Source organism: Myotis myotis, unplaced genomic scaffold (genome assembly GCF_014108235.1).
Source record: "Myotis myotis isolate mMyoMyo1 unplaced genomic scaffold, mMyoMyo1.p scaffold_m19_p_22, whole genome shotgun sequence".
Classification (NCBI taxonomy): Eukaryota; Metazoa; Chordata; class Mammalia; order Chiroptera; family Vespertilionidae; genus Myotis; species Myotis myotis.
The window spans coordinates 744356-814241 of record NW_023416327.1 but is presented as its reverse complement, the minus strand read 5'-3'; the positions used below and the strand labels follow the sequence as shown (position 1 = coordinate 814241).

General features: G+C 55.9%; 2 protein-coding genes and 1 pseudogene across 9 annotated transcripts; 1 reads left to right on the top strand and 2 right to left on the bottom strand.

Annotated features, from left to right (window-relative positions):
- Positions 1 to 13736: 13736 nt before the first annotated feature.
- On the bottom strand, positions 13737 to 64883 carry LOC118679051 (5-formyltetrahydrofolate cyclo-ligase-like). 8 transcript variants are annotated; one of them, XR_004975100.1, is made up of 5 exons: positions 63859 to 64883; positions 32920 to 33181; positions 31450 to 31567; positions 27779 to 28058; positions 14068 to 14204 (listed from the first exon to the last, which is right to left on the bottom strand). XR_004975100.1 is itself a non-coding variant. In XM_036355372.1 (3 exons), the coding sequence occupies exons 1-3, from the start codon at positions 36104 to 36106 to the stop codon at positions 13978 to 13980; spliced, it is 606 nt and encodes a 201-aa protein (XP_036211265.1). In that variant the 5' UTR covers positions 36107 to 36208; the 3' UTR covers positions 13737 to 13977. The 8 variants fall into 8 exon arrangements, 4 of the variants coding, with proteins under 4 accessions (XP_036211265.1, XP_036211264.1, XP_036211266.1 ...); XR_004975097.1 differs by lacking the exon at positions 63859 to 64883 and adding an exon at positions 35990 to 36233; XR_004975099.1 differs by lacking the exon at positions 63859 to 64883 and adding an exon at positions 35491 to 35645.
- LOC118679011 lies at positions 37112 to 38451 on the top strand (annotated as a pseudogene).
- BCL2A1 (BCL2 related protein A1) lies at positions 48080 to 54357 on the bottom strand. The gene is made up of 2 exons (XM_036355370.1): positions 53317 to 54357; positions 48080 to 48348 (listed from the first exon to the last, which is right to left on the bottom strand). The coding sequence occupies exons 1-2, from the start codon at positions 54124 to 54126 to the stop codon at positions 48247 to 48249; spliced, it is 912 nt and encodes a 303-aa protein (XP_036211263.1). The 5' UTR covers positions 54127 to 54357; the 3' UTR covers positions 48080 to 48246.
- Positions 64884 to 69886: the final 5003 nt, after the last annotated feature.

Genomic DNA, 69886 nt, shown 5'->3' with positions numbered 1-69886 from the left:
CGGACCCCAGCAGCAAGCTAACCTACCGGTCAGAGACTTTGCCCCCTGGTGGTCAGTGTGCATCATAACGACTGGTTATATGGTCAAGCCAACAGTCAGACACTTAGCATATTAGGCTTTTATTATATAGGATATCTATCTATATATTTTTTAAAAAAATATATTTTATTGATTTTTTACAGAGAGGAAAGGAGAGGGATAGAGAGTTAGAAACATCGATGAGAGAGAAACATTGATCAGCTGCCTCCTGCACACTCCCCACTGGGGATGTGCCTACAACCAAGGTACATGCCCTTGACCGGAATGGAACCTGGAACCCTTGAGTCCGCAGGCTGACACTCTATCCACTGAGCCAAACCGGTCAGGGCTATATATATATATATTTTATTGATTTCAGAGAGGAAGGGAGAAGGGGAGAGAGCTAGAAACATCCATGATGAGAGAGAATCACCGATCGGCTGCCTCTTGCACGCCCCCCTACTGGGGATCAAGCCCACAACCCCAGCATGTGCCCTTGACTGGAATCAAACCCGGGACCCTTCGGTCCGCAGGCCAACGCTCTATCCACTCAGCCGAACCGGCTTGGGCCACACCTACTTCTTTCTCAGTAGCATCTCCTATTCTAAGCAGAGCTGTCTTCACCTGGAATCGGCAAAAGAAATGGGTTTGTGAGGGAGATCAGGTGCTGCCCGGACCACAAGATATCCAGGGATGCCTGCCCCGGGCAGGGCCTGGCGAGGATTGCGGGGACACAAAGAACGAGCAGTCACAGGCTTATGAGGAATGAAAATGCGATTCATTCATAACCAAATGCAAGGCTTGGGGCTCTGCGAGGCATCTTGGGCTGGTCTGGCTCTTTTTAAAATTCTCAGTCTCCTAATTTAAGCCTCTGGGATTCTTTAAAACTGCCACCCGAGTTAGCATTTAGAAATGAAGGACTTGCCTTTCAATGGAAAAATCTACATTCCACTGGAAAGAGGGAACTTGGCGTTTGTGTCCGATTCTGCACAAATCACAGATATAAATGCTTAGTGGAGGGTGGAAGATAAAGACCAGGGAATTCACCTCATACGCAGCAGACACGTGCAGACATACCAGGGTCCCAGGATATGTTTCTAAGCGTGTGGGATGTTCGGTGTCATAGATGCTACGTCATCAAAAATAAGATGGGCCCTGACCGGTTTGGCTCAGTGGATAGAGCGTCGGCCTGCGGACTCAAGGGTCCCAGGTTCGATTCCGGTCAAGGGCATGTACCTTGGTTGTGGGCACATCCCCAGTAGGGGGTGTGCAGGAGGCAGCTGATCGATATTTCTAACTCTCTCTCCCTCTCCCTTCCTCTCTATAAAAAATCAATAAAAATATTTTTAAAAATGAAATAGAAAAGATGAGCCCTGGGCCCGTGTGGTTCAGTGGTTGAGCATCGACCTATGAACCAGGAGGTCAGGGTTCGATTCCCAGTCAGGGCACAGGCCCGGGTTGTGGGCTCCACCCCCAGTGTGGGGCGTGCAGGAGGCAGCCGGTCCATGATTCTCTCTCATCATGGATGTTTCTCTCTCTCCCTCTCCCTCTCCCGTCCTCTCTGACATAAAAAAATATATATATGTATTTTTAAAAATACAGTATTCCGATGACGATGACGCGATAAACACAGGTCATGCCTGTGACGGACTCACGCAAAGGATGTCTGCTCTAGGTGTGCACACCGGCAGAAGCTCGCGCAAACACATAAAAAAGGGTAAGAATCTTGCTTCGTTGTCGCGGTCACAGCAGGGGTTGGCTTCTCTTTCCCCCGTTGCTCCCCGTTCATGTTGTTCGTACAACAGATAATTTGTAAAAAGCCATTAAGGGGCCTTGGCGACGAGGGGAGAAGCCATTATAAGTCCCTGCATCTGAGATGAGGCCGAATCGATGGTGCGGAGCTTTTGTGCTCGGAGATTTCGTTATTTTTCCTGAATAAGAGGAAGGCTGGCCTTAAAGGGGAAAGACGTTTTTCTCTGCGTGCCGTTGATCTAGGCTTCGGTCTAGGATCACGGCCTGATCCCAGAGGGATGCCCAGGGCCCTACACCAGTGATGGCGAACCTATGACACTCATTTTTTGGGTTGATTTTTCTTTGTTAAATGGCATTTAAATATACGAAATAAATATCAAAAATATAAGCCTTTGTTTTACTATGGCTGCAGATATCAAAAAATGTCTCTATGTGACACGGCACCAGAGTTAAGTTAGGGTTTTTCAAAATGCTGACATGCGGAGCTCAAAAGGTTCGCCGTCACTGGCCTACATGTTGCATCTTGGCATTTGCCATGCGCCCTGTGCTGCCCGGTGCCCTGCCCGCTCCATGTGTCACTGCCCAGGGGCGGGCTGGCCCTCTCCATGCGTCCATCCTGCTTACGCTACTGATCCCTGCAGGACTCAGGGCTCCATCCCCAGTGCCCGACAAGGAGGGACTGACGGCTGGACCCCACAAAGTGCCGAGAGTCCCAAGGTGAGGGGCCCGTGCTCAAGGTCAGTGAGTGCAACTGTGGGTGTCTCCACGCCTCCCCCGCTTGAAGACGGAGCGGGGCACGTGTGTGTGTGTGTGTGTGTGTGTGTGTGTGTGTGTGTGTGTGTGAGGGGGGAATGCAAGCAGCCTCTGGAAACTGAGAAAAACCCTGGCCGCCAGCCAGCGAGCAAAAGGGAGCCTCAGTCCTACAGCCACACAGGATCTTGTTCACGTAAAAAAACCATGGAAACCTGCAGAGAATTTTTATGAGTTTGTTTGAGCCAAACTGTCGACAGTTGCCGGGAAGCAGAACCTCAACGGATTGGGATAAAGCTCCGGAGAATGGGGGTTCCATCTGTGTTTATGCGTTGCAATCAAAGGAGGGACGTAGGTGGGTGACATGAGATCCATTGGGGATGGAGGAGGGAGGTGGGAGCAAGCAAAGCGGGAACCCCTGGGATTGGATAAAAGGTAAAATGATGGACACACGCTTAGGTGGGAGCAGGGACAATGAACATGACAATGAGGGGATCTGTGGTCTCTGACCTGCGCCCAGCACATTAGGCTCTGCCCCGGGGGGTCCGGAAAAAGGGATGTTACCAGGTACCCAGACATTTCAAGGGTGTGTTACCACAGAGGCAAAAAGACAGACAGGCTCCGTGAAGGCAAAGGCTGCCCTTGTCAGGGAAGACACCGGCCTAGGAGGTGACCCCACCACCACTGCTTCTAGTTCAAGTTTAATGTCAGACCCTCCTGTGTGGTGACCTGAGGTCTCTGAGTCTGCAAGGCCACCAGCCGGCCCCCCATGAGCTGTCGGGTCAGCACGTGGCCCCTTTCGTCCACAGTCTCGTCGTGAGCACTGGCCTGGATCTGGGGACAGAGCCCACCCCGAGGAGCCCATGAGCCTGCAGCTCACTCTCCATGGTCAGAGCCGTCCAATGAGAGGGGACCATGGCTTCCTCCTCCTCCTCTTCCTCACTCACCCCAGGCCCAGCCTGGAGATGAAGTGAGGAGGTTCTTGTCACATCCTATATAATAAAAGGCTAATATGCAAATTGTCCCCTTGACTGGAGGTTGGACTGGGAGTTTGACCAGGGGGGCGCCGGCCGGCCAACAGCCCATGGCCCCTCCCCCCAGCTGGCCCCAATCGGCCCTCCCCCCTGCATGAATTCGTGCACCAGGCCTCTAGTTGTGACATAAGCGACAGCAGGTATTCACCATCGTTCCTATCAGCTTGCGTTGCTAGCTTGTTCCTAGCTCTGCCTCCCGGCCACTGGAAGAGAGTTGTTAGATGTCAGTGTTTGCCAAAGAAGAATTTTGAAGAAATAGATCCAATTCTGTTACATTTACCGGTTCACAAAGTGCTTCCCTTATTCCACGGCTGTTCTGAGTCCCACCCATTCAACGTGTCAAAGGGCTCTGCCCTCAGGTGGGGAGACGGTGGCCACGGGGTTCCTGTTCTCTTGGTTTTAGGGGAGACAACTCCAGCTCTGAGAACCGAGGCTGTCGGGTCAGGGTGCCCTGGTGAACGGCTTGCCTTCTGATCCCACTGGGGATCAAGCCCAAAACCCGGGCCTGTGCCCTGACTGGGAATCGAACCCTGACCTCCTGGTTCCTAGGTGGACGCTCAGCCACGGAGCCACGCCGGCCAGGCGGCGTGGACTGTTTTTAGTTAAACCAGGGACCCGAGCACAGCGAGGCCCTGGAGAGGGGTCTGTGCCACAGGCACTTCTGGAATTGAGCCGGATGTAACGAGCCCCGTCTGCAGCGCCACCACCGAGAGAGCGCGGTGCGTTGGCTGGGAGCACTCGGCCGAGCGTTCACCGCACCTCGCTCAGGGCGGCGGGGGCGAGAGAGCAACTACACATCATCGCTCTACAGCCAGGACGCCCCACGCGGCGGGGAATAACCGCACGCATAACGGCCCACACATCCCCTTAAGCCCGCGGTTCTCAACCTGTGGGTCGCGACCCCTTTGGCGGTCGAACGACCCTTTCACAGGGGTCGCCTAAGCCCATCCTGCATATCAGATATTTACATGACGATTCATAACAGTAGCAACATGACAGTTACGAAGTAGCAACGAAAATAATGTTATGGTTGGGTCACAACATGAGGAACTGTATTTAAAGGGCCAGAAGGTTGAGAACCGCTGCCTTAGACAAAGGGATTCCTGGTTTAGAGGGTGGGGAAGGGGGCGGGGGGCAGATGAGTGTATGTTGCGTGTGTGTGCAGGGCTGCCTGAAGCCCCTCGGTGGTTTTCATGGTTTCAATGTTTGGTTTTCCGCTGAGAATAGAAGGTTCCTTCATCTGGACCTCAGAGGTTCAACCTCCCTCTCAATATCCTTTCATGTCTCCATCTTATTGCAAAGTCGCTGTTTACTGCTGCTACCCGACTACTCCCGTCCAAGGGTGAGGAATGCAGCCAGGACCCCCGGCCTTGGTCTCGCACACACATGCACGCACACACACGTGCATGCGTGTGCGCACATACGCACCGTGTGCACATACCTGCACACATGTGCACGTGCACACAAGCACAAACATGCAATGCACATGCACACATATATGCACATGTGCGCGCACAAACACGTGTGTATGCTCACATGTGCGTGTGCACACATATACATGTGCGTGCACACACACACCAAGCCTGGGCAGGGCTTCCCCAGTGGCATCACTGGTATGTGGTGCTTCCCGGTGCGCTGCCATGGTCAGCAGCATCCCTGGACCAGACCCACTGGATGCCAGCAGCACCCCCCCCCCCCCCCAATGCCCTTGCTCTGCTTCCAGGTAAACGTGAGTGAGGTCTAAGGCCCAACCCAAGAGAAGGACTTGCAAGCATTTGCTCTGAACTCCACAAGGGGCCCTCCCATCTGGGCACCAGCCACAGCACCGCACAGCCAACACGCACGGCCCAGGAGGGCTGACTTCCTTCTGTTCCGCTGTGACCTAGCCGCTCAGGGGGAAGCCAGATGGGACACAGCTGGAGGCCGCAAACAACTCTCTGCCCGACACACAGCAGCCACGGGCATTTTTTTAAAATGAAGAGGAATTACCCGGCCGGCATGGCTCCAGGTTGAGCGTCGACCTATGAACCGGGAGGTCACGGTTCGATTCCTGGTCAGGGCACCGGCCCGGGTTGCGGGCTCCATCCCCAGTGTGGGGCGTGCAGGAGGCAGCCGATCCATGATTCTCTCTCATCACTGATGTTTCTCTCTCTCTCCCTCTCCCTTCCTCTCTGAAATCAATAGAAATGTATTTTTTTATTAAAAAAGTGGCTTGAAATAGTGCGGTAGGGCAGGGGCTGGAAGAGGGACACTCAGGGAGAGGGGACGAGACCAGGTGCTGTCACTGTCCCTCCTCCTCCTCCTCCAGGCCTCCCACCACCCCACCCCACCCCCATCTCTCCCGCAGCCAGACGCTCAGCCATGCCCGTCGCTTCCCAGCCCATCTGGCTGCAGCAGAAAATATTTTCCCACTGATTTAGAGAGACCGGGATAGAGAGAGACAGACAGACAGAAACATCGGATGTGAGAGAAACACATGGATGGGCTGCCTCCTGCATGTGCCCCGACCAGGGCCTGGGCCTGCAACCGAGGTCTGTGCCCTTGTCCGGAATCGAACCCGGGATCCTTCCGTCCGCAGGCCAACGCTCTATCCACTGAGCCAAACCGGTTAGGGCTCTCTGCTCCTTTAAATCCCTGCACCTCGTCTTCCCCGTCTACTCCGTCTCCCGGAGAGGGAGCAGTTGGACCAAAGCAGCCGGGAAAGCCCTTCTAATCAATCACTCAGAGAGCGGGTCCCCGTGGCATTGGTCCGTAGGCTTCTAGGGAGAGGCCTCGGCGAGTTCTGCAGGATGGAGGTCCCTGCTGGGCGCTAATGCCGTCTCGGGTAATTACGTATTTTTCAATTATCCTTCCCCCCTTTACTTCCCCCCTCAACAGTCAGAAAGGATTGTTTATAAAGGAAGCTGTTATGGTCTCGTGCGTCGGGCATTTGTCAAGAAGGGGATTCGGGGGAGGGGACCGGTGAGAGCCATGGGAGAAAGGCCCATTTAGAGGGAGACGGAGCTAGGAGCGCCTGGCGTGACATTTCAGCTTAGAAAGAGCGCCTCCCGGGCGGCCGGGTGGGGGAGGGGGGGCCAGTGCTCTCACGCTCCCCGACCCCCATGGCCCCCCACCCCGGCGTCTTTCATCCTTGCTGTGCGAGACACGCTGGGGGCTCGGCCCACACCCATCCCCTCCTGCTTCTATTCCAACCTAGAATGCTGATTTTGTTCAGCATGCACAGTGTGCAATTCTTGTTTATTTTTTAAAAATATAAATATTTTTATTGATTTCAGAGAGGAAGGGAGAGGGAGAGAGAGACAAATGCATCAATGAGGAGAGAGAATCCTGGACCGGCTGCCTCCTGCTCAGTGCACACTGGGGCTCGAGCCCGAAACCTGGGCATGTGCCCTGACTGGGAATCAAACCATGACCTCCTGGTTCACAGGCCAATGCTCAACTACTGAGCCACACCAGCTGGGCTGCTCCCACACTCTTAAAGGGGCCTGCAAGGCCCAGCACCCTGCCCCAGCCTCCCGCTGGGCCACCCCTCGGACAGCCCTGCACCCCCAGCAGCTCCCTGCCACTGCCCTCTGGCTTTTCCCACACCCCAGGCCCGGCCAGCGCTTGCTGCCAACCCCTCATCCTCCGTGAGTAACTGGCCCCGGGCCCAGCCGTGTGGACTGCCTGCCCCCAGGTCCTGCTCAGCTGAGACTCGGCCACCTCGCCAGGTCACCGGCCTGGCCGCTCTGGGTCCTTCGAATCCTTGCCCTCCGTGACCCCCACAGGTGGAAAGGTGATGGGATTCTTATTTATCAACTGCCGATAAAAAGCCTACTAAGTGCTGATCTCCTTCCATCAGCCCCGCAAGGTGCGGTGTGAGCACAACATAAAACAACACTGTAAAGTGGGATCTGTGATCAGTAAAGCCCTCAGCACAGGTGGGTGCTATCCATGGGCGAGGGCAGTCTGTCTGTCGGATGAAGGGACTGCCTCTCGAGGACCAAGGTGACCTCAGGCCTCAGGGCAGAGGCAGATTGGGGCCTGGAACGCAGCCCACCATCCCCACAGCTCACAATCAGGATTCCTGCTTCTTCTCTTTTTACATTTACTTTTAAGTATATTTTTACTAGAGGCCTGGTGCACGAAATTCATGCACTCAGAGGGGGGTGTCTCTTAGCTGGGTCTGTGCCCTCTCACAGCCCAGGAGCCCTCGGGGGAATGTCTGACTGACGGCTTAGGCCCGCTGCCCGTGGGGGGGGGGTGGGCAGTTGGACATCCTTAGCGCTGCTGCAGAGGTGGGAGAGGCTCCCGCCATTTCCATTGTGCTCGCCAGCTGTGAGCCCGGCTTCTGGCTGAGTGGCGCTCCCCCTGTGGGAGTGCACTGACCACAAGGGGGCAGCTCCTACATTGAGCGTCTGCCCCCGGCTGGTCAGTGCGCATTATAGCAACCGGACGTTCCGCCTTTAATCTATTTGCATATGAGCCTTTTATTATATAGGATAGGATTGATTTCAGAGAGGAAGGGAGAAGGAAGGCAAGAGAGAGAAACATCAGTGATGGAGAGAATCATCAATTGGCTGCCTCCTGCACGCCCCCCGCTGGGGATCAAGCCCACAACCTCGGCATGTACCCTTGACTGGGAATTGAACTGTGACCTCCTGGTTCCTAGGTCGATGCTCAACCCCTGAGCCACGCCGGCCGGGCTCGCTTCTCTCTCTTTTTTAATAAGCGTTTCTTAGATCTCTGTGTCTGATAAAACACGAGCTGTAGCCAGGTGAACGTGTCAGTACATATTGTTTCATTGATTTTCTTGCCACAAAATGCAATTATTGCGGCATGGAGGTTGTAACCTGTTTCTTCTAAGATTTAGGACTTGAACAATCCTCCCCTTTAAGTATCTGTCGACGATTTTCAGTGCCGACGGGAGCACCAGCCCCTTCTGCCTATCGCCTGCCTGAGGCACCGGATGGCACCGTGTGCCACTAGGAAAGCTGCCCACGCTTGACAACCTGGGCAAAACCCTCTGCCAACAGCTCACTCTTATTTCACGGGGATGGGCGCCTGAGCGTGGGAACGCAGGGCCTGCAGTCGTGGAAGAGTAGATGTTTGTTCCATTTTACCAACTGCTCTGAAGAGCTTACACTCTCGCGGCAGTACCTGAGTCCCCACGTCCTGCGTCACGGCTGGCACCCAAACATCGCCGTCCCGACCAGCTTTCACCACTCACATGGCCTCATTCGCGTTTCCGGGATGACACACGGAACTAAGTCTCTCTCACGTGTGAGCGGCTACTTGTGTCCCTTATGAGGGACCTTGGCGTGTCCTTTTCTCTTCCCACGGGCGGGCTGCAGGGCTTTGTTGCGGATTTGAGTGGCGTCTGTGGGCAGCCCGGGGTTGGGACAGTGGGAGCCGGGATGGGCCCATCCTGCCGACCCAGAGGCCTCGGGAGACTGGTCTCGCTCTGCGGCCCGAGAAAGGGAGTCTGACAGCTCTGCCCGCCGTCTGAGCCACGGCTGCTGAGAGCGGCTCTGGAGAGAGCCGGGCATGGAGCGACAGAGGGGGTGGGTACGAGGCCATGCTGCAGGCACTGCCCGGATTCTGAAAGAGGGAGGAGGAAGAAGGGAGGAGGGGAATGTAGTGAGGAGGAGAGAAAACAGTTGTGAGAGAGGAAACCAGGGCAAGAAGTTCATGCAGGGCCCGGCTGGCGTGGCTCAGGGGTTGAGCATTTACTTATGAACCAGGAGGTCAGGGTTCAATTCCCGGTCAGGGCACATGCCAGGGTTTTGGGCTCAATCCCCAGTAGGGGGCGTGCAGGAGGCAGCCGATCCATGATTCTCTCTCATCATTGACATTTCTATCGCTCTTTCCCTTCTTCTCTGAAATCAATAAAGATATATATTTTTTAAAATTTCATGCAGGAAAGTCCTACCAGGGCCTCTGCAGGAGGGTGGGAGCCTGCAGGGAGGGGGCAGAGGAGCCAGGGGGTCAGAGAAGACCTCGGGAGGAGTGGGGGACAGCCCGCCATCCTGCGACGGGCGCGTTGGAGGATGGGAAGCAGATACACTCGCGCGGGCAAAGGGCACTTGCATCCGTGGAGGGAGGAGGGGAGGTGGCAAGCGCCCCCTAAGCCCCTGGGCCACCCAGGACGCTGGGCCCACCCGATCCCCAGGTTCTGGGTCCGCGTCCGCAGCGTCGCTCTGCCTTCTGCACGAAAGTCGCTGCAAATGGATGTGCCCGTAAGAGGCAAACGGCAGCCTCTTAGGCTGAAATGCTGGCAAAAGACCCATCGTTTTTCATCTCTGATTAAAACGTCTGAGGAAGAAAGTGGAAATAATTTAGCAAAGGCAGCTCCCGCACTGGGAGCTGCAGGATGCAAAGCAGGCTGGGAGGTGGTGGCAGACGGCAGCCCTGGCCCCGCTCACTGCACACAAGGCAGCCAGGCCCATCCTGCCAACAGACAGGGTCCACTGGGCAGGGGGGTCACGGGGCAGGGGGGTCATGGGGCAGGGGGGTCACCGGGCAGGGGGGTCACCGGGCAGGAGGGTCACCGGGCAGGGGGGTCAATGGGCAGGGGGGTCACTGGGCAGGGGGGTCAATGGGCAGGGGGGGGGGGTCACCGGGCAGGGCGGTCACGGGGCAGGGGGGTCACCGGGCAGGGGTTCATGGGGTCCCTGGAACACGCACAGGCCATCAGAGTACAGCTGGCATCTGCTTCGGACCGAGACTGCGCCAGCGACGGAAGCAGAAAGCCAGCCCCTTCCCACCAGGGACTGTGGCGGGTCTTACGAGCTGGCGACTCTCACACTCAACCTCCCAAGGAGAACGGGAATCAACAGCAACCGGCTCCAGCTCCGCCTGCGGCAGAATCGCTCACGCAGGGCAACTCTTCTATCGGAAACAAGTAGGACTAACGGACAAGACCGTCTTTCCTTCGAGTTCTGCTTAGGAACATCAGAGAGCTATCCGACGTGGGGAGGCCACCGGGGCCACAGAGACAGGAAACCACAGAGGCGGGCCTGCTGCTGGGCACGGCTGTGCCTTCAAGCACTTGCTGACTCTTCTTTAAAAAGAAAAAACAACAAAAAACCCCACACATATGCTTATTGATTTCAGAGAGGAAAGGAGAGGGGGAGAGAGAGAGAGAGAGAGAGAGAGAGAGGAGAGAGAGAGAGAGAGGGAGGAGGGAGAGAGAGAGAGAGAGAGAGAGAGAGAGAGAGGGAGAAAGAGACAAACATCAATGATGAGAGAGGATCAATGATCAGCTGCCTCCTGCACGCCCCCCACAGGGGAATGGAGCCCACAACCCGGGCCTGTGCCCTGACCGGGAATCAAACCGTGACCTCCTGGCTCAACCACTGAGCCACACCGGCCGGGCGCACTTGCTGATTCTTAAGAGGAAACGGAAGAGCCGAGAGCTGTGCTCGGCGGACCCAGCGCGTGAAGAATCCGAGAGAAGGAGAAACAGGAGAGGCCAGCACCCTCTCCCCGGGCTTCCTAGCCGCAAACCTGCCCCAGGCCCGCGGAGGCCGTGGGCTCACCAGGGGGGTCACCAGGCAGGGGGGTCACCGGGCAGGGGGGTCACGGGGCAGGGGGGTCACTGGGCAGGGGGGTCACGGGGCAGGGGGGTCACCGGGCAGGAGGGAACTCACGCAGCCAGGCCCAGCCTGAGCGGGCGGCCAGGACCATGGAGAGCTCCCAGGGCTCAGGAAGAGCCAGGGTACTCCCTCCCCGAGGAACATGGGAGCGCAGGGCAGTGGAAAGAGCAGGGGCTGGGAAATCCTGGTTCAAACCTGAGCCGCCACTCACTTGGACAAGGCCCTTGGCCTGCTTCCCCCATAAGAGGGCACAGTGACCCTCACAGAGGTGGGAAATACGCACACGCTAATATACGCAGATAAACGCACTTCATTTCCCTGGCCTCCTGCATTCTGTGGGAGGGCTCTGGCCAGAGCAGGACCCTGTCCCGTCCCATCTCCCCGCTGACGGGCAGGTTTGTGCCGGCTCTGCCTCCGCCAGGCCCTGGTCTCCTGCCCCGGCTGGGAGGCCCGTGGACACACATCTGGCCAGCTGTGCTCCTGGCTTCGTGGGGGACAAGAACTGGCCGGCAAACCAGCCTGCCGTTTGGGGGATGCACCCTGCTGGGCCCTGGGAAATGTCTGGGGTTCCTGCCACTGGCCTCCACCCCCAAGGTTCAATGCCACCCTGTCCTTTGGCGACGGGGGAGCCGGGCACCCTCTGCTGGGAGCGCCAGCCTCGGCCGGTGCATTTGGCTTCTCCCTCCGAGAAAGCTTCCGATGCCACAGCGACACGCACACGGGCCCATCCTTTCAGCAGGAAGTCGCTGGCTGTGCCCTGGGTGGGGACTGTGGTGGGGACGGGGGCAAACCATATGATTAGCAGAGAATTTGCCCCCGAGGAGCCTGTGGGCTGGTGGAGAGAAGCATGTAAACACGCGATCGCAGTGCGATGGGATGAACGGGTTTCCCAATGATCTCGGCGAGAAAAGTTGGGACCAGGACGTGAGCCTCCACAAGGGCCACCCGCCTGCCTGCTGACCACCCCTCTGCAGGGCTCTGTGATCAGCGCGTGCTGCTCTGATAGGTGTGAGAGGTGGACCAGCACTTCACAGTTTACTTTCCTGTGAAATCAGGCTCGGACCACAGACTGGCAGCAGCGTGGACACACGTGGGGCCCAGCTCTCACGGGTGTTCTGTGCGGGTCTCATTGCTGGCCCCCCTCCGGGACGGCCCCCTAACCCGACACCCTCACGTGGCGCCTCGTTCCCGGGCTCCAGGCCCTGTCCGGCCGCTGCCTGTGCCCTGATCACAGGTTCAGGGTCACCACCTGCGTGGCCAGGTTCGTTCCCCCTTCCCAATACCCTCTGCACAGACCACGGCCCAGGAGGGGACACTGGGGAAGGTCCCCATCCAGGGAGGCCCTGCAGCCCTCAGTCCCTGAACCGCAGCAGCTGCCTGCACGCGAGAGGCTGGGGAGGGACGTGTGATACCCCCTTGGGCGGGAGAAGAACAGCTCCACGGAGCTAAAGCGGCTCAGACCCTTTACTGCTTAACCCAGTGGTTCTCAACCTTCTGGCCCTTTAAATACAGTTCCTCATGTTGTGACCCAACCATAAAATTATTTTCGTTGCTACTTTATAACTGTCATGCTGCTACTATTATGAATCGTCATGTAAATATCTGATAGGCAGGATGGGCTTAGGCGACCCCTGTGAGAGGGTTGTTTGACTGCCAAAGAGGTCGCGACCCACAGGTTGAGAACCGCTGGCTTACCCAGTTCGGATCGATCGCCAGCCAGCGCTGTGAGCATTGCACCTGACTCACGGCTGAAGTCAGCCCTCCGATGTGTAAGCCGCGCGGTCATATGACCTCACAGCTCACAGAACCGCCTCCCTCCCGCCCCTCCCTGCCCACACTGTGCTGGGAAAGTCCAACATGAGGTCAATGGACATTTTTAAAGCGCTTTTTAAAAAAAAAATTTGGACCTAAAACATCAAATAGTAAGCTATCATCCAAAGAATACGGATGAAAATATCCTGAATTTATTCAATGAACTCATCCAAAAAAAAAAAATCTGAAACACCCACTGTAAGTCCAGTTAGCGACGCAAGTGTGAGCACAACATGCTTGAGGGTCGCTGTGCCTAAAGCCAACACAACAAATCACTCGTCACGGTGCGCGTGCACGTACCTGCCAGAGGGGCGCCCGCGCAGGACCCCGGACAGCGTCCACTCCGGGAGCTCACCTTCCTCCCTCACTTCCTCACAATTATCTACTTACACTGGAAAGCAGAGAGATGGACTTGTCACCTTCGCACCGGGAAATTAAGCTCAAGACCCTATGATGAGGGCCTCCATTTTAATTCATGTTCTACTCTACCCAAGTCTATTCGTTTAATTTAATTAATTTTGGGATCAACCGATTTCATTGAGGGCCTGCAGGGGAGGGTTGAATCGCTGGGAGGACAATGAGATCCGATGCCCTTGGCCCGGCCAGCTCTCCCGAGCTTCACAGCCACCGAAAACTCTATTAATTTTTTTAAAATATGTTTTATTGATTTCAGAGAGGAAGGGAGAGGGAGATAGAAACATCAGTGATGAGAGAGAATCATGTATCAGCTGCCTCCTGCATGCCCCACACTGGGGATCAAGCCCACAACCCAGGCCTGTGCCCTGACCCGGAATCGAACCTGGGACCCTTCAGTCTGCAGGCCGACGCTCTATCCACTAGGGCAAACCGGCCAGGGCCGCTCTATTAATTTTTAAAGGTGATTTTGGATTATGTATCTTATAATTATAATAAAACAATGCAGCCCGTGTTCCCAGTGGTGTGCAATTTTGACGGACCCCGGACGGGACAGGCACATCTTCTGTGGGCCCCTCTCTCGGGCCCGCACCCCCAGCGTCGGGCTGCGGCAGCGGGACTCAGGGGGTGTCTTCGTAGAGGACTTCATCTACCTTCACGTCATGTTCGTCCACGGGGACCTGATCGCAAATCTGCTCCTTGAACGCCAAGGCCATGGTGTAGGGCTTCGCCTGCTGGTGCTGCTCACAGCGCCTCAGGAAGGTGTCGTAGTAGCCCCGGCCCCGGCCCAGCCGGTTGCCTTGCTTGTCGAACCCGAGCCCCGGCATGAAGATGAGGTCCAGGCCGCCTGCGGGAAGAGGAACACACCGATGGGGTGACGGTTTCTGGAAGACGGACCCCTCTGAAGCCTGCGTTTGTTTTAGGGACATCTGTTCTCTCTCTGATGTCTAAGGAAGCACGTGCTCCTTCTAGAACACCCACAGGCCCAGGTCGGACAGAGGAGGAAACGAACACGGCCGGGCACCTCAGGAGGCCAGTCCCCTGTCCCCCAGAGCTCCGTGTTCTGATCGCAGGCACAGGGTCATCGCAAAAACGTCAGACCCAGTCCAGCCACAACCCAGCTCAGCGACTCCGGGGACAGAGCCTACAGTCTTGTTTTTCCTTCCTTTCTTTTCTTTTCTTTTTTTTTTTTTTAATATATTTTATTGATTTTTTATAGAGAGGAAGGAAGAGAGATAGAGAGTTAGAAACATCGATGAGAGAGAAACATCGATCAGCTGCCTCCTGCACATTTCCTACTAGGGATGTGCCCGCAGCCCAGGTACATGCCCTTGACCGGAATCGAACCTGGGACCTTTCAGTCCGCAAGCTGACGCTCTATCCACTGAGCCAAACCGGTCTCGGCTTCTTTTCTTTTTTTTAAAAAAAATATATTTTACTGATTTTTTTACAGAGAGGAAGGGAGAGGGATAGAGAGTTAGAAACATGGATGAGAGAGAAACACCGATCAGCTGCCTCCTGCACACCTCCCACTGGGGATGTGCCCATAACCAAGGTACATGCCCTTGACCGGAATCGAACCCGGGACCCTTCAGTCCGCAGGCTGACGCTCTATCTACTGAGCCAAACCAGTTGCAGCAGTTCTCAACCTGTGGGTCGCGACCCCTTTGGCGGTCGAACGACCCTTTCACAGGGGTCGCCTAAGACCATCCTGCATGCCAGATATTTACATGACGATTCATAACAGTAGCAACATGACAGTGATGAAGTAGCCACGAAGATAATGTTATGGTTGGGTCACAACATGAGGAACTGTATTTAAAGGGCCAGAACGTTGAGAACCACTGAGTTAGGGCCTTCCTTTCTTTGTTTAAGCATCCGGTGATCCTACACACCGGCCCGGCGGGGGAGCCGTATCCCCGGATGTGATGCCTGGAGGAGGGGGAGGAGGTCATAGGGAGGCCGGGCCACGTGGTCAGCGTCCCTGGTCCACGTGAGGGCAGGCTTTGATCTCCTCGGGGACGTTCCAACAGGACACGATCGAGGCCACAGAACCGGCCCGCGGGCTGGAACCCCCCCAGGGCCCACAGGAACCGGAAATGGCCACAGCATCCTCCGACCAGAGCAGACAGCTGGGCTCGGGGCGGGAGGCAGGGGCTCCCACCGCTGTGAGAGGTGTGGGGCGTCCATGCAGAAGGATGGAGGTCACGAGGGGAGAACCACGGGGCTGGGAGGCCCAGGAAAAGGTCCTGCAGCTGCTGGCAGGAGCGGATGGAGCTCAGGAGCCACGTCCCATGCCCAACCCGGTGTCCTCAGGCTCTGGGACACTCTGTCCCGTGGGCCCAGCCTTCCTGCCCGGGGTGTTGGCCCCCTAAAGGCTGCCCCGGGACTCCTGGGTGGCCTCCAGCGCAGGGTGGCCGGGCAGCTCCTGCAGCCTGCAGGCCAGGACATGCGGGGGGAAGCAAGAACTCTCTGGAACAAGGTGTTCTGCGTCAGTGGTGCTGACGGCCTGCAGGACGGCGAGGTGAGCTCAGCTTCTCTCTGGCTCCCAGCACACACCTGCCTCCCCCGCCGGCAGAGCCCAGCAGGGCACTGTCATGACCTTGCGTGCACACCTGCTGTCTGTGCCAATCCCGGCCCCGTCGGCTCCTCTTTCCCTCTTGGGGTTGCCTGCATCGTGTGCACTCAGACCCCACCCCCTGCACGTGCTCCCGGCGGCAGAGCCCATGCCGGCCCACAGGGCAGCTCTGCCCCCGACGGTGTGGCAAGGTGGCTTGGGAAGTCCTGGGGAGGGAGGCGGTGAAGGTCAGTTAGCCCAAAACACGGCCGGCTGTGGTCTGGAGAGGCCTCGGGGACTCTGACTTGACCTGGGCGCTTAAGGACGTGTCTACATTGGGTCTGAGTGCATTTCAGAAACCACGGGAAGGTGGGGGAGCAGACCGGTGAGACGGGAATGGTAGGGCGGGAGGACCAGGCTGAGTGGCAGACATGATTTCATCAGAGAGGGGCATGGAGATGTGGCAGCTAATGTCAACGAGATGCCTACAGCTCAAGAGCAAAAAACCAAATTAATCCCTAGCTGGTGTGGCTCAGTGGATAGAACGTCAGCCTGCGGACTGAAGGGTTCCATGTTCGATTCCAGCCAAGGGCACATGCCCGGGTTGCGGGCTTGATCCCCAGTGGGGGGGGTGCAGGGGGCAGCCAATCCATGATTCTCTCTCATCATTGATGTTTCTCTTTCTCTCTCCCTCTCCCTTCCTCTCTGAAATCAATACTATATTTTAAAAAAACAAAACAAATTAACCCAATTTAAAAAATGGACAAAGGACTTAGACACTTCCCCCCAAAAGACCCCCCAAAACTGTCCGACAGATACATGGAAAAACGCTCCACATCAGAAATCATCAGGAAAGCGTTCATCAATACCTCAACAAGGTATCCCTTCACACCGGTCAGAATGTCCATTTAACGCCCCCCCCCCAAGATAGAATCAGTGAGGGTGAGGACGGGGAGAGAGTGGGGCCCTCGCGCGCACTGCTGCTGGGAGTAGAGAAAGGTAAACCCATTACAAGAGTCAGGACGAGGCTCCTCAGACATTAGGGACAGAGCCTCCAATGACCCCACTCCTGGGTATGAATCCAAAAGGAGGGAAATTGGGGTTTTGGGGGAGATAGCTGCGCACCAGGGTCACAGCCGCATTAGTCACAATAGCCAAGGGGTGGGAACAACCTCAAAGTCCTCGACAGAATCAATGAGCAAACAAGATGCGATGCGCACAAAGGAACACGACTCGGCCACGGAAAAGGAGAAGCCGCTGCAGGGGCTACAGCACAGAAGAGCCCTGAGCACGGCGGGTGGGGGGACAGGCACTGCACGACCCCCCACCGAACCACAGGGAACAGCATGGCGGCGGCCGGGGGCCGGGGGCCGGGAGGAGGGCACGGAAGCCCTGCCACCAGGTTGGGTCTCAGGTGGGAGATGGAGGGCACGTGAGGGGTCGCTGTGCAGCGCGGCGCTCAGTTAGCACCCTGCGCTGCGCACGTAAAGGTGCGAGGAGGGCAGCCCCCGGCATGTGCCCCTCACAGTGCTTTTTCCAAAGGCAAAGGTGCCAAGAGGAAAGCCAGGGGAAGAGCCAGAGTTCCCACCGGAGTCAGGACGCCAGAGGGAGAAGGCGGGACTTGAGAGCATCCACCTGCCGGCAGCGGGAGGACGGACGAGGAGCCGTGAGGGGGAGGAAGTGACGTCCTCACATCCCTCGGGTTGGAACGGATCTGCTCTCGGCGCTCTCGCGCTGTCACTGTGGCCTCCTGGCGTCCACCTTGTGCTGCCGCCGGTTCGTGTCTGTCGGCCCCACAGAGGGGCCATTTCCGGGGGGCCAGGGGCCGGGCCGCCCCTCAGGCCAGACGGAAGCAGCATGCTGGTCCGAGAAGCCCGGGAGGCGAGTGTTCTCCTCCGAGGGGGTCAGGCCTCGCGTGACATCCCGCGTTCCTAACTCCACGGTCCACGGCCAAGGTTATGGGGCCAGAATGCGACGGAGGAAATGGCCTTGTACGGCCGCTGGTTCCAAGTGAGCCCCACACTGTGAGCCAAGGAGAATGGCTGTGGGATCCCAGGCGACGGCAGGGGTCCTGGCACCCTATCTGGGGTGTTGCCGTGGGACCCCAACCCGCAGGACTGCTAAGCTGCTCCCTCAACACGGTGTGGCCTGAGCCGGCTCTGCTCCTGCTACTTGGTGCACCTCCTGTGACACAGAGCGTGCGCCGTGCTGGCTCCGTCCCCCTGCCGTCGCCCTTGAAGTCCCCCCTGTGCCACCATCACCGCATGCATGCCCCCCCCCCCCGCACACTTCCACCTCTCACCCCACAGGCGATGGCCGCCGGGGCGTGAAACTCATGTGCAGGCCTAACCTGCTCCCCTTGCACACGCTGGTCCCACGCTGGGCATCCCCACTAACAGAGGTCACCCCAAGACCCAAGGAGACACAGTGCAAAGTCAAAACTCAGCGGGGGCAGGAGGAACCCCGGGCCACCCACACCTATAATAATGAAAGCGTAACATGCTAACTAGGCTGGACGGCCGAACAGCGGGACGACCGTCCGGATGACCCTCCGGACGAAGCCTCCCGGTGCCAGTCCTGCACCTGCTTCCCAGGCCCGGAGCCCAGCAGCCCCGCGGCATCAGGCCTGCAACCCCCCGTCCCGGAAGTGCTCGCCCCAAGGCCGCCCGTCCTGCTCTCACGCTGTGCGGGCCGCTCTCCCCGGCTCTGCTGGCTCCCACCGTGACTCTGCATGCACACTGCCAGCTCACCTTCCGGAAACTCAGCCCCACAGGCTGCCAGCTCCAACACCGGCCTGTGCACTTGGTGCTGGCTCTGGAACACCAGTGCCCTCTGGCGGCCGTCCAGGGTGGTGGGCAGGGCTTGAGGCCATCCCTGAGGTGCCCCTACCCTTCCTGCGCCTTCTCACCCACAGGAGGCAGCTGCTCACGGTGCCCACCCCACGGGCTGGTCACAAGCACTGACCCCAACGATGCCCGTGAGCTCTCCAGCCCGGGGCTCCGATGCACCTTCTAGGCCAGCCGTGGGCAAACTACGGCCCGCGGGCCGGATCCGGCCCGTCTGAAATGAATAAAACTAAAAAAAAAAAAGACCGTACCCTTTTATGTAATGATGTTTACTTTGAATTTATATTAGTTCACACAAACACCCCATCCATGCTTTTGTTCCGGCCCTCCGGTCCAGTTTAAGAACCCATGGTGGCCCTCGAGTCAAAAAGTTTGCCCACCCCTGTTCTAGGCTCATTCCATTCATTACGAAGGCTTTTCTTTCTTAATTAAGAAATGCCAGCCCTGGCCGGTGTGGCCCAGTGGCTAGAGCGTCGGCCTGGGGACTGAAGGGTCCTGGGTTCGATTCCAGTCAAGGGCACAGGCCCGGGTTGTGGGCTCGATCCCCAGTGGGGGGCCTGCAGGAGGCAGCCGATCCATGATTCTCTCGCATGGTGGATGTTTGTCTCTCCCCCTCTCCCTTCCTCTCTGACATCAACACAAACATTTAAAACAGAGGAGAGAAATGCCAGTTCCGGCTGGTGTAGCGGAGCATCAACAGAGTCGCTGTCCCACCCGCTCCCGCCTGCACGGCCTTGCTCCTGCGGTGCCACTCCCCAGGCGCCAGGCCCCTGGAACCCTAACAGTGACAACAAAACAGTGACACCTCGGTTCGCCGTCCCCCTGCGCCCCCTGCCGTGCAGGTCGGTGTGAGCGGCTCCCACTCGATGCCGCGAGAACGCCCACCCCACGAGGGAGGAATCCCGTCCCTGCTCCTGGGAGCAGAGCTGTGGTCTCTCCCCAGACGCCGAGCTCAGTCCTGTTTACGGTATGAGAGAGAGAGAGAGGAAACAGGAAGCCTCTCGCCCGCATTTACTAGTATCTTAGCTTCCCGGCTCCACCCACGGAGTCATCTGCTCATGCCGTGGCTGCAACACCTGACGCCGACCCCACGCCCAGCGTCTGGGAGGAGAGCACAGACATGAACACCAGTCGGTGCCCACATGTGCCAGGCACCACGCCACCCCCTGGGACAGGAGGTGATGGAATCCGCTGGGCAGCACGTCTACCTGGTGAGGCTGGAGCGAGGGGGTGCGCATCCCCATTTCACAGGTGAGGAAACGGACCCTCAGGGAGGTCGGATCGCTCAGGGGCATTCAGCTGGGGAGAGAAGCTTGCTGCCAGGTGGGTGATGACTGTCCCCTTCAGCTGCTCCTGTTGCTGAAGGGGACACGCGGGAGCAGGCAAAGGGACGGAGCAAACATGGCGGGCGCGTTAGAGGCGGCGGAGAGGCGGGGCTGAGTGTCGGCTTCTGGGCCGTGGGGGCCGATCCCACCACCGCGTAGCAGCCTGGACGCCTCGGTCGAAACCACCTCCAGCTACGACCTGCGGTGGCTCGGCTCACTGTGCCGTGGGGAGCCTGTGAGCTGTTAACGCCAGACGCCAACGTCATCGACGGCCGAGCAGACAGGGGCACGTCCCTCAAACGTGTTTCTAGAACACGGAGGAGCCGAAATCCTCTGAGCCACTCCCTCCTCACGGCGACAGCACAGCGCGCACGAGGGAGACGCGTCGTCAGATCGATCGCACCTCCCATTGTCTGTAAAAGTGGGGCTTTTAAAAACACGTATTTCCCTGAAAACTCAGAGGCTCTTAGTGTGCGACTAGACGGCCTGAGTGGACAGCTCGTTCTTATTAAACCTCTCACTGCCAAGGCACCTTCGCTCTTCCTGGGACGTTGGCTCGCAGCAGTTTGGGCTTCTGGGCAATCTCCCCGCGGAATCAGACACAGCGCAGTGAAGATCACCCACTAAAGCCATGACGGGTGTGGCTCAGTGGATAGAGAATCGGCCTGAGGACTGAAGGGTCCCAGGTTCGTTTCCGGTCGGGGCACAGGCCCGGGTTGCAGGCTCCATCCCCAGTGGGGGGCGTGCAGGAGGCAGCTGATCCATGATTCTCTCATCATGGATGTTTCTAACTCTCTCCCTCTCCCTTCCTCTCTGACATCAATAAAAACATGTTAAAAAAAAAAAAGATCACCCACTAAAGACCCGAGCTCCCATCAAACACAGGGACTGCACTTGCCCCCGGAGCGCTGGGGCAGCACCCAGTACCAGCAGCGCCCCGGGTGTGACCCGGCATCTGCTCACCAGGACAGCTTCTGCAACCCCCTAGTTACAACCTCAGCGCTTCCGAGTCCAGGGCTTTTGTTCAACCCCGTGAACAGGGACTGTGTGTTTAAGTAAAGGAAGGAAATGACAGGAAGTCAGACTCTTCCAGGTAGAGGGGAAGCGAAGGCAGACATAGATGGAGGTGGGCAAAGCTCTCGCAAGTGTTGGAAAATGCCAGCTGTGAGTGCGCGGGGGTGTGAGTGATACCTGCTCTCTTTCTGTAGATCCTAAAGCTCTTCTTTTTGAGTAATTAAAAAAAATCCCTGCCGAAACCGGTTTGGCTCAGTGGATAGAGCGTCGGCCTGCGGACTGAAAGGTCCCGGGTTCGATTCTGGTCAAGGGCATGTACCTGGGTTGCGGGCACATCCCCAGTAGGGGGTGTGCAGGAGGCGGCTGATCGATGTTTCTCTCTCATCGATGTTTCTAACTCTCTATCTCTCTCCCTTCCTCTCTGTAAAAAATCAATAAAATATATTTAAAAAAAAAAAAAATCCCAACACTGACACCCCAATAGAGTTAGTTCTCATGCACATCTATTAGCCCAGACCACAGGCAGGTGGGTGTGGCTCTCTACTGCCACCTGCTGGCAGCTGGACACGTGCTGCAACAGGCACTCTGTGCAGCAGGTCATGGAAAGGAGCCATCACACGTGGCCTCCCCTCCCTGTCACGCGTGGCCTCCCCTCCCCATCACATGTGGCCTCCCCTCCCCGTTACACGTGGCCTCCCCTCCCTGTCACATGTGGCCTCCCCTCCCCGTTACACGTGGCCTCCCCTCCCTGTCACATGTGGCCTCCCCTCCCCTGTCACACGTGGCCTCCCCTCTCCATCACGTGTGGCCTCCCCTCCCCATCATGCATGGCCTTCCCTCTCCGTCACGTGTGGCCTCCCCTCCCCATCATGCATGGCCTTCCCCTCCCCGTCACGTGTGGCCTCCCCTCCCCATCATGCATGGCCTTCCCCTCCCCGTCACGTGTGGCCTCCCCTCCCATCATGCATGGCCTTCCTCCTGTGTGGCCTCCCCTCCCCGTCACGTGTGGCCTCCCCTCCCCATCATGCATGGCCTTCCCCTCCCCGTCACGTGTGGCCTCCCCTTCCCGTCATGCATGGTCTTCCCTTCCCCGTCACGCGTGGCCTCCCCTGTGCAAAGGCTCCTCCTCCGAGAACCCGCTTACCAACTAAAGGAGATGGGATCGCTCCTCAGTCCCTTTGGGCCCCGAGAGCTGCCAGGCCCTGGGCGAATGCACTGGGCAGACACGACCTCATCTGCCCTCCTTAAGGTGGAAGGAGGCAGATGCCATCATCCCTTTGCTGAGAGTGATGTCATCCACCCCAGGTCACACGGCGGCGTCAATGCCAGAGCGGGACGTGGCCTGGGTGTCCTGGCCCTTTGCGTCCGGCCTGGGGAGGGAAAGCCGGCGAGGGACGCGCTCCCCGCCTGCCTGGGTGTGTGTGGGTGTGTGTGTGGCTCAGATGGGACATGACCTTGTATCCGTCCGTCGGGGCCCACGAGGGCGGGGCAGGCTCCCCAGGGAAGTGAGGACACTTTAATCCCGGCAGGGTTCACAGGGTGGGCAGGGTAACTCCTGAGGAGCCTGGGTCACCCCCAGGCCTGAGGGTGCAAGTGTGGGGGGGGGCCATGGTTACAGGCACCAGAGGGGCCGATGTGCTGGGGTGGGTCAGCAGGGAACTAACACCTCTCGCCTCCACCTGCCCCCCCATCCCTCCCCCCCACCCCCCTCCAGTGGCTGAAGAACCCGAAACCGGGCGAGGATGCCTGCGCAGTCCACACAGTGCCCTCCACGCGCACGAGCCGGCGGGGAAGGGCCGTGGGTCCGGAGGGGCCACGTGACGGGATCCGGGGAGAGACTGCCATTGGTTCTCGGTGGCGGCCGCTGGGTTTGGGGACTGGGTGTGTATTTTCTTCTCTATATTTCTCAGTATTACTTAAGTTCATTTTGTGTTTATAATCAGAACAACGCTATTTTCCTCTAGAAAGAGAAAGATTTTTAGGAATACTCAGAAAAACTTCCAGTCCCCCTCTGAAGATGTACTTCAAACACGTTAGCTATTTTCTTAAGTGTGTTTGCCATTATATTGGAAGGCTAGCTAGCGTGGTGCACAGAAAATAACTCCAACATGATTACATGAATAAAAGTCAGGAGATAATGATCATCGGATTTGCATTATTTTCTTCATCATCATCATCATCATCACCATAAGCAACGATAGCAGCTATCTCCTATATTAAAGATAGCAAGCCCTGGCTGGTGTGGCTCAGTGGATAGAGCACTGGCCTGAGGACTGGGGGGATCCCGGGTTAGGTTCCAGTCAGGGGCACGTGCCCGGGTTTCCGGCTCAATCCCCAGTGGGAGGCATGCAGGAGGCAGCCGATCAATGATTCTCTCTCATCATTGATGTTTCTATCTCTCTCTCCCTCTCCCTTCCTCTGAAATAAATAAAAATATTTTTAAAAAAATAAAATTAAAAAATGAAGATAGCAAGCTAGCCCTGGGAAGTGTGGCTCAGTGGATAGGGCGTTGGCCTTCGGATCGAAGGGTCCCAGGTTCAATTCCAATAAAGGACACATGCCCGGGTTGTGGGCTCGATCCCCAGTGCAGGGCGTGCAGGAGGCAGCCGATCAATGATGCTCTCTCATCATTGATGTTTCTCTCTCCCTCTCCCTTCCTCTCTGAAATCAATATGTAGCCTGGCTGGCATGACTCTGTGGCTGAGCGTCAACCTGTGAACCAGGAAGTCACAGTTTGATTCCCGGTCAGGGCACAGGCCCAGGTTGTGGGCTCCATCCCCAGTGTGGGGCGTGCAGGAGGCAGCCGATCCGTGATTCTCTCTCATGATTGGTGTTTACATCTCTTTCTCCCTTTCCCTCTCTCTCCCTCTGAAATCAATAAAAATATAGATTTTTAAAAATATCTAACACACCAAGGACCAGGAGAAGTGAGGGTCCCAGCACTCGACCAGAGGGGTGTGGGTGACTGTGGCTGGGAGCCGAGCCTGGCCGCCGCCTGGTCTTGTGGGTATAGCGCTGGTGGAGCGCAGCCTCGCTCTGCCTCCTGTTGACACAGCAGCACTGAATCGCTGCCACAGACAGTACACAGCACGCAGAGCCCCAGATAGGAACTCTCGGGCCCTTTACAAAGAGTTCACTGAGCCCAGCTTTCCAGCATCTACAATAGGTTAAAAGAGAAAAAGAAACACTGTACTTCAGCTTATTCTATGCTGCAGAGACTGACCAAAAAGAATCTCACTGGGAGGCGGGGCGGGGTGGGGGTGGGGGGGGCTCGGCTGTCTTTCTTTATCGCAGACACACAAAATGCTTCGCAGGAGAAGGACCAGGGCAGCAGCTTTACCCAAACGGCACTTTCCCAATGCAGCTCCTGTGTCGGTCAGAGCTGGGGACGCTCTCACCGCTCCTGACAATCAGTGGCGCTTACACAGAGAAGAATTAGACTTCACTTCGATTTCTCACTGCCTGTGGGCCGTCTCTGGCTTCTCTTCATCCATCTCTAACAGGGGTGGATGGGATGCTTCACGTGCTCAGGCCTCTTTAGAATCAAAGGGGAGGAATTCGGAGAATTTTATGATACAACTAGAGGCCTGGTGCATGAAATTCGTGCACTGGGGGGGGGTCTCTCAGCCTGGCCTGCATCCTCTCGCAGTCCAGGAGCCCTTGGGGGGGTGTCTGACTGATGGCTTAGGCCTGCTCTTCACGGGGAGCGGCAGTCGGACATCCTTAGCGCTGCCACGGAGGTAGAAGAGGCTCCTGCCACTGCCGCTGCGCTCAGCAGCCATGAAGCCAGCTTCTGGCTGAGTGGTGCACCCCCTATGGGAGCGCACTGACCTTCAGGGGGCAGCTCCTGCGTAGAGCATCTGCCCCCGGTGGTCAGTGCACATCATAGTGACTGGTCATTCTGCTGTTTGGTCAATTTGCATATTAGCCTTTTATTATATAGGATTTTATGTTTATCTGTATGATACAATCAATATTTAAGCCAGTCCCCCAAAAGGCAAATACCGTATGATTCCACGTATATGAAGGCTCTAAAATAGTCAAATTCATAGAAACAGAGAGTAGAAGGGGGTTCCCAGAGGCTGGGGGGAGGGGGACAGAGGTTCAGTTTTTCCAGCTAGAACGTCCTGGGACCCTGGACTCAGCAGGCTCAGGAGGTTAGAGCGTCCCCCTGAACCCTGAAGGGCGGTGGGCTCGACACCTGGTCAGGGCATGTCCAGGAGGCAACTCATCGGTGTTTCTCTCCCTCTCCCTCTCCCTCCGCTCTCTCTGGGATCGACGAAAATCATACCCTCAGGTGAGGATGAAAACACACAGAAAGTAAGAACGAGGTCCGGGTCAATGCAGCGGAGTCTGGCCGGCAGCAGGAGCGTCAGAAAGAAGAGCAAGGCCTGGGGGCGCCCGAGAGCGGTGAGGGGGTCGCTTCAGACACAGGCACGCGTGGGTGCTTCTGGAGCTCATCCTCTTCCTCACCTTTTAGAGGACAAGCCCTCAGAGTCACTACGGGACTTAATCGCACAGGCCTGGCTCCTAAGCCCCGACAGCGGCTTCCGCCGTTTGTTTCACCGAGGCTTGTTAAGCGAGCACCTGACAGCCTGCAGACTTTCTGGGTCAGTACATTTACCTAAGATAAAACCGCACGGCACGTTACATTTCTCCCGCTCGCCCTCTTCTCCGGCCCTCGGAGGGCTCCTCGCTCGGCTCGGATGAGCCTGTGCATCTGGAACAAACTCAGTTGCTGCCGGCCCGAGACAGAGTGACCCGTTACCCTGACATAACAGCACCTGGCTCCATACAGCGGCCTTTACGGATGCGTTCCAAGTGCTTTTCTCACTCCAACTGCCCTTTTTACCCGCTTCCGTAGGTCGGGGGGGGGGGGGGGGACAAGCCTGCTCTTGAAACCCTACATGTTCCCTAAAACCTGATAGAGCACCCGATGGGAAAAAAGGAGGCAGAAAAAAAAAAAATCCTAAAGATCTGCAGCTCAATCAAAACGCAACGGCATCAAGTCAAGAAGAGCCATTGCTAACAAGTCACTGTCCGCGGAGCCAGAGGACACGGGCGGGATGAACGACTGATGTCTCTGGGGTCTAACCACCTGGGCAGAGGCAGGAACAGGTTGTATGTATACAGACAAGTCACTGCGATAGGGCGTGAGGCAAGTGACGAAGGGCTAGGGTCGCCGAAGGAGGAACGCACGAGGCCAGAAGGGCGAAGAAATATGAATTAATTAGGTCATCCGGATACCAGATGGGCTGAGCCCCAAAACGGCGCCAGCCCCTGAAGACGGGGAGTCAGAGGTTTTAAAGGACTCGAGGCAGCTTTTTCTGGGCAGAGAATTCTCTGTGCAGGTCCGGGTCCTGGGAAAGCCGGAGGGAGAGAGAATGGCCTTAGCCAGTGGCAGGTGGTCTAAGCGAGTGGCATGTCCACTGTGAAGCGGCCTGAAGGTCAGCTCCCAGGGGAGGGGGTATCGATTCAATTATTGATCAGACCTCACGGTAAGAAGTTCAATGTTGCATCCCACTGAGAAGGGGACAAGTCCGGGGAAACCTCCCTAAGGGAGATGGCCTACGGTACCAGCAATGACTCAATGGGGGGATGCTGAAGGGCCCGGATAGGGAGGCAGGAGGAAGGAGTAAAAACAGCCGGCACAGGCACAGATGCGGGGAAGCATGGCTGTCTCTGGCAGGACCTACGAGTGCGGACACGCTCAGCCCGTGTTGAGAAGGGCCTCCAATGCCACAGGAAGGAGCCTACTTATTCTGCAGGGAGAGCCCGTGAGCCCCTGGATCAGCCACGGGGGGTGGGAGGGGGTGGTGGTGAGGAAAGACCCGTGACTCCAGAGAGCCCCGCCCCCCGGGAAAAGCAGGACCCCACTGGTATGTGGAGAAATCAGAACACCAGTGGACCGTATCTCCGAGATCCCAGGAAAAGGTGAAGAGATCCTCTCGCCATTTTTAAAGTTCCCAGTTCAGCAGGATCGTGCCTTATAAAGCTGGTTACAAAACCGCTGGCTCTTCCCGCACAGCTAGCACTGCGCAAGGAGGATTCCTGGGGGCCCTCGCCAGCCAGGTGTCCGGGCCACAAACAGGTCCCTGGACTCTGGACACCAAGTTACATCCCCACTTAACCAACTAGAAAACTGGTCCGTGGAGGGGCACAGAGAGATGGAGGGAGGGATGGAGGGACAGAGAGCGAGAGAGAGGGAGGGGAAGGGGGGGAGGTAGAAGAGGATCAAGGGGATAAATAACGGTGAAAGGAGACTCAACTTGGGGTGGTGAACACACAGAAACATCTATAATAATAAAAGTGTAATATGCTGATTAGACCGGACATCCTTCCGGACAAAGCCATGGCGGCGGGGCCGAGCCCCTTGCAGGAATTCATGCATCGGGCCTCTAGCATAGGGATAATGTACACCTGACACCTATATAACTTTATTAACCAATGTCACCCCAATAAATCCCATAAATAAAGAGGGGGAATGGGAGGGGAGGGAAAGCACAGCCCTGTACACCATGACGGCGATTACTTACACGCAGGTTTCGCCGCTCTGGCTTGGGGTGCAAGGGTCAGAACACTGAACCAAAAGCAAGTTCCTTTTTCTCATTTCAAGCTTCTCTGAGAATTAAAAATTCTGCCACTTCCCTGAATTGAACATATACAGAAACATACATACCCCTCAGAGACATCCTGATGTCTCAGTGAAAGGTAATGAAATAAAAAGCGAACTGGAAAAGGAGTTTGAAGAGCCGAAGAGCTGTGTGTGGGCACCTCCCAGTCACCTGGGTCAGGCCTCTGAATGGCACTTCAGTGATGGACGGCACACTCGGCGAATCGCGCCTGGTGATGAGAGCGTGGGCGGGCGAACCCGTCTTGGCGAGAATAACAGGCCAGAACCCCTAAGGAAGCATCTTTTCATCTTAATGGGCTGGGAGTTCAGGAAAAGCAAACTGCCGCTGTGAGACGAGAATAGAGGCTAAATGAGCTGCTGCACAGGATAAAACAGACAATTCTGCAGCGGCTCCCAGGCAGCCGAGGAGGAGGCCCTTGTCATTCGAACGCAAGGCCCCGGTGCCCACGGCAGCCTCGGCCTTCCTCTGCGTGTTCACTTGCGTATAAAATAGCTGGGATGGGGGGTGGGGGGACTGGAGGTTACGACCAGCGTCTGTGAGACGCCTGACTCAGAGTGAGGGCTTCCCTGGGAAAGCGAACCAGCGTTCCATGAACACCATCGCCAAGGCAGCCGGTCCGGGGTGAAGGATGCTGCCGGGAAAGGGAGGAGGCGCGGGGTAGAGCGAGCTGACTGCGGGAGGGGACAGAAAAGCGGGGGTGCCTCGCCGGCCCTGGCGCGGGAACCAGAGTCCTGGCTGCGGCCTCATGTCCTGGGAGAAGCCCTTGACCGCCCTGGGCTGCAGGGAGCCCACCTGAAACCAGGAGACGAAGTGAGGACCGAGCAGAGTTGGCTGCGCCTCCCACAGCCTAACTCTGGGGGCAGGTTCTCTCCCCTCAGGGAGAGGCCACCCCAGACCCCCCTGGGGGGGCAGATGGCTACGCCAGTCCGCAGCCAGCGGAGGTGAGAGCAGGGTCCAAGGTCAGAGCCAGGGTGGATCCTAAAGACCCTGACCCGGCCATCGCTAAAGCTCGCCCTTCTGGGGATGTTTAAGTCTCTGGGCCAATCACATCCCATTTTGCTACACCCAGATGGAATCAGATTACCCAAGCAGCCCTGATTTGGAGGATAAATTCAAGAAAGTGGCAGGCAGGCCCTCTACTTCATCTACCAATCTGATACTTTGCTGTATACATAACGCAAAAATAGTCCCCTAGCCCCAACTGGTGTGGCTCAGTGGATAGAGCGTTGGCCTGTGGACTGAAAGGTCCTGGGTTCGATTTCAGTCAAGGGCATGTGCCTGAGTTGTGCGCTTGACACCCAGTAGGGGGCGTGCAGGAGGCAGCCGATCATGGTTCTTTCTCATCATTGATGTTTCTATCTCTCTCCCTCGACCTTCCTCTCTGCAACCAACAAAAATATATCTATACTAATAAAAGGACAATATACTAATTAGAGCAAATGTGCCTACAGACAAAGCCACGGTGGTGGGGACTGAGGCAGAAGCGGTTAGGGGCAACCAGGCCGGCAGGGGAGGGTGGTTAGGGGCGATCAGGCCGGCAGGCAGGTGAGCAGTTAGGAGCCAGCAGTCTTGGATTGTGAGAGGGATGTCCCGGATTGGAGAAGGTGCAGGCTGGGCTGAGGGACTGCCTCCCCCACCCCCCGTGCACAAATTTCGTGCATTGGGCCTCTAGTATATATATAAAATAAATAAATAAAAATAGTGCCCTAGTTGGGTAGCTGGTTAGAGCATCAGTTGGTTAGAGCATCGTCCTCACATCCCAAGGTTGTGGGCTCTGTCCCTGGCCAGGGCACAGACAAGCATCAACCAATGAATGTATGAATAAGTGGGACAACAAATTCTCTCCAATCAATTTTTTTTTTAAATTGTAACACAAAAACACCGCGTGTGAAACGTGCGCTTAGGAACTGATCGCACGGAGGACACCAAAGCTCGCTCTTTTTTCTAGGCCACGCTAATGCGAGCAGACCAGGAAGATAAATGAGCTACATAAGCTACACTGGTGACCATCGGCTCTAATCAGCTTGTCCCTAGCACACAAAGCCGGATTTATGCTTTAGCACCGGAGCCGCCACAGTGCGAGCTGCTGACACAAGGAAAAATCCCCGGGCAGAGTGGGATCCTGGGAGATAAGGGAGCGCAGAGGCCGCCCACTGCAATGCTCCTGTAACAGCGAGAGGGCCAGCTGCCAGGCTGCAATCAACAGAAACGACAGGGAGAGCCCACTGTCCCTCTGCTTATCCGCAAAGAGCGGCAGGGGTGAGAAAGTGGCCTGTCCCGGGCGGTTAATGCTGTGGCGGAGGAGCAACCAGGTGTTTCTCTTCAGGCTGGAGCACTGGGCTGCTCCCTTATGTTCTGTCTATTTTCACGTGACACTTGCACCTGACAGATGTTGAAGGTGGGGATGCTTATTCTATTTACATAGTCTTCTGTCTCCCCAGCGACAGCTGGGCCCGTGGAAGGCCTGGACGTTCTCTTTCCTGAACTAACACAGTGTCTGTGCAAAGCAGATGCTCAGAAATGTTTGCTGGAAATCATCAGAATGTTACACACTCGATAGGCAATGAGCTGACTGCATAATGAATAATTCCCCTTTCCTTGATTAAAATTAATAACAGTTACCATTGTAACACAAACCAGACGACGTGCTAAAAGCCACAGGTGAATGCCTGAGCTCATCTGTTCAGACCGGGTTCATCTCACCCGGAAGTGCGACTAAACTGAGAGGGAAGATCCTGTTTCCTCCTTCCTCTTCCCACTGCTGTCCTTCACCAGAAACAGGACACATACAGGGAGGGGGAGGGGGACACGTTGTAGCTCGACCTCAGGAATGCATTCTAGAAGGGGCAGCACTGACCGGCGGAGGCAATGAGTTGCCCCTGGAGGACTCTGGGTAGACTTTCCGTTAGTAGGGACGGTTAGAGGTGATGCAGGGGCCGGGGAGGACCTGTTAATATATAACCCACCAGGACTGGGGAAGTACCCCGGGCTCCACCCGCAGGCCTGCAAGTCGGGGGAAAGGGTGCAGTTGGCATGAGCAGCGTGAACGCCTACAACTCCATCTTCCCTTATTTATAAGGAAACTAGAGGCCCGGTGCACAGATTCGTGCACAGGTGGGGTCCCTCTGGGTGGCCTTCAGGGATCGGGCCGAAACCCGCAGTCCAATGCCGCCTGCAGCTCCTACCTGCTGCTCCCGCTCACCCCGGCCCCACTGTGCCTGCCGCGGGCTCGCGCCCAATCAGTTCCGATCAGGAGAGGCTTACGCTGCTGAGGCAGTGCTCGCCAGCCATGAGCCCTGCGTCTGGTGCCCTCCCAAGGGGAGTGGCCTGGGGGATCGGGCTAAAACTGGCTCTCCAGTATCCCCGGAGGGGTCCTGAATTGCGAGAGCGTGCAGGCCAGGCTGAGGGACCCCACAGGTGCACAACCAGGTGGGAGAGGGACAGCAGGAGGGCCCCGGGGCATGTCCGGCCCATCTCACTCAGTCGCAATCGGTTGGACCCCAGCAACAAGCTAACCTACGGGTTGGAGCGTCTGCCCCCTGGTGAGTTACTGGTCGACTGGTCAACTGTCTGCCCCCTGGTGGTCAGTGCACGTCACAGCAAGCAGTTGAGCAGCCTTAGCGTATCATTAACATATTACGCTTTGATTGGCTGTTCGGTTGCTCTGCCATTTGGTCTATTTGCATATTACCCTTTTATTATATAAGAGGCCTACCTCATTCTCTTCAAATGCCTGCAACCTTGCTTCTTGGAAACAAGAAGAGCTGTGTGATGGTGGCGTGCACCTGGTCTACGGATGCAGGACACAGAGTGCACCTTTGGTGTCTGAACATCTGGCAAGGTACAAGACTGGGTAACAGAAGTTCTAGTAGCAAAGACGGTGGCCCCCCACTCCTGTGAGCCCGGGACCCCGTTCCCTGCCACCCCGACAGATGACGGATTTTGTAGGTTATGGTGTCACACTGGGAGGGGGATAAAGCTGTGCTGGGGGTTTTTTGCCGAGCACTCAAATCTTAGCCCCAATATCCGCTTCTGAGGCAGGTTTGAGGGGCTGCATCACACAACAGTCCTCTTGGCTGCACTTGCTCTCAGCTCTGCGACTGCTCAGTCATTAAATCGCCCAAGCAGCTGCTGGCCAGGAACAGCATGTGTCAAGGCCCAGCAGCAGTGAAGGCAAAGGGAGTGGGAAAACGGGAGACGTTCAGAGTGGCTGGAAGTGGGGGAGCAGAGAGATGTCAAAGTAGAAAAATAAGCAGGACCCAGCAGGAAGTCACTGAAAGGCTTCCACAGGGGAGTACGGGGTCAGGTGTGTGCATTAGAATCTTGTCTCCATCATGGTGCAGATAACGGATGGAGAGGAAGGAGGTTTCAGTTCTGCATGAATGAGAATGTGAGTATCACTATACAGACCAGAACTGAAACCACGGGAAATAATAAAACTATTCAGGGGAGCCCTAGCAGGTTGGGCTCAGTGGACAGAGCACTGGCCCCCGGACTGAGGGTCCCGGGTTCGATTCCGGTCAAGGACATGTACCTCAATCCCAGCTCCCTCCCCAGCCCTGGTCGGGCTCGTGTGGGAGACAAACAATTGATGTGTCTCTCTCACATTGATGTTTCTCTCTTTGTCTCTTCCCCTCCCTTCTACTCTCTCTAAAAATCAATGGGAAAAAAATACCCTTGGGTGAGGATTAGCAACAACAAAAAATTATTCGGGGCAAATGTGTAACTCAACCTGTAAGGTTAGGGCAAGAGTTTTTTTTTTTAAATATATTTTATTGATTTTTTACGGAGAGGAAGGGAGAGGAATAGAGTCAGAAACATCGATCAGCTGCCTCCTGCACACTCCCTACTGGGGAGGTGCCCGCAACCCAGGTACATGCCCTTGACCGGAATTGAACCTGGGACCCTTCAGTCCGCAGACCGATGCTCTATCCACTGGGCACACCAGCCAGGGCAGGGCAAGAGTCTTAATACCTTACTAGCTTATTATTATAGCTGACTCTCATGGCTTACAGAGGGCACCCCAAGTCAGGCAATGTGGGTGTCGTGGGATACAAGAACACAAATTTGTCCCGACAGGGAAAGCGACCCCCAAAGACCCAAACATCGCCCGCGGCTCAGAGGTCTAAGAACTCATCGCAGCCTCCCAGTACCGAGCCTGTCAATCCTGGTACCGCGTGCTCACCTGTCGACAAGGCCTCCTCCCGAGCCTCGTCCTCACCGGGCTGATGAATATTCCAGGATGTTTTGGGAAGCGAAGCAATCTCCTCGGGCGATGCCAACCTCACCATGTCCATGTGGTTGCTCTGGAACCGGTACCGGGGGACAAAGCAGGTCTTGCCGCGGCGGAAGATGTCCTTGATGATCTCGTCGGTCTCGATTTCATCTTGCATGCTCAGGAAGATGGAGATTCGCTGGGACTTCTGATACTGACTGTGGGCGATCACCTGCATGGGAAACGCAGGCCATGGTATTTGCCAAGATTATACTTTTAAAAATCAGTGACTCCCCTTAACAGTTTCAACATTTTCTCCCATGTTCTTCAACTTCTTTCTTTTTTTAAAATATATTTTATTGATTTTTTACAGAGAGGAAGGGAGAGGGATAGCGAGCCAGAAACATCGATGAGAGAGAAACATCGACCAGCTGCCTCCTGCACACCCTCTACTAGGGATGTGCCTACAACCAAGGTACATGCCCTTGACCGGAATCGAACCCGGGACCCTTCAGTCCGCAGGCCAACGCTCTATCCACTGAGCCACACCGGTTAGGGCTTCTTCAACTTCTTTATCCAAAACCAAAAAAACAAAAGCAGAGTGCTACAGTGGGGTGCTGAACCCTAAATTTTGCTCTTAACCCAACACTTACTTGTCTCATCTCTTTACACCTCTCCGGCTCACCTACTTTGGTAGGTATGAAAACTCATTATAAAGTCACCGTGGGGCCTGGCTGGTGTGGCTCAGTGGTTGAGCATCGACCTATGAACCAGGAGGTCACAGCTGATTCCTGGTCAAGTGCACATGCCTGGGTTGCCAGCTTGGTTCCCTGTGGGGATCCCTGCAGGAGGCATCCAATCAATGATTCTCTCTCATCACTGATGTTTTTATCTCTCTCCCCCTCTTCCTTCCTCTCTGAAATCAATAAAAGTATTGATTTAAAAAATAATAAAAATAAGTCACCGTGGGACCCTGCTGTTTATTGAGAGAACTCCAGGCTGGGTCTCCGCCGACCCGTTCTTCTCGCACACTTGCCCTCGAGTCTTTGCATCATTTTAACCCCAAACCTTGGCGCCCACAACTTCTTCAGCCTGTGCCTTGTTGGGTTTCACTCCTAAATTCTCCCCATTAATTTTTTTAAAATACATTTTTATTGACTTCAGGGAGGAAGGGAGAAGGAAAGGGAGAGATAGGAACATCCATGATGAGAGAGAATCACTGATTGGCTGCCTCTTGCACGCCCCCTACTGGGGATATTAGCCTTTTATGTATATAGATGGTCTGTCGCTAGGGAGCGGGAGCCGGGCGTTGCTACGTGACGTCATTACCCGGCGCCCACAGCCACCGTTTCCAGGCTGACCATGGGGTCTTGGTGGCATTAGCTGCGATTGGCTGGGCCGTCGCTCTGGGGCGGTGGCGGGGCCTGCGTCCCACTCGGGGGAGGCCGCGTGTTGCTTTGTGGGCGCCAGGTCCGCGCTGCCGTTTCTCTGTACGTAGCCAGTGCGCGTCGCGGCAGCTCCTGCGTGGAGCGTCTGCCCCCTGGTGGTCAGTTTGCGTCATAGCGACCGGCTGGTCGGTCGGACACTTAGCATTTTAGCCTTTTATATCTATAGGTCGTGGCAGCTGTGATTGAAGAAATACATTTTTTTTATTGGCTAATATCTGCTCTGGGCAGTGTGGCTCGGTGGATAGAGCGTCGGCCTGAGGACGGGAGGGTCCCGGGTTCGATTCCCGGGCAGGGCACAGGCCCGGGTTGCGGGTTCGATCCTCAGTGGGGGGCGTGCAGGAGGCGGCCGGTCCATGGTTCTCTCTCATCATCATCGATGTTTCTCTCTCTCCCCCGCTCCCTTCCTCTCTGAAATGAATAGAAATATATTCTTTAAAAAGTTACTAATATTTATGTGTTGGCCAGACGTGGATTTTTCCCTGGTGTCCCCCCAACACCAGTCCCCAACGCCCTCAGAACGCGACTTCCAGGCCGACCAACCAACCCCCGACCAGTCAACACCCCGAAACACGGGGTGTCCCCCCAAAACGCATCCGCACGTCTAAGGCGGCTCCGTGAGTGTTTCTTTTCACACTTAAACCCTTTGGAATTAGTGAGTATTCAACTGTATGTGTCCGTTTTGGGGGGGACACCCTGTCAGTCTGTCAGGAGGCCGCAGTGAGAGGAACCAAGGGCGCGTGTGGAACCCCCAGACGGGGCACCCCGCTCACCCCCACCTGGCTCCCCACTGCTCCCCACCATCGTGGGCGGCGGGAGAATCCATGTTTTCTCTCATTAACCCGGAAAAGCACGTCCTGTCACCGCGGCCGGGACTAGCACTAGGCCGGGGGTGAGCGAGCGAGGCTCAGAGGGGGCAGCCTTAGCTCAGGGGAGCCTGCACCCCGACTCTCCCGCCCTCTGCCTAAGAGGAGGGACCTCCTCACCTGGGGTTCCCAACGTCGAACGCCAACCGACCGACCCACCAAAGGCACCTCAGCGAGGGCCGCCCTGCGCCCCCCAGGGGTCTCTGTCCCACCTGCTCTCGCCTCAGCACCTGCGTTGGCCCCACGGAGGCCATCTCGTCGCCGCACCGGCCTCCGCGGGAACAGGGCGTCGCCGCTCCGCCCTCTCACCGCCATCCTCACCGCCGCCTTCCCTCCGGGCCTCGCGCCTTCGAGCGCCCAGACACGCTCTGAACGACGTGAGCGTGCCGGAGGGGACGCACGCACGCACGCACGCACGCACGCACGCACGCCGTGGGTGGGACGTAGGCACGCCGGCGCTGGCGGAAGTGCGGGGGAGGGGCGGGGGGAACTTGCGCGCGCCGGGGTCGGGGACGTGCGCGCGTGCGCGTTGCGGGGGGGTGGTGACGGCGCGCTGGGGGACGCACGCGCACGGGGACGAGGGGGGGGGGGAGGTAGGATGCGCGCATGCGCACGCCGCCGGAGGCCTGCGCCTGCGCACATCCGCAAACCCGAGCAGCGCGGCCAGGAGAACGTCAACCGGGCACCGTCAACCTGGCCCGCCACCGTGGCGTCCCGACGATCGCGCACCTTCTGGGCCAGGAGGCGGGACTGGCGCAGCCGCTCCTCGGCGCTGAGGGCCCGCAGGCGCTGCTTCAGCTCAGCCCGCAGGCTCCGCTTGGCGCCGCTCACCGCCGCCGCCGCCATGTGGGGAGCACAGGCCGTCCTCTGGCGCGGTTGGCGCTGCTGGTCCGCGGGCCGGGCCGGGAGGGTCTGGCGGTTTCCGGATCGCGAGCGCCCCGCCTCAGCCCCGCCCCGCGGAGCTGAAGGAGGCTCCCGGTGTCCCTCCCTGCGGGCGTTTACCTGGAGGGGGGCAGGGGGGCGGGGGGGAGACGGCACCCCGGGGACATCGGTGTGGAGGCGGATCACCCCGCTCGGGGCCACGCGCGGTAACCCCAGGGCAGGGGGCGGGTTCCACGGGCCAGGACATTGAACTCCAAGTAATTGCAAGTTTAGAGAAAACGGGCTACGTTTTATGTTAATAAATAAACCAACTTGACAAGCTTGTGTGCAAAGCAAGCAATCAGGAAAAGCTGGGCCCGGCCAGGCCTGGCTCAGGGGTTGAGCGTTGACCTATGAACCCGGAGGTCAGGGTTCATTCCAGGTCGGGGCAACTGCCCCGGTTGCGGCCCGATCCCCAGTAGGGGGCGTGCAGGAGGCGGCGGATTCATGATGATCTATCATTGATGTTTCTCTCTCCCTCTCCCTTCCCCTTCGAAATCAATAACACATTTTTTTTTATATAAAAAAAAGAACAGCCAAAAACACACTGAAAAGTGAAGAGCGTAGGGCAGGGGTGGGCAACCCCTGGCACGCGTGCCAACCACGGCACGCCAGTCACTTCTGCTGGCACGCGAAACCCTCTCTTATAATCTCCCATTTACAATTTTCTTCTTAATATCGACTTTTTTATTTTTCTGATAAACTCAGTGCAGGTGCATCTAAGATAAATAAATAGTTTTACATAACAAGTGATCTTAAAGACCGTGGACAAGGACGGACGAGAGAGGGGAAGAGCCATTTCTATGCCTCTGCCTTCACTCTCCCGCCTTCCTAGATCCGACCGCTGTTTTGGTTTCATCCGCATACACCTGTGAACCTTGTTCTCAGTGGTGAACTTTGTTAAGTCTCGTAACAGGAGGAGCCTGACGGATGACAGTGGTAGCGCCTGCCTATCTCTGAAGGCCACGGAATAGAAACCTGATGTAAAATCTCTGTCATCGGCGATGCAGCCGCAAACGTCCCACTGATACTGTCACACGGAGCCGTAACGTTTTCCGTCGGACTGTCCGTGTGCATGTAGACGTTAAAAAATAAATGTATTTTTCGGGGGCCAAGGCCCGGGCCTGACTAAACCTGGAGACTAGGGAGGCCGAGGGGCTTCACCCTGAGGAGGAAGGGCCGCAGGCAGCCGCGGATCTCACAGCCGCTCGGGGCAGAATTTTCCTCGATCACATTGGTGGTACCCGTCTGTTTTCTTGTGCAAACTGCGATACGATTCTGACCAAGCGCCCAGAACTCACCTCCACCTGATTTACAGGTGCCACTGGAAGAGCGTTTCTTTTGAACAAGGTAGTTAACCTGCAGTACAGTGACGTGCGAGACCGGGTCATGCTCACTGGCCGCCACATGGTTCGAGATGTGAGCTGTAAAAGCTGCAATAGCCAACTGGGATGGGTCTATGAGTTTGCCACTGAAGACAGCCAGCGTTACAAGGAAGGCCGTGTGATCCTGGAACGTGCTCTAGTTCGAGAGAGTGAGGGTTTTGAGGAGCATGTACCATCTGATAACTCTTGAAGAAAAAGAGAGAACGTCATCTTTTCCCAGGTCTCCTTCACTGAAAACAAAAATCTACTTACATACACTGTCACCTTAGCACAGAGTCGGATTCATGAACGGCGGAACAAGAGGTTATGAGAATCTAAGATGGAACCTTTCTTTCTTTCTTTTTTTAATTTTCTATTTTACATGCAACAACAGTATGTAGAGAGAATATTATGCAGATGCTGTTAAATTTTTCCCCCTACTTTTACATCTTGAGGCAGAATAATCTATCTGCAGCTACATGCTGGGCTATGTGAGAAAAAAATCTGGGCTATTAGAGTGGAAAAATGTGTTTTATGTAAATTTTGAAAGGAAAATGTGTTAAGAGCATGGTTTTTAAATGTATTTGGGCTTTATTTTAAAACTTTTTTATTTCACTTGATTTGCTAGCTTCAGAGAAGAGATCCGAATTTGTGACCAGCGCTAAAGGTTCAGTGTTAGTTAGTATGGCTTGTGCTGGCCATTGTGCCATAATCTTGTTGGAGATGAACCATAGCACCAGAGCCCATTCTTCCTTGTCGGTCTTGACCCAAAGATGCCACCATTCCCAGTTACTTGTCACCACGTAATTGGTGTTGATTGGAAACTTTTCCTGAAATGGGGCAGAACTGCTTGGTGTCCTTTCCATGTAACGTAAGCATAGTAATATAAATAAAGTAATAGTTGAATTTTTTGGTCCTGTGTTGCTTTTAAAAAACATTCTTTAAAAGAGTAGAATATTTGATCATTTTCATATTGCTGTTTCTTTTCAACTCTTAAGCTAAATTGACTGCTTATGAGATACTACTTTGTTTAAATTAAAGCATACTGTTTAAATCCCTGCAGTATTGTATTTAGAAAACAGTTGAACAGAATGTCAATGTGCATTCATGCAGAAAGCATATCATCTGCCTCTGTTCTAAAAGAGAGGGGGAGATGAAGCAGCCTGTCTAAAAATACTATTCTGCAGAGCATTTCGGCCTGTCCTCAGTTTTGCTTTGATTTTGACAAGTCTGTAGAGCCTAATAGTTTCATCAAAGGACTAGCTCTCATAAGCATTATTGTCTCAACTCTTTCCTAACTCAGCTATTGAAACTGAAGCTGTGCTTGGTCCCTTCAAGTGGAAGGGAATCAAATTTGACTCAGGGTGTTAATCTTAGCCCAAAATTTACATTATGAGCTATTAACATGTAAATGTTTCTTTATTCAAAGTATTTCTAGTAATCTAGTATTTGTTTCTGGTAGAGTAAATGACATTAAAATTGGCTAATTTGAATGGATGTTTGAGTGCCCAATTTATAGGTCTTTGTCTAAAGAGGAAATTTATCTCAATTAGTAAATCTGTCATTGATATTAGACGTAACTTGTCAGTTCAGTTAAGATTAAATTTCTCTTACCTTCGGGCTCTTGGTTAGAGGCATAGAAATCTGGTTAAGTAGGTATATAATGCATTTGAGATAAGTGGACACAAATTCTGTGTTTCCTTCACTGTGGACTAAATCTTCAAGCATTAAGAAGCAAGATTCATTCCCATTCATTTCATACCGGTCTTTGATTATATGCAGATTCCTAGTAGCATGCCTTACTTATAGCACTGTGTGCATTTGCTGTTATAATAAAGTATATTTTGAAAAAAAATAAAATAAAATAAATGTATTTTTCATCATCATAGACTGTTTTTATCGCTTGAGTGAATTTTATTTCTTTAAGGTTCTTCACATGCGTACACCTTAAGAGATAGCAAGTCGGCGTAACATGTTCTCAAAAAATTAGGGTCGGCACGCAGAAGAATTCCGAGTCAGAGATTTTGCTGGTTTGGGCACGCACTCACACAAAGGTTGCCCACCCCTGTCGTAGGGGGAACCAGCCCTCCCAGACAGTGAAACCTATTGTCATGAGTGCGGATACACAAAGGGACAGGAGAACAGATAGAAGCACAGAAACAGACCCGAAGCCGTGCGGACATTTAGTGTCTCATCTCCAATCACGGGGCACGTGTGGGCTTTGTAAATAACTTTTTAACTCAAAGTAGACCACTGGCCTCCACAGCAGAGCTAACACAGAGGTACTGGAAGAAAACCCAGGCACACATCTTCACCACCGTGACTGCGGCAGCGGTTCCTCAGTTACAGCAACGAAAACGCAGGCAACAGAAGAAAATTTATCGCCCCGGCCGGTGTGCTCAGTGGGTAGAGCGTCGGCCTGTGGACGGAAGGGTCCCGGGTTCGATTCTGGTCAAGGGCACATGCGTGGGTTGCAGGCTCGATCCCCAGTCGGGGGCGTGCAGGAGGCGGCCGATCCATGATTCTCTCTCATCATGGATGTTTCTCTCCCTCTTCCTCTCTGACATCAATAAAAGATATATGTTTTTTTTAAAAAAGGAAATTTGTCAAAATTAAAAACATGCACCGGCCCTGGCCGGTTTCTCAGTGGTTAGAGCAAAGGAGGTTAGTCTTCTACCCGAGGGCTGAAGGGGCCATGGGTTCGATTCATGGTCGAGGGCTGTGCCTTGGATGCCGGTTCCCCAGCTCCCGTAGGGGCAGGTTTGGGAAGCAACCAATCCACACGTCTCTCTCACCCAGTTGTTTCTCTCTCCTCCTCCCTCCTCCCTTCCACTCTGTAGAAATCCATGGAAAAAATATACTCGGGTGAGGATTAAAAAAACAACAACAGAAAACATGCATCAGAGGACACCATCAGTAAAATGAGGATTACCTAGAGAATGGGAGCAAATATTTGCAAGTCACCCTATAGAATAAAAGACCGGCGGAAAGACCGGCCGCTATGATGCGCACTGACCACCAGGGGGCAGACACTCAATGCAGGAGCCAGGCTCGCGGCTGGTGAGCGCAACGGCTTAGGCCTGCTCCCCGTCGGACATCCCCCGAGGGCTCCCGGACCGCAAGAGGGCACCGGCCGGCTGAGACCTCCCCACTCCAGTGCATGAGTTTCGTGCACCGGGGCCTCTAGTATATTTGATAAGGGGCTCTTGTCCAGAATAGCATATAATGAATTCTTACAACTCAACCGTAAACACACACACACACACACACACACACACAGATAATCCAGTTTTAAAACGGACAGAGGTCTTCCACAGACATTTCTTCATATAAGATAGACAAATAGCCGATAAGCGCATGGCAAGATTACAACGTTATTAGTCATTACGGAAATGCAAATCAATACCACAAAGAGATACCACTTTCACACCCACTGGGATGACTATCATTTACACACACACACACACACACACACACACAACAACAACAACAACAACAGAAAGGGGCTGGAGAGGATGTGGAGGAACTGAAAACCCCTCACCCCCATGCAAATAAAACGCTACGCGGACCTTGAAGATCATACGCTAAGTGGGAGAAGCTAGACACCAAGGGCCACGTATTTTGTGATACAATTTATAGGAAAGTTTCGGAACAGGCAAACCCATGGACACCAAGCAGGTGAGTGGTTGCTGGGGACCAAGGGGTCTAGAGTTCAGGATTTCTTTGGGGGATGATGAACATGTCCTAAAAGTCGACTGCGGTGCCAGTGGTACAAATGCTGAATATACTAACAAACACTGAATTGTACATTTTAAAAGGGTGAGGTCCATGCAAATGATATCTCCCCTAGAGGCCCGATGCAAGAAAATTCATGCAAGAGTAGGCCTTCCTTCCCCCGGATGCCGGCACCAGCTTCCCTCCGGCACCCAGCACCCAGGCTGCTTCCTTCCAGCCCTGGCTTTGTTAGGAAGGACATCCAGAATGACGTCCGGTCTAATTAGCATATTACCCTTTTATTATTATTATAGAGGCCCGGTGCCTGAATTCGTGCACCAGTGAGGTCCCTCAGCCTGGCCTGTGGGATCGGGCCGAAACGGGCTCTCCAGCATTCCCCAGGGGGTCCTGGATTGCGAGAGGGCACAGGTCAGACCAACGGACCCCACAGGTGCACCATTGGGGTCGGGGAGGGACACTGGAGGTTGGCCAGCCAGGGAAGGACCACGGAGGGCTCCAGGGCGTGTCTAGCCCGTCTCACTCAGTCCCGATCAGCCGGACCCCAGCGGCAAGCTAACCTACAGGTCAGAGCGTCTGCCCCCTGGTGGTCAGTGCACATCATAGCAACTGGTCAGCCGGGTGACTGTCTGCCCCCTGGTGGTCAGTGCATGTCATAGCGAGCAGTTGATCGGCCTTAGCATATCATTAGCCTATTACGCTTTGATTGGTTGAATGGATGACCAGACCCTTAGCATATTAGGCTTTTATTATATTGGATAAGATTAAAAGAGAGGCATCAAAGAAAATATAAATGTTTCTGCTCATTTGTGGGGGGAAAAATGCAGCACGTGTAAAGCAGGACATGACTGAGTTTGGGTGCCTGTGCGGGAACGGGCGAGAAGAGGGTGGAGAGAATGGGAAATGGCATGGCGTAGCAGTGAGGAGGAAAGTGACATTTCTCTCCTGCTACTTTTCTCTGCGTAGCTCTGTCAGGACCACGGTAATGTTGTACAGACAGACGGGCATACAACCGGGGGGTGTGTGGGGCGGGGGAAGGGAGGGGAGGGGAGCGACCCAAAATGCAATCCAAGCCGGGACAAACCGAACTGTATTGCAAATGATTAACATAACCACAACTGAATGGGTGGAGAACTTAAGTAACTTTGGGCTAAGTATTTTGACGAAATGCCGTAAGGCTAAAGACAAAAATAACTTTATACAAATACTAGAGGCCCGGTGCACAAAATTCATGCACGGCGTGGGAGGGGGAATCCCTCAGCCCAGCCTGCACCCTCGCCAATCCGGGACCCCTGCCTGCCTGATCGCCCATAACCGCCTCTGCATGCCGGCCTGATCACCCCCTAACTGCTCTCCCCTGCCGGCCTGATCCCCCTAACTGCTCTCCCCTGCCGGCCTGATCGCCCCTAACTGCTCTCCCCTGCCGGCCTGATCCCCCTAACTGCTCTCCCCTGCCGGCCTGATCCCCCTAACTGCTCTCCCCTGCCGGCCTGATCCCCCTAACTGCTCTCCCCTATCGCCCCCTAACTGCTCTCCCCTGCCGGCCTGATCGCCCCCTAACTGCTCTCCCCTGCCGGCCTGATCCCCCCCTAACTGCTCTCCCCTGCCGGCCTGATCGCCCCTAACTGCTCTCCCCTGCCGGCCTGATCGCCCCCTAACTGCTCTCCCCTGCCGGCCTGATCCCCCTAACTGCTCTCCCCTGCCGGCCTGATCCCCCTAACTGCTCTCCCCTGCCGGCCTGATCGCCCCTAACTGCTCTCCCCTGCTGGCCTGATCCCCCTAACTGCTCTCCCCTGCCAGCCTGATCACCCCTAACTGCCTCTGCCTTGGCCCCTGCGACCGGGGCTTTGTCCGGAAGGACGTCCGGAAGATGTCCAGTCTAATTAGCATATTACCCTTTTAATAGTATAGATAGAGTGTCCCCTGCAAAAATGTATACACACTTTGAATGATGATAAAGTCAGCATTTATTTTATATTTTTTTAAATAATTTTTTATTGGTTTTACAGAGAGAAGGGTAGAGACATAGAAACATCATTGCAAGACAAATATCATTGATCCGCTGCCTCCTGCACGCCCAACCACTGGGGATGGAGCCCGCAACCCGGGCATGTGCCCGGACCAGGAATCGAACCCTGACCTCCTGGTTCATAGGTCGACGCTCAACCACTGAGCCACACCGGCCGGGCAAAGTCAGCATTTATTAACATATAGTTCATTTTTGAAATTTAAAAGGATCTTCAGAAATGAATAATTTGTCTGTCAGTGCCTGTTTTCAAATTGATGACCATTCTGGTCCAGGCACCGCTCTTAATACAAAGTAATGGAATCGCAAACATCAAGAATCATTTCATTGGTGTTTGTGGGCCTTCAATTTGTCAACTGTTGCCTGTTTTGTACCGTAAACTTTAATATATATATATAATTTTGTTGTTGTTGATTTCAGGGAGGAAGGAGAGGGAGATAGAATCATCCATGATGAGAGAGAATCACGGATCGGCTGCCTCCTGCACGCCCCCCCTGGGAATGGAGCCCGCAACCCGGGCCTGTGCCCTTTACGGGGAATTGAACCGTGACCTCCTGGTTCACAGGTCGACGCTCAGCCACTGAGCCACGCAGGCCAGGCTGTAAACTTTATCTTTTCTGTATCCCCATAAAAAAGTCTAGTGGCTAGATTTTCTTTGTTCAAAGCTGCCTGGCTTCACCCGTCATTTCAAATCAGCTAAGCCTGAAAAGGAGTGAAAATGGAGTCATCAGCTGTTAAAGTGTGTATACACTTCCTTGGGGACGCCCTGCATTGCACTCTAGTTCCTACGATTGTTTTTCTGAGGGTTGTAAATTAGCAGTCGACAGAGAGAGACAAATAAGTACAGCCGGGCCTTGACATACGGGTGTCCCGACTAACGAGTTTTTTGAGATACCAGCTGTCTCTCTGGGGATATTTTGCATTGAGTTGACAGAGTAATTTGAGTTAACGAACTCCTTAACGAGCTCGGTCTCAGAACGAATTAAACTCGTAAGTCAAGGCCCCGCTGTAGTACATACATTGTGGGTAATGAGAGTCAGGTTTCTCCCTTTTGGGGAAAAAAAAAAAAAAAACAGTGACAAATAAGGAAAGAGGAAGTTTGGCGTGAGCCCTGTGGTGGTGTACAGGAATTAAAGTATCAGCGTAGCCCTAGCCAGTGTGGCTCAGTGGTTAGAGCATCCGCCTGCAGACTGAAGGGTCCCGGGTTCGATTCCCGTCAAGGGCACGGACCTCGGTTGCAGGCTCCATCCCGGGCCCTGGTCGGGGCTCGTATGCGAGGCAACCCATCGGCGTGTCTCTCTCACATCGATGTTTCTCTCTGTCCCTCCCACTCCCTTCGACTCTCTCTAAAAATCAATGGAAAAACATCCCCGGGGTGAAGAGTTAACAGCAACCAAGTGTCCGTGTAAACTCGCGGCTTTACATAGACACATCCAGAGGGATCGATACAGAAATGGGAGTCGATCGAGTAAGAGTCAAGAAGTCATTACCATCCCTGGCCAGTGTGGCTCAGTGGATAGAGCGTCGGCCTGCGGACTGAAGGGTCCCGGGTTCGATTCCGGTCAAGGGCATGGACCTGGGTTGCGGACACATCCCCAGTGGGGGGTGTGCAGGAGGCAGCTGATCGATGTTTCTCTCTCATCGATGTTTCTAACTCTCTATCCCTCTCCCTTCCTCTCTGTAAAGAATCAATAAAATATATTAAAAAAAAAAAAGAAGTCTTTGCCACCCACGGGCCACAGCAGGCTCCTAACCGGTCTCCCAGCCATTCCAGTCGGCCACACCCCCGCCAACCCTCGCTGACTGACGTGGGAGCCGGGACAGCGAGCCTGCGTGCTGGGGGGGCTGATGGGCAGGGAGGGAGCCGCCGATGCCGGAGAGGGAGGGACCACGGGGGACCACAGATTCTGGGGGTTGGCCTACGGGCAGCTGGTCACCGCAACAGGAGGGAACAGATGCCAGACCAGGGTGTGTGTGGGGCAGGGGAAGGGAAGACCAGACAGGCCAGCGGTTCTCAGCCTTCTTCCTGCCGGGACCCTTGAATACAGCTCCCCATGTTCTGTGACCCCAATTTCATGGTGACAAATTGAACACCATGAAAGCATCGCGATCAATCACAAAAACTATACGTAATGATAGATGTGTTTTCCGATGGTCTTAGGGGCCCCTGTGAAAGGGGCGTTCGACCCCCAAAGGGGTCGTGACCCCCAGGCTGAGAACGGCTGAGACAGGCAGGCAGGCGCGGCGGGGAGGATGTGCGACCGGCAAGTCCTCCGCGAAATGGGAAGCCGGGCCGGCGGGGATGAGCTGCCTACACGGGTGGTGTTGCAAGCGTCTGCCACCCGCTCTTCCTGTATGGAGGCTCCGGCTCCGGCGTGGCCCAAACGTCGACCTTCAACTCGAGAACGGTTTTGGGGAACGTCGGTCATGGGTTTGCTCCCCATCGCAGCCCTGGGCTCGTCGGCTGTCTGGAAGATCTTGGCCTTTGGTCACGAGGCAGATGAACCGGAGAAAACCCGCCCACCCTGGACGGACTGCCTCCTGCACGCCCCCCACTGGGGACCGAGCCCCCAACCCGGGCCTGTGCCCTGACTTAGCGGGCACCACCCTCAGGCTGGGCGCCCGATCGCATCTTCCGGCAGAAAGAGCCACCCGGGCTGCTGCCGCTTATAGAGAAAGGGTCTGTGTGCCGGGCCAGTGTTGCTCAGTGGTGAGCGTCGACCTGTGAACCAGGTGGTCCCGGGTTCGATTCCCGGTCAGAGTATAGGCCTGGGTAGTGGGCTCCATCCCCAGTGGGGGGCGTGCAGGGGGCAGCCGATCCGTGATTCTCTCTCATCATGGATGTTTCTCTCTCCCTCTCTCTCTGACACGAATAAAAACTGATTTAAAAAAATAATAATAAAGGGTTGCATTTCCATACAGGATGATACAAAGCAGTCCTTCCGTTTCCAGATCCCAAACAGTGGCAACCGACTGGTCTTAAGTTAGACCATGGCACAGGGAAGACACGGGATCCTCACCGGCTGAAGACCCGCCCTCTCGGTGGGGAGACCAGCCTCACCCAGCTGACCTTGACTGGCAGCTCCGGCTCCTGCCAGGGGTGGAGTGGGAGGCAGAGGGTCAGGCGGTACCAGCTGACCAGGAGGAAGCGAGGCCTTGAGGACCAGTGTGGGCCTGGGGGTCCATGTGACCCGCCCACCAGCCCCATGACCTGGGACCACAGACTTTTTTTTTTTTAATTGATTTCAGAGAGGAAGGGAGAGGGAAAGAGAGATACAAACATCCATGATGAGAGAGGATCACCGATCGGCTGCCTGCTGCACGTCCCCCACTGGGGATTGAGCCCGCAACCCAGGCCTGTGCCCTTCACCGGAATCAAACCCGGGACCCTTTAGTCTGCAGGCCAACGCTCTATCCACTGAGCCACACCGGCCAGGGCAGACCAGAGACTTTCTGTGTTGAAGCCTGTTTCCTCCAGAGGAAAATGCAATGCAAACCCCAAGGGGTAGAGATCGTGTAATGTGAGGAGGAGGAGTGGAAAGGTCTAGACCAGCGGTTCTCAACCTGTGGGTCTGGACCCCTTTGGCGGCCGAACGGCCCTTTCACAGGGGTCGCCTAAGGCCATCGGAAAACACATATATCATGACATATTGCTTTTGTGATGAATCACGATGCTTTCATTATGTTCAATGTGTCACAATGAAAATGCATCCTGCATATCAGGTATTTACATGACGATTCATCACAGCAGCAACATGACAGCGATGAAGCAGCCACGGAAATAATGTTATGGTTGGGGGTCCCCACAATGAGGAGCTGCATTAAAGGGCCAGAGGGTTGAGAACCGCTGGTCTAGAGCGAGGTACAGTGCTCCCGTGTCGCAATCAAACTTGCTGACCTCGCCCAGCTTGCACGGCTCGGTGGCTGAGCGTTGACCTGTGAACCAGGAGGTCAGGGTTCGATTCCCGGTCAGGGCACAGGCCCGGGTTGGGGGCTGCATCCCCAGTGGGGGGCGTGCAGGAGGCAGCCGATCCGTGATTCTCTCTCATCCTTGATGTTTCTCTCCCTCTCCCTTCCTCTCTGACATCAATAAAAATATATTTTTTAAAAAATCAGAGCACAGCCTAACAAAAGACAGTTTTCTAATATGTGAAAAAAATTTTTTAAATATATTTCTTTATTGATTTCAGAGAGAAAGGGAGAGGGAGAGAGAGAAACGTCCATGATGAGAGAGAATCATGGGTTGGCTGCCTCCTGCATGCCCCCCACTGAGGATCGAGCCTGCAACCCGGGTCTGTGCCCTTGGCCGGATTCGAACCTGGGACCCTTCAGTCTGCAGGCTGACGCTCTATCCACTGAGCCACACCGGCCGGGGCAAATTTGTGAAATGTTTTCATGGGCGGTTTCCCGATGGCCCGACACTAAGGCATGTACCTCCCTTTGTTCTAACGATCCCTCGTGTGCCGAGGGTCCGGCTGCTGCCTCCATCACCTCCAGTGACGGCTGGGGGAGGGGACCCGGACAAAACTCAGCACCCAGGGGCCCGGGGCGGACCCAAGACGGGGCCCCGGGGAAGGGTCAGCGGACTCACCCGCCTGCAGTGTGGGCCAGTGACAAGGAAAATGGCTTTGGGGTCAGGGACAGGCCCGTCAGAAACCTGGCTGCCTGGGCCTGCAGACTCACCTTCCTCTTACGCATCCCCCACCTGAGACCTGCCCCCGGGGCCGCGGGCGGGTCAGCCCTGCGCCGGGCTCCCAGGAAGACGCGGACGCCGCAGAGAGACACGTACATTCGATTTATTTGTGGAAAAGGGGGCACAGTGTCCGCGGCCCCGGAACCGTCCGGTTGCCCCACGAGTGTTGTTTGTGCAAAAGGCGGAGAAGTGGGTGTGGGCAATCCCTCCCGCAAGAGTCCAGGTTTCCCAACCCCCGGGGTCCCTGCGGTCAGGGGAGCTGCCTCAGGGCGCACAGTAGGACCTGGCCCGCCGCCCCCAGGAAGGCCAGCCAGCCCGGCCGGGGCTCGAACTTCTGCACGAAGCCGTGTTCCTAGGAGAGGACAGAGGGCACAGGGTTAGAACACCGTCGGTGGACACGCGAGAGCTGGAATGAAAAGCACAGGAAGTGTCGTCTCAGCGATGCAGAGGGCTCATCTTCTCAGGGGTCTTGACGGGGAAAATGAGACCTTTTGGGGGGCTGCTAGCGATCTGAGTCTGTGAGCCAGTCGCCTCGCAGACCGTTTCTCTTCTATTTTTTTAAAAATATATTTTATTGATTTTTATACAGAGAGAAAGGGAGAGGGATTGAGAGTTAGAAACATCGATGAGAGAGATCGATCAGCTGCCCCCTGCACGCCCCCCACTGGGGATGTGCCCGCAACCAAGGTACATGCCCTTGACCGGAATCGAACCCGGGACCCCTGAGTCCGCAGGCCGACGCTCCATCCACTGAGCCAAACCGGTTCGGCCCTTTCTCTTCTTATCCGACCATGCAAGCCGCTCTGTGGCTGCTTCTAGCTACTCCCGTGCCAGGCATTTGTCAGTTATCTGAGTGGTGCTGTGCTCAAGGCCGTAAGCTCCCTGCAAGATAGGTACTCGGTGCACTGGCCCTCCTCCCGCGCCCCCCCCCCCCCCCCCCCCCCATCCCAGCACACAGGGCGTCTTTTATGTTTTTTTTAAACGCCTACGAAAGGTCCGGAAGTCTCATCCCAAATTTGGGAGACACAGAGACCCAGAAAGGTATAAAAAGGGAGAGGCTCCTCCATGTTTTTGCTCAGGATTTGGAGAGGAACCGTCTCCCTGGGTCCCGTGGGTACATGTGGAACGTCTGGAAGTGACCGGGTTTTTCCTGTGCCTCCGGGACGCCTGTGTATTTTAGGTCGCCTGGGAAATCCTGTCACCGTCTCACTAGTTTTATGCCGTCCGACCTCAGCGTCGTCTTCAGGGAGCTACGTCCTGTCATTCTAATTTCTCAGTAGCCACGTGTAAAAAGGAAAAAAGAGAGGGGCGAAACTGATTTTGAAATATATTTATCTACAGTAGTATTGTAATACGGTTAACAGGAAAATGATTAGTGAAATATCTGACAGTGTTTTGTACCAAATCGTTAACGTGTGTCCTGGCCCTGGCCGGTGTGGCTCGGTGGATAGAGCATCAGCCCACGGACTGCAGGGTCCTGGGTTCGATTCCGGCCAAGGGCACGGACCTCGGTTGCAGGCTCGGTCCCCGGCCCTGGTTGGGGCACATGCGGGAGGCCACCCATCAATGCCTCTCTCACATCGATGTTTCTCTCTCTGTCTCTCCCCCTCCTTCCATTCGCTCTAAAAATCAATGGAAAAATATCCTCGGGTGAGGATCAACAAAATAAATAAAAAAAAATAAAACAATGTATATTTTATACTTACAGCGTATCTGTTTTTAAAAAATATATTTTTATTGGTTTCAGAGCAGGGAGAGGGAGAGAGAGAAACATCCATGATGAGAGAGAATCACGGATCGGCTGCCTCCTGCACGCTACCTCCTAGGGATCGAGCCCACAACCCCAGCCTGTGCCCTGGACTGGACTCGAACCTGTGACTCTCCAGTCTGCAGGCCGACGCTCTACCCACTGAGCCACACCGGCCAGGGCCATAAATCCCATTACTGATTCACTGGTCCCCGCCCCCCTTTTAGGGCATCTGTTTTAGACGGTGGTTAACTGCCAACTGTAACTGATCATGTGATTAATGGGGATTTAGTCTATTTGTTCAGGGAGGTTAGGCAATACCACCACCACCACCACCACTACCAGCAAGTACTGAGAACTCTTTGCGGAAAGTGTCTTAGGGGGCTCCCGATACAGAAGTAACGGGGTTCCTCCGGCCGAGGAGGCAGGTGGCTGGGCCGCCCCCCCCCCCCCCCCCCGTGCTGCAGACGCCCTGAGGCTGAGAGAAGTGACGCAACCTGTCAGGTCGCCCCGGAGCCCAGAAAGGAACCGGGTGGCCGGCTTCCCAGTAGGTGCCGCCCCCCCTTCCTGGGGGCCACGACCCGCGGGCAGTGCCGTCCCCGGAAATGAGTCATTCAAGGGCAAGTTCATTCATTTGAGCTCGACTGTCCAGGCGCTGAGAGAAGGTGCCCTGGCCCCTTGCCCTTTGCCCGCTGGCGGCCTGGCTCGGAACAGCAGGGCCCCCCATGCCCAGCACAGTGACTCATGGGAGCCTGGAAGGGAGGTGGCGGCGGCCTTGAAACGCCCTCCTGTCTCAGACCCACGCACGTGGGGAGCCCGAACCCGCCCAAGGGCTCCATGACGGCCGAGCATGCGTGTGCGGGCACACGTGTGTCCTTCCGTGTGTGGAGGCTCACGCCGACCCCTGGACCTCCCGGGAGGGTCAGTTCACGTCTAGAAATTCTCCCAGACAGCTCCCCACTCCCACGGTCAGGAGTTCCAGAGCTCACACCATTCATGGCTATGTGGTCACATTTTCAAAGAATATTGATTCCGTCCTGACCGGTGTGGCTCAGTGGGTAGAGCGTCGGCCTGCAGACTGAAGGGTCCCGGGTTCGATTCCGGTCAAGGGCACGTCCTTTGGTTGCGGGCACATCCCCAGTGGGAGGTGTGCAGGAGGCAGCTGATCGATGTTTCTCTCTCATCGATGTTTCTAACTCTATCCCTCTCCCTTCCTCTCTGTAAAAAATCAATAAATTACATATATTTTTAAAAAGAATATTGATCCCTTCTCTCTGCCGCCAATACTCTAAGCTTTGAGGACTCAGGGCCAGGCTAGCCCAGGCTCACAGGGGGGCCTCTGAGCCACAGAGAATGTCTGCCTTCGCTGGAAACCAAAACGACACCCACAGCTGCAACCTCCCCCCACCCCCTCCTTCCTCTGGCTTCCCACAGCGGCAGGAAGACGCTGACAAGATCTCGCGCTGCCCCAGCCCGAGGCCAGGGCTGCTGAGTTAGAAGAATCGCAGGAAGAAAAGGCCAGTAGAAGGGGGAGTGCTGGGGGGGGGGGGGGGCCTCCAGCAACTTGCAAAGGTCACACCAAGTTTCAAAACTCCTTGACTGAAGTCGCCCATGGTTTTGAAAGCCAGTGAGCCAGAGGGGGGATCACCTGCCACCTGCATAGAAGTATTTGCATCCCGAACAGTCAGTCACAGGAATCCTACCAGCCACTGAGAAGAAGACAAAATAACAGGAAGACGGGCAAAGACTGTAAGCAGGCAGGTCCCTATGTAGGCGCTGGCAGAGGCCATAACCCCGCTAGTCATTGGGGCGACAAGACTTCAACCAGCTGCATTAGGATGGAGTGTGGGAATGACGAGATTTCTACAGCAGAGTGGAAGGCGGGGGGGGGGGGGGGGGGCAAACACCGGACGCTCTCACCAGCTGTGCTGGGAGGAGGACTTGGTAGAAACGCCGTGGATGCTGCAGACCTGGTCAATTCAGCCCTGGCCGGTGTGTCTCAGTGGTTAGAGCGTCGGCCTGCGGACTGAAGGATCCCGGGTTCGATTCCGGTCAAGGGCACACGCCCGGGGTTGTGGGCTCAATTCCTGGTGGGAGGCGTGCGGGAGGCAGCCGATCCATGATTCTCTCTCATCATGGGGGTTTCTGTCTCTCTCTCTCCCTCTCCCTTCTTCTCTGAGATCAATGAAAGTATATATTTAAGAAAAGAAGAAATCAAGTTTTTTAAAGAAGGCAGCTATAAAATATATATATATATTTTAAAAAATAAATAAAAATACTATTTTAAATACCCTCGGGTGAAGAAAAAGCAGAATAAGCACCATGTACTAGTTATACATTAATTTTAAAAAACCCTTTTTTACAAAGATGCACTATGGGTACTTTCTGTGGCTATAATCAACGGCTATGTTTTGCATGTAAAATAATTGATAACGGGGGTTACCTCCAGGGAGAGGGGAGGGTCAGGTGTGTGGGGGGGGGGGGCCGCGGGCGGAGAAGGTGCTTGGGGACACAGTGTTTTTAAGAAGCGAAGCATCAAGTGTTGGGACATAAAGAAAAAGCAAAGCCCTGGCCAGTGTGGCTCAGTGGATAGAGCGTCGGCCTGCGGACTGAAGGGTCCCGGGTTTGATTCCGGCCAAGGGCACTTCCCCAGGGTGTGGGCTTGATCCCCAGTGGGGGGCGTGCAGGAGGCAGCCGATCCATGATTCTCTCTCATCATGGATGTTTCTTTCTTTCCCTCTCCCTCTCCCTTCCTCTCTGTAATCAATAAAGAAATATATTTTAAAAAAAAAAGCACAGACACCCCCTATGAAAGGCCCCGTGACCCGACTTCTAACAGCGGCCCCACCCAGGGCCCCGGCTTTTTGAGGCCTCGACAATAGAGCGAATTCTCACTTGGAAATTCTCGAATCAAGTTTCTGCCAGTACCTTCCTCCTCTGATCAAGCCTTCACAGCCAGGATTTGTTACCTTAGGCCCGCGGTCCTCAACCTGTGGGTCGCGACCCCTTTGGGGGGTCGAACAACCCTTTCACAGGGGTCGCCTAAGACCATCGGAAAACGCACATACAATTACAGATTGTTTTTGTGATGAATCACTATGCTTCAATTATGTTCCATTTGTCACCATGAAATTGGGGGTCACCACAACAAGAGGAGCTGTATTAAAGGGGTCGCGGCGTTAGGAAGGTTGAGAACCGCTGGACTAGAAGATGGGGGCGGCAAACACCAACTTGGAAGCCATGAACTCGCGGAAAGAGACCCCCACCCTTTGCAACCTCCTAAGTGAATGAAACAGCTTCCGCGACCGACTCCCTGGCGGCTGAGCGTCCGTTGTCATGACAACGCTAGCGCCGCACTGAGCCCGGGCTGGGCCGCGCCCTGCTACCGAGGATGGGTAGAGGGTCTTGCCAATACCATCCATATTTACGGGGTGTCCCCCCTTCCCCCCCAAAAAGATGTATACGCCCTTTGAGCTAATTACTAACTCCAAGCGTGTGTGTATATATATCCTTTAAAGCAGCCGGACACCGTGAACTCCCGCTTCGGAGCAAAGAGCGCGCAAGACTAGTTACCCAGCCTCCGTTCTGCCGGATCCAGCCCCCCGCCTGCGAGGTGATGAACTCGGCCACGAAGCACGCGATCTCCTCGGTCGTGTCCGCGTCCAGGTCCCGGTCCCGGTCCAGATCCGGGTCCAGGGCGACGCGCGCGCGGAGCAGCTTCTTGGCGAGGATGCCCTGCAGGGCGAACACGGTCACGAGGCGGCCCCAGTTGACCACGCCGTCCGCGAACTCCTGGCGCACCACGGCCTGGAACACGGCCCGGGCCGCCTCCACGGACGCCACGTCCAGGTCGTCCAGGCTCGGCCGCAGCGTCCGCTCCGCGTCCCTCTGCACCGCCGACGCCACGGCCCGCAGCAGCCGGGACACCCTGTCCGGGCCGGGCCGGGGCGGCGGCCGCTGCAGCACGTGGCACAGGTAGTCCCGGGCCAGCGCCTGGACGTAGCCGAACTCGCAGTCGCTCATCCTCCCTCGACGGCCACGCCCGGGCTCCTTCCCGGGGAAGCGACGGCGGCGATCTGGGGCCGGAGCGCAGGGCGCAAGGAGAAGAGCAGGGCGCGCGCGCGGGGGCCGCTGGGCCGCCCCGCGGGTGACATCAGGGCCGTGGAATTTCTGCGGCATCACCGGCTCCTTCCTCCTGGCCCTTCCGCGCAGAGGCGGGGGCGAAAGGGAAAGTTCAGAGCGGCTCCTCTCCGAGACAGAGAGAGAGAGAGAGGCCACTTCCCCATCCGCCCGTGGCTGCTCCAGCTGCCGGGCCCCACGTGAGGGGCGCAGAGACCGCGCGGCTGGCCCTGGGGGAACCTGGCAATTCCCCGAGTCGTTCATTCAGAAACCACCCCGCGGCCGGGCAATCCCGCGGCCAAGTGCGTGCGCCCCAAATAACTGAGAACCGCCCCAAATAACTGAGGACGGGGACGCAGGAATATTTAAACACACAGCAGTACCGTGACGCACAGGGGCCACGAGGCAGGGTGGCCATATATATATATTTTTAAAATATTTTTATTGATTTCAGAGAGGAAGGGAGAGGAAGAGATAGAAACATCAATGATGAGAGGGAATCACTGATTGGCTGTCTCCTGCAGGTTGTACCAAGCCCACAACCCAGGCATGTGCCCTTGATCGGAATCGAACCTGGGACCCTTCAGTCCGCAGGCTGACGCTCTATCCACCGAGCCAAGCCAGCTAGGGCAGGTGGCCAGATTATGATGACCGGCCAGGTGATGATGACCCCCCCATCGGCACTCCATGGACGCTCCCAAAAATACTGAATACTGAAAACTTCCTGAGCAAATCCTCTCAAGGTTTTATTATCATGATTATTTGCATAACTGATTCACTTCGTTGTACTGATGGGGTGGCCATCATCATCTGGCCACTCAGTGTGTGTAATATTCTCAACAATAAAGATCAAAAACAAAACAAGGTGGGAAGAACCCCTATGTTCATCCACAGAGGAACGGATTAGCAAATTTATGGGACATTATTATTATTTTTTTAATCCTCACCCAGGAATATTTTTCCATCTTTTTGTTTTCTAGAGAGGGAGAGGGAGAGAAACATTGATGGGAGACAGGCACGTCTATTGGTTGCCTCCCGCACGCACCCTGACCAGGGCTGGGAAACAGAACTGCAATTGAGGTATGCGCCCTTGACCAGAAATCAAACCCAGAACCCTTCAGTGGGGGAAATACTCTAACCACTGAGGAACACCGGCCAGGGCCAGAACATTATTCAGCCGTAAACTGAGCCCTACAATGTGGGTGAATTTCAAAAACAGTGTGCCAAGCCTGGCCGGCGCGGCTCAGTGGTTGTGCGTCGACCTAGGAACCAGGAGGTCAGGGTTCGATTCCCGGTCAGGGCACATGCCCAGGTGGCGGGCTCGATCCCCAGTGTGGGGTGTGCAGGAGGCAGCCGATCCATGACTCTCTCTCATCATTGATGTTTCTCTCTCTCTCTCTCCCTCTCCCTTCTTCTCTGACATCAATAAAAATATTTTTAAGAAATTACGCCAAGCGGAAAAAGCCAATATATGAAAAACCCACACTGAGCAGATGCACAGAGACAGGAAGCAGGCAGGTGTGTGGGGCGTGCGGAGAGGGGGGCGGGAACTGCTTACGTGGTGCGGGTTTTGTTTTATGACTAAAATGTTTGAACTGTTTATTTCTTTAGTATATTTTTAAAAAATATGTATTTTTATTGATTTTAGAGAGGAAGGGGGAGGAAGAGAGAGAAACATCAACGAGGAGAGAGAATCATGGATCGGCTGCCTCCTGCACGCCCTACACTGGGGATCGAGCCCGCAACCCGGGCACGTGCCCCGACCGGGAATCGAACCCGGGACTGTTCAGCCCGCAGGCCGACGCTCTATCCACTGAGCCACACCGGCCAGGGCGCTTTAATATGTCTGTATTAGTGATGAGTCCACCTCCTGCCCTGACCAGGGAGCAGAAAGCAGTGACCGACGAGGGTCCCTTGGGGTGCGGAGTGGGAGAGAAGACCCCGCCCCCGCTGCTCCCAGAGCAGGGTCCGGGGTGCGTGACCGTGGGGAGACACCGCTGAGGTCCACTTCTCCTTTCCCCCAGGCGGAACCGGGGCAGAAACGCTGGGCTTCCGGCAGCTTCAGAGGGAACGCTGACCTCATCCTGCTCCTTCCCAGGCCCAGGGCCCGCCCAGGCCCGTTCTCCGCAGAGAACAATGGCCTTCGAGAGGAAGGCCCCGAGGCCCCAGCAGCCGGCATCTCCCTCGGTCCTGGGTCCAGCCCGGCTGAGCCTGATGGGTCAGAACCGCCAGGAGGGCAAGCCCACTCCCACCCAGAAGCCGAGGGCGGCGGGCGCCTGGGGAGGGGGTTCCCACGCGAGAAGTCCAGCTTCCAGGGATCCTCTGAGCGCGTCTGCACGTGGCGTCTCACCCCAATTCTCCTGCTGTGTTGGGGAGCAGGGCTTCTGCGGGCAGACGGCAAGGGAGCTGAGGGCAGGAGTGAGCTGCCGAACGGGCCATCGGGGTGCTGCCAATCCTCACCAGCGGGTGTTTTTCCATTGGTTCTCAGAGAGTGGACGGGAGGGAGAGACAGAGAGGAACGTCGATGTGAGAGACACACATGGATCGGCTGCCTCCTGCACGCGCCCCGACCGGAGCTGGGGATCGAGCCCACAACCCGGGCACGTGCCCTTGACCGGAATCGAACCCGGGACCCTCCAGTCCACAGGCCAACACTCTACCCACTGAGCCACACCGGCCAGGGCAATAAAAATAAATATTTGTAAAAATCAATGGAAAAATAGCCTCAGGCGAGGATTAACAACGACAACAAGTTGGAAAAAATGAACAGCACAGTCAGGTGGATGCACTGCTGGAGGCCCCCCCTGGGGAGGGGCTGCCGCGGGTCCCTCTGTCGCCCCGGCTCACAGCCGGCAGCCGTGCCGTCGCCGCAACCCTGTTATCACTGCGGCCAGTGATGGGAAGTCTCGTACAAACGCTCCCCGTCCCAGTCAGCCTGACCCGTGGCTGCGGCTGCATCCGTTTCGTTTTTCTCTCACTCGGCTGAGCTGAGCGAAAGCAGCGTTTTCTCTGGCTTCCCCACGCGCCGTCTCAGGGGGAGTCCGCGAGGAAAGCCTGCGGGCATGGGGCTTCCGATCCCCGCGCCCCAAAGGGCAGGGAGGAAGCAGAAGTGGGTGCTGGGCGGGCGGGAAGGGGGGCCCGGAGGGCAGTGCTCTGGGGGAGCCCCGAGAGCCCGGGCCTGTCACTCAGCCAGGGAGCTGAGCTCCCTCCTGGAGCACCTGCCTCCTGCTGGGGGGCGCCCTGTCCGCGGGGGTCACGCTCCTGACCCCCGTGCTCCGCTGCGGGGGCCTCACACGGCACCAGGAAGTCCACTGCCCCGAGTCCAGGGCCCCAACGCAAAGGGACAGGAGGGCTTGGGGGGCTCCCCGCCGTCGCTATGGGGCGAGGCAGGATGGGGTCCAGGGGCCTGGGTGCGGGGCCGGGAGCTTGGAAGTGGCTAGAACCGTGGTGGGCAAACCCCGGCTCGCGCGCCACATGCGGCTCTTTGGCCCCTTGAGTGCGGCTCTCCCACAAAATCCCACGTGCGGGCGCGCACGTACAGTGCGATGGAAACTTCGTGGCCCATGCGCAGAAGTCGGTATTTTGTGGAAGAGCCAGTATTTTGTGGAAGAGCCACACTGAAGGAGCCAAAGAGCCGCATGTGGCTCGCGAGCCGCGGTTTGCAGACCACTGGGCTAGAAGATACGAGGAAATCTGAAGGGTGTTCGTTAAGCCAGAGAGCAACTGGGCCGGACCTGCATTTCCAGTGACAGCGTTTTTGAGTTTGGGTTTGTTTATGAACCGAGGGACCTAGGTATAGATTTGAGAGAGAGCGGGAGAGGGAGAGAGAAACATCGATGTGGGAGAAGACCACCGATGGGCTGCCTCCCATACCGGCCCCGACCGGGAATCGAACCCTCAACCTCAGTCTGTAGGGACGATGCTCTAACCGGCTGAGCTACCCGGCCAGGGCCACAGGGTTCCTTTAAATCAACTTTCTTGCCCTGACCAGTGTGGCTCAGTGGATAGAGCGTTGGCCTGCGGACTGAAGGGTCCCGGGTTCGATTCCGGTCAAGGGCATGTACCTGGGTTGCGGGCACATCCCCAGTGGGGGGTGTGCAGGAAGCAGCTGATCGATGTTTCTCTCTCATCATGGATGTTTCTAACTCTCTATCCCTCTCCCTTCCTCTCTGTAAAAAAAAATCAATAAAATATATTTTAAAAAATCAACTTTCTCCAGGTTTAGTCTCCAAATATAAGACCCACCCACCTCCAGTGGCCACCTGGGGGAGTTCCGATGAACGTGAGCATCTCCATGGGAACGTAAAGGGTCTCCTCCCCCAACACGTCCCATCCCCCTTCCTGGTCACAGGGGAGGCCGTCTCGGCCGGACATCACAGTCGATGCTGTTCCCGTCCTCGGATTTCATTCATGAAAATGAAACTGGCCCGGACGTGCTGTGCTGTCGGTTCCCGTAACTGGGAGGATTTTGAGATTCATCCATGCTGCTGAGTGTGGTGCGGGCTGTTCCTTTCTCTTTCTTTTTCTTCTAAATATATTTTTATTGATTTCAGAGAGGGAGGGAGAGGGAGAGAGAGATAGAAACATCCATGATGAGAGAGAATCATGGACCGGCTGCCTCCTGCACGCCCCCTACTGGGAATCAAGCCCGCAACCCCTGCACGTGCCCTGACCGGGAATCGAACCCGGGACGCTTCAGTCTGCAGGCCGCCGCTCTATCCACTGAGCCACACTGGCCAGGGCTGTTCCTTTCTTTTCTTTTCTTTTCTTTTCGGTGAATCCTCACCCGAGGGTATTTTTCCAGTGATTTTCAGGGAGAGTTAGAGAGAGGGAGAGACGGAGAGAAACATCGATGTGAGAGAGACCCGTCGATGGGTTGCCTCCTGCACGCGCCCCGACCAGACGTGCCCTTGACGGGAATCAAGCCGGCTGGCGCTCTACCCACTGGGCAACAACAGCCGGGGCTGGTCTGTTCCTTCCTGTACAGAGCAGCGGTCTCTGGCGAGGACGCCACACCGGTCAGTGTCTCTCCGGACAGTGGGCGTCGGTGCTGCCGACAGCTGGGGCTGCGGCGGCTCCCGCTGCTCCGACCACTTGCACGGAGGGTTTCCAGGGACCACAGGCGTTCGTTCCGGCCCGAGGCGCTGGCCTGCTGGGCCGCCCGGAAGTCGAGTCTGTGGACGAGGAGCTGGCTCTCCCAGTCCCTGCCCCAGTCTCCGTGCGGGCACGTCCCCACGTATCTTGCGTAAAATGCCGAGGAGTGGAATTTCCGGTTCAGTGAGACGTGACCTGTTTTTGTTTTTGTCTTGTTGTGCTGTGTCTGTTTGGGGAATGATAAGCTTAACTTCGTCAGAAGCTGCCAGGCCGCATGCCAAAGCGATCTCGCCATTCTGTGCCCCGGCCGGCGCCCGGGAGGCCCGAGCGATCCACACCCTGCCCACACTTGGCGTTGTCGTCCGTTTACCTTAGCCGTCCTGAGGCGGACGTGTGGTGCCAGCTCATCGAGGTTGTAATGTGCGTCTTTAAGATTAACAATGAATTCCCGGCTGGTGTGGCTCAGTGGTTGAGCGTCGACCAATGAACCAGGAGGTCAGGGTTCAATTCCCGGTCAGGGCACAGGCCCAGGTTGGGAGCTCCATCCCCAGTGTGAGGCGTGCAGGAGGCAGCTGGTCCGTGATTCTCTCTCATCGCGGATGTTTCTCTCCCTCATTCCCTCTCCCTTCCTCTCTGAAAGCAATTTCTTTTCTTTTTTTTTTTAAAATATATTTTATTGATTTTTTACAGAGAGGAAGGTAGAGGGATAGAGAGTCAGAAACATCGATGGGAGAGAAACATCGATCAGCTGCCTCCTGCACATCTCCCACTGGGGATGTGCCCGCAACCCAGGTACATGCCCTTGACCGGAACCGAACCTGGGACCTTTCAGTCCGCAGGCCGACGCTCTATCCACTGAGCCACACCGGTTTTGGCGCAATTTCTATATTTAAAAGAAACGAAACAGAAGCGCCGTTGAATCAGTGTCTCTGTGACCCGTCTGGCACTTGGCGAGGCCGCCACCCCCCGAGGGTGCCTTCTGTGTTCTAGGAACTCGGTTAGAGAAGCGAAAGCTCCTTGATCAGAGCCCCAACCCAGCTTAGAAAACCGGGGGGGGGGGGGGGGGGGGGGGGGGGGTTCCCGGAATCTTCTACCCCCAAATCCATCTCTCCAGGGATCTGAACTGTCACGGGTGTAAAGGGAAAAGTCACAGGCAGGGGGACACGCACATCCTTGTCAAGCGAGGCGTCAGGGAGACCCCGCCCCTGCCCTCCGGGGGCAGAGCCCCTCCCACCGGAGCTGAGTCTCCGTAGGAACCTGGAGGATTGAAGGTTGAAGGTCAGGGGTCCGCCCTGTGTCACTGGGGGCCGTGTCTGCGGGGCTCTGGGCGCGTGGAAGATGAGTGAGGGCCTCAGGGCCCGGCACCAGCCCTCACCTCCCATTCCCTTCATGCTCACTGCTCAGGTCGCCCCTCAGCCACAGGGGACTTGGGGTCACTCCGCTGGATAAAAAGGGGCCACACGCTGAGCTGACCAGCTCAGGGGAGCCTGCGTGGCGGCCTGGCAAACCCAGAGGCCTCACAAGTCCTCCCAGGACAGTCTGACATTGACCTTGAACTAGCAGCAGCTGAGGTGGGGAGTCCCGTCCTCGGCCAGGATCTTCCCTGACCCGTCAGCCTCGGCCTTCGCTGGGCCTGTCTGCGGTCTTTCTGCGTCTGGGACCCCATGTCGCTGAAAGGTCACGGTCATGTCCCTTTTCCCGGTCTCACGGCCCAGGCCCCGCTCTGTGGGGACCACAGACCCCGCCTTGTCCTGAGCTCACTGCTGGCTGTTAACTCCTGCACCCCAAGGAAGGGGGCAGGTGTCTGTCATCTTACTTGTTAGCCAATCCCAGGGGTTTCCCTGCTTTGCTTGCTCCCACCTCCCTGACCCATCCCCAGAGGGTTTCATGTCACCCACCTCCGTCCCTCCTTCGATTGCAATGTGTAAAAATAGGTGCAAATCAGCCCTTCTCTGGAGCATTCTCCCAATTGGTTGAGGTTCTGCTTCCTGGCGATTGTGGGCAGTTTGGCTCAAACAAACAAAGATTGTTTACAGGTTTGGGTGTTGTTATGGTAACGCGCCCCTTCCCTGCCAGGGCCTCAAACAGACCCCCCCCCCCCCCCCCCCCCCCCCGCCACAGAGGGAGGGCCAGCCCAACCCCCACCCGCCCTTTCTGTCTGTGTCCTGCCCACCAAGCCGGTGGCCGGCCCCTGGCTGCCCGGGACACAGGGGATCCTGGGTGCACTTGAGGGGCCCCCTCCTCAGCCATGGGAGCCCCGAGGCCACCTTCCTACGGATGGGAAGGCAGCCAGGCGGCTCCTCCCGGCCCCTCCAGGCGCTGGACAGGCAGGCAGGCGTGCAGGCCTCCGGGGACCCCGAGGGCACCAGGGCCCGTTCAGGTTTTACCACATTTTTACAACCGTGTGTCTGAGGCAGGGGCAGCTGAGAACTCAGGCCTGAAGGACTTGGGTCCGAGTCCGGGGTGGAGGTGGGGGAGGAGGCGGCCTCCGGAGTCATCCTTCTGTAGAATGTTTACCCAGAGGCTCGGGGCTGGGCTCCGAGGACAGAGAAAACCAGACCCGCCCTGTCCTCAGGGGTCCCCAGCCCGGAGTCAGGAGCAAGGAGATGGACGGATGGAGAAGCTATTGTCAAACGGCAGGAGGAGCAGGGGCTGGCGAGGAGGCAGGGACCCCGACACAAGGATTTCCACAGGGAAAGTGAATACTATGGGGCATCTTGGAGGTGGCAGGAATGATGCCAGCAACTCCCCTCATTTAAAGCCCCCAAAGTCTTCTTTTTTAAATATATTTTTATTGATGTCAAAAAAATAAATAAATAAATATATATATATATTTTTATTGATGTCAGAGAGGAAGAGAGATAGAAACATCAATGATGAGAGAGAACCATGGACTGGCTGCCTCCTGCACGCCCCCTGCTGGGGATCAGCCCGCAACCCGGCATGTCCCCTTGACCGGAATTGAACCTGGGACCCTTCAGTCCGCAGGCTGATGCTCTACCCACTGATCCACAGAAGCCAGGGCAAAGCCCCCAAAGTCTTAACTCTGCTCCGCAGGGCAGGGACCTGATGCCCAGAACAGACGGGTCCCATTCCTAGAACCAGCAGAGCCAGGAATAGAACCCAGGGCCGGGGGACCCCAAGATACATCCATCAAGTGCCATTTGTAGGTTTGTCCTACATTCGCGTATGGACAGGAATGAACAGACGCAGGCATCTCCCAGCCCCGTTCACCATCACAAACTCAGGTACCAGTTCATTTACTCTGGGTTCTGGAGGCCGGTGCTGCTGGGCCCCGCCGGGCCAGCTGAGCGCCCAAGACCCGCTCAATAGGCCGCCACAGAGCGCCACCTCGTGTTCACAAGTGGAACTGCAGCACAGGCCCAGCCGCCCTCGCAATCCAGGAGCCCCTTTCCACAGGGCTTCAGGTCGGGGTGCAAAGCGCTCCAGGCACCACCAGCAAAGGTCTGGCCCAGCCCGAGAAACCCGGGGCCCCGGGAAGTGGCCACAGCAGCTCCTCCCCGGGACACACCTGCAAGCCTGACCTGCCCCACCGGTTGCATCTGCAGTAAAATTCTTCCTGTTTGAAGGAATCCCTCGTGTGGGACAGCCCTTTCCTGGGCACTGGGGGTTCAGGAGGGAAGATGTAGCCTCCGACTTGCCCACCGTCTAACCAAGGAGACAGTCACGCCCACGCCTCTTGCAAACCCACGTAGCAAGAGCTGGGACGGAGGGGGACACAGGATGCGTTCCCTGATGGCACAAGGACATTGTAGTACGTTTAGGAGTTTGTCAGGCTGAGGAGGAAGCTCTGATAGAGGAATGACAGACTGCCATTTCCACATAAACCAGAACCCAACCACCAGAGGAAGAGAGGCTGGGGGTGGTCAGAGGACAGATCATAAAAGGTCTAAAGCCATGCTAACGGGAGGAGACCTTATCCAGGGGACAACAGAGAGGAGGCGAAGGCTTTGCCCCAGTCACACTTGCACCCGAGGGAGAGCATTCCAGGAACTGATGCGAGTGAGAGAGGGCGACAGTGGTGGAGGCTGGTCAGGATGCTCCTCCAAGCTCTCAGTGTTTCTGTAACCAGGGGAGACATGCTCAGCCCTGATGAAGGTCCAGTGGGGAAGAACTGGGGTTTTGGAAAGAAAATACAGAGGTTTTTTTTCTGTTGATAGTGTTAACTGGTCAGTCGTATGTGCTTTTTTAAAAATATTTTTTTATTGATGTCAGAGAGGAAGGGAGAGGGAGAGAAACATCGATGATGAGAGAATCATGGACCGGCCGCCTCCTGCACGCCCCACGCTGGGGATCGAGCCTGCAACCCGGGCATGTGTCCTTGACCAGGAATTGAACCGTGACCTCCTGGTTCATGGGTCGATGCTCAACCACTGAGCCACGCCGTCCAGGCCATATATGCTTTTTGATGGACTTCCTTATCAGTCATCTGGCGACTTTAAAGTCAGGTAAACCTAACCGGTGTGGCTCGGTGGGTAGAGCATCAGCCTGCGGACTGAAGGGTCCCGGGTTCGATTCCGGTCAAGGGCATGTGCCTTAGCTGGGGGCACATCCCCAGCCGGGGGCGTGCAGGAGGCAGCTGATCGATGTTTCTCTCTCATCGATGTTTCTAGCTCTCTATCCCTCTCCCTTCCTCTCTGTAAAAGATCAATAAAATAAATTTTAAAAAAATAACTGACACAAGAACTTGAAAAGAATATAAAGAGAGAATGCTCCCTCCTCTGGGCGATCAGAATTTGACGGAGGTCATCTGCTCTGAACCTGCGCGCAGTAAAGATGACTCCTAACTAATCGGCTCATGAAGGCGTCTTGTCCAGCTCGCTGATTTGCGATACAACAATATTAAAAAAAAAAACTTTAAAAAATAAAGGGATTCCATACCTGCAGGAGGAAGCTGGCTCAGGGATGGACCGCATTCACCGCCGCCGTCCCATCCGGCGAGGGGCTCCTGTCCTGGCGCCCCGGCCCCGGTGAGGTCTGGTCCCCGCTGCAGGGACAGGAATGCCCGCGGATGTGGCTCTGCCCCGACATCACGTCGCGGCGGAAACGACCGCCAAGCCCCGAGAACTCGCGGCCCAGGCGACTTTTAAGCCCGGGCGACGCTGGGGCCGGCGTGACCAAACCCCGGAGGGATGTCCGGTCGCTGCCGAAATGACGTAGCAGACGACGTCATGCCGCAAGCAAGCGTGACCTTCAGACGCGGCAGAAGAGACGTGTAAATCCGCGTTGCGGGGTGGCAGGCAGCGTGACGTTTCAGCTGGACGTCTGTTGGCTGCGGAAGGGATGTGAATCCCGGGCTGATTCGCAGCCATTTTGACGTCGCAACCCATCGACAGCGCAGCCGGGAGGACCTTCCTTGCGCCGGAAATGACGCTTTTGGAGCGCCACCCGAGTCTTCGACCTTTCGTCGCGCCGGAAATGACGCTTGGGGGAACGCGCCCCACACCCATCGGACCTCCTCCGCGACGAAAGTGAGGTTGGTTCAACCCGTTCACCTGGCCATTTTGACCTTCTCTGCGACGGATATGACGTCTGTCCAAGCGCCACTTTTCACTGCGCCGGGAATGACGTTTTTTGAGTGCGACCGCACCGTCCCGTTGACCTTCCTGAGGATCGAAATGACGTTTAACCCCAGTTGACCAAGAATTGGCCGTCGGGTTGTTGCATCTGAAATGACGCCGTTTTACGTATTTATTGTTTTTAGAGAGAGAAGCATCGATTTGTTGTTGGGCACAGGGATGCTTTTATGCCTTGATTCCTGCAGGTGCCCTGACTGGGGACCACACCCACCACCTTGGTGTACGGGGCTCGAACTCCCCTGATAAATGGCTGGGCCGGAAGTGACGTTCACCCCCATTGGCCATCACAGCGTTTTTTGGTTTTTAAAATTTTGTTTTATTGCTTAAAATATTACAAAGAGTGTTACATATGTCTCCCCTTTATTTTTTCTCTCTGACCTTCCCCTGGCCTCCCCTACCCCCCAGTGTCTTGTGTCCATTGGTTGTGCGATCTGCATGCATACAATCCTTCCGTTGATCTCTTACCCATCACCCCCCCCCCCCCTCCACCCCCAACCCTCCCTGGCCTTCCCGCTGTAGTTTGACTGTCTGTTCGAGGCTGCTCTGCCTCTGTATCTATATTTGTTCATCAGTTTATAATGGTCTTAATTATCCATAAATGAGTGAGATCATCACAGCGTTTTTTGAGGTCTCGTCGTGGTCGAAATGACGTTCCAACCCGCCTGACACAGTGGCCACTGTAACCGGTCCGGGTAAAAAGTCATGTCCGTGATGTGGGCGCCGCTGGGCAGAGTCTTGTCCGTGGGATGTCATGCCCTGGTGACAGCCTACGCCGTGCGAGGTTGTGTGGCACCTGACCTGACCTCAAGTCCTTGGAACTAAAAGGGGGCACACGGAGGGAGGTTTCTGACTGAGCTTGTTGCTGTCTGTCTGCCTCCGTGGGCCTCAGCCTACTGGTCTGTGAAATGGGCCTATAGCATCCCCTGCTTGTCTGCACTTGGGGTGCCCAGAGGCAGACTCAGTGTCCAGGGTCACGTTTCTCCTCGCAGCTGGTTATGCTCCGTCTGCACCCTGCTTCCTGCTGGAGTCCCCCTTCCGCCTCCATGTGCAGGCTGCCGGTGTCGCCGGCTTGCATCACGGCCCCTTGGGCCTCTCCTGGCTCCTGCCCTCTGGTTTGGTCTGACACCCTCCGATTGAGAGCTCACCAGGCAAAGCATGGAAATGCTTCACTTTTAAATCTCTTGTAACATAAGATTAAGTGTTGACATTTTTTTTTAGAATTAGAGGCCTGGTGCACAAAATTCGTGCAAGGTGGAGGGTGTCACTCAGTCCGGCCTGCACCCTCTCCAATCTGGGACCCCTCGGGGGATGTCTGACTGCCGGTTTAGGCCTGATCCCGCAGGCAGTCGGACATCCCTCTCGAAATCTGGGACTGCTGGCTCCTAACTGCTCACCTGCCTGCCTGCTTGATCAGCCCTAACCCCTCTGCCTGCCGGCCTGAGCACCCCTAACCACTCTCCCCTGCCGGCCTGATCGCCTCTAACTGCTCTCCCCTGCTGGCCTGATCACTCCTAACCACCTCTGCCTCGGCCCCCGCCACCATGGCTTTGTCCGGCAGGACGTCCAGTCTACCTGCTCTAATTAGCATATTACCCTTTTATTAGTATAGATTCTATTTCTTCCTGTAGTTAAAAAAAAAAAATCTTATTGAAGCTTTTTTTTAAAAAAAATATTTTGAGGACCTGGGACTTGATTCTGGAGGCCCTGCTGGGTCATACCGCCCCATGCACTCCTCCCAAGTCAGACGCCTCAGGTCTGTGCAATGCCTCCTCCCTGCCTGGGTCCAAGGAAGGGGGAAGCCAGCACCAGGTCTTTGCTTCTTTGCTGCCCCATCCCCGCACCCCAACACCTAGAGGGCATTCCAGGCCTCATCGGGGTTCAAGCATCACCCACTGGCTGGCTGCACACCTCCACCATCACCATGACCGACACTGGGCCGAGGATGGCAGGAGATTGAAGCCCTTAGTCATTAGCGGCGTGGCATGCTCACAGTTGGGCGGGTCCCAGCTGCTAGGGGAGATATCACAGGAACACGCCCGCTGTCCTGGAGATGTTACGGAGGCAGGCTTTGCAGGTGGGTGCGTCAAAGGGGGCAGGACAGAACCCCGCCCCAGGTGCAAAGGCCCGGGACGTCCAGCTGGGTTCCCTCATTCCCCTGGCCCAGCCACTCCTGTCACCCCATTTCCTGACCTCTGAGTTCTTGGTTTGGCTGCGTAACGTGCAGAACCTCCCCTGCCTGTGATTAGATGAGTAAGAAAACGCAGCGTAAACAAACGCCTTCAAAGTAGCTGCAAGGTGAGCTGATGAGGATGAGCACACGCCAGTGAGTGGGAAGCGTGTGATGCTAACCACTCCTCTTGCAGCGCCTGCCTGCTGCCTGCTGTTCTCGCTCCTTAGAAGCTCTTCTCTGCTCTTGCTGTAGGTCTTTGTTTACAAGCTCATCCTGCCCCCTTATGCTCACACAGCACTCTGTCATTTTCCCCTTCATATACTTTGCCAAGCTGTTTAATTACACTAGCGGCCTGGTGCACGAAATTCGTGCATGGGGGCGGGGGGAAGTCCCTCACCCCAGCCGGCCTGCACCCTCTCCAATCAGGGACCGCTGGCTCCTAACCGCTCACCTGCCTGCCTGCCTGATTGCCCCTAACCCAGGGGTGGGCAAACTTTTTGACTCGAGGGCCACGATGGGTTCTTAAACTGGACCGAGGGCCGGAACAAAAGCATGGAGGGAGTGTTTGTGTGAACTAATATAAATTCAAAGTAAACATCATTACATCAAAGGGTACGGTCTTTTTTTTTTTTTAGTTTTATTCATTTAAAACGGGCCAGATCCGGCCCGCGGGCCGTAGTTTGCCCACGGCTGCCCTAACCCCTCTGTCTGCCTGTCTGATCGCCCCTAACTGCTCTCCCCTGCCGGCCTGATCGCCCCTAACCCCTCTGTCTGCCTGTCTGATCGCCCCTAACTGCTCTCCCCTGCCGGCCTGATCACCCCTAACCGCCTCTGCCTTGGCTCCCGCCACCATGGCTTTGTCCGGAAGATGTCAAGTCTAATTCTCACATTATGCTTTTTATTAGTAAAGATGTTTATTTGTGTGATGATTCGTTTCAGGTTTGTGGCCCTAATTAGACTTCGGAAAGGCAGCACCCGTGTCTGATTTGCTCTTCGCTGGGTCCTTGAGGCCTAGAATCATGACACTTAAGTAGCCAACGGGGATGCTCTGAGGATTGCTGAGTTTGAATAATTTCAGCCAACTGTGGGCCTGACAGGAGCTGTCCTTAATCTTCTGACACCTGGTCTCCTGGGATGAGGGCAGGTGGAGAATGGCCCGGGGTGTGAGCGCCCCCTAGAGGTGGTGGCTGGGGGTGTGGGCTCTGGAGGGGTTGGCCTGCACTGGGAAGGAGTGTTCCTATCTGCCAGGGTCGCTGGGAACGGGAGGCTCATGGATCGGTGGCCTCCTGCACGCCCCCTACTGGGCATGTGCCCTGTTCGGGAATTGAACCTTGACCTCCTGGTTCATAGGTAGATGCTCAACCACTGAGCCACACTGGCTGGGCGAGGGCTGGGGGTGATCCTTCTCCTATGAGCCTCTGTACCCTGCCAGTGCCCTGCCCAGGCTTTGGGGAGCCCAGTGCCCCTACGGGTGGGTGGGTAGATGGATGGATAGACAGATGGTGCCCTAAGGGTGAGGATGGACAGATGGATGGTGCCCTAAGGGTGAGGATTGGATGGATGGATGGTGCCCTAAGGGTGAGGATGGACGGATGGATGGTGCCCTAAGGGTGAGGATGGACGGATGGATGGTGCCCTAAGGGTGGGGATGGATGGACGGATGGTGCCCTAAAGGTGGTGGGTGGACGGATGGTGAAGCTGTATCTGGCTGGGCTCATTGGGAAACAGTGCAGTTGTCAGGCAGACGTGCCTGTGTGATTACCAGAGATTGCCGGCCCTGGCAGGGTGCCGGCAGGGAGGGTGTCACAGGTCACATAGATGCCATCGCACGCTGGGTGAGTGGGCGTCGTCATTCCCATCACAACGGTGGCCGTCTTCTGGGGCAGCCTCGGGAACACAGAGCCTTTCATTAACGCAGCGGAGAACACGGTGAGCGCGAGACACAGTGAAGACACGGGGCCTTCACCTGGTGGGACTCGCAGGCGATTTCCCAACAGCAAGCGCCACGCGAGGCCTCGGTGGGCGAGGGGCAGAGCTGAACGCCGAGCTCCCTCTCCGCCGGCCTGTGAGCTGCTCATCGCCAAGCCCGCAGCCAGGTCCACGGCCAGGGCCAGGCTCCCGGGGCTCCCGGGGGCCCCCCACGGCTTCAACGCCTCGTGGACACGCTGGCCAGACCCCCGGCTCGCCGACCGTATCCAAGCTCTCTGCACATTTAAACTTGGTCTGGCGCAGCCAGTGTGCTCAGTGGTTGGGCATCGACCTGTGAGCCAGGAGGTCAGGGTTCGATTCCCCGTCAGGGCACAGGCCCGGGTTGCGGGCTCGATCCCCAGTGGGGGGCGTGCAGGAGGCAGCCGGTCCATGATTCCCTCTCATCGTTGATGTCTCTCTCTCTCTCTCTCTCCCTTCCTCTCTGACATCAATACAAATATTGAATAAAATGTTCTCTTCACGGCCTCAGCAGGGGTCTCCACTTCAGTGGGCATCCCTCCCTCCCGCCCCCAGACCTGCCTCAGTCAGATCCCCGCTGGCCACCCGGCACCTCCCTCTGCTTCGCTCCGAACACTCACCCAGAGCCGGCGGCCTGCAGATTCCTCCTGTGCACCCTCCCCAGGTCCCCCTGCTGCCGCCTTGGCGTTCTCGGATTCGGATCGCTTTCCTGTCCCGACTACTGGTTAGTCTCCTAATTGGTCCCTGAATCACTCTGCCTCTGCTCCAATCTGTCCATCGTCTGTCCATCCATCCTTCCATCCATCCACCATCCTTCCTTCCGTCTGTCCATCCATCCATCAACCATCCATCTATCCATCCATCAATCAACCATCCATCCATCCACCATCCACCCTTCCATCCATCAATCCACCCATCCACCCATCCTCCCTTCCATCCATCCATCATCCATCCACCCAAACATCCATCCACCATCCTTCCATCCATCCATCCACCATCCACCCATCATCCATGCATCCTTCCATCCATCCATCCATCCATCCAACCACCATCCATCCATCCATTCGTTCATCCCCCTATCCATCCATCCATCCATCCATCCACCCACCCACCTACCCATCCATCCAACCAGCTATCCATCCATCTGCCCATCCAGTTGGCACTTATGAAATGCGTCACCTTGTACTAGGCTGTGTAAATACTATCAGAGATG

Coding starts and splice junctions, on each gene's coding strand:
- LOC118679051 (XM_036355372.1), bottom strand. CDS start 36,106: ATGGCGGCGGCGGCGGTGAGCGGCGCCAAGCGGAGCCTGCGGGCTGAG. Junction 33,182..35,989: donor CCCGCCTCCTGGCCCAGAAG/GTGCGCGATCGT, acceptor TTTCCCATGCAG/GTGATCGCCCACAGTCAGTA. Junction 14,205..32,919: donor GGAGGAGGCCTTGTCGACAG/GTGAGCACGCGG, acceptor CTCTTCCCGCAG/GCGGCCTGGACCTCATCTTC.
- BCL2A1 (XM_036355370.1), bottom strand. CDS start 54,126: ATGAACGACTCGGGGAATTGCCAGGTTCCCCCAGGGCCAGCCGCGCGG. Junction 48,349..53,316: donor TCCGGCAGAACGGAGGCTGG/GTAACTAGTCTT, acceptor GTCCTCTCCTAG/GAACACGGCTTCGTGCAGAA.